Here is a 72,089-nt window from a genome sequence, read left to right as displayed (position 1 = left end):
CAGGAGGACTTGAATTGTGTTTCTGTTTGGCAGTTTTGTTTTTTCCTCATTTTTTCTTTTTTTTTTTTAAATTAACTTCTCTAGTTGGTATATAAAGGAATATATATATATTGTAACATCCTCAAACCAAGACATCTCCATTATTCATTATGATCCCAATCTTCTGTCTACCTCTATCCACCCTCTTACCTGCTGTGCCCCTTCCTCTTACTAAAAGTTATCTTTCCTGTTAAACACATACACACACATATTCAGAAGATCCTGAAGAACTACTGAGCTAATGAAACATAAAATGCCTAGATTCCAAAAGGAAACACAGATGGGTGTAATAATAATCTTTGAATCTTTTCATCTTTAATACATGAAGAAAGGGTAAATATATATATATATATATATATATATATATATATATATATATGATGTGTATGTGCCTCTGTGTGTGCACGTGTGTGCACGTGTGTGTGTGTGTGTGTGTGTGTGTGTGTGTGTGTGTGTACATGGTGTTAGCACATGTTTTTCTAACATTTTTCTCAATCCCTCTCTACCTTATTTTTGGGACAGAGTATTTTACTGGACCTAGGTTGTTATTTTGGCTATAACAGCAGGATAGTGAACTCCTGAAACCTATAGCTATAGGGAAAAGCGGCTGACTAAAGAAACCCACCCTTACCCTGGAGTCCAGAACTAGGGAAAGATGGCTCAGACCAGGGCAGAAAGAAACACAGTTTGGTTTAGTCAGATCAGAGCCATCTCTGACCCTGGCCAACTGACTTGTGAAACCCACCAATCACAGAGCAGGACAGTAGAACCCTGGGCCCCAAGTCAACCCCTGGTTGACTCCACCCACAAGACATCCTGTGTAAACTGCTTTGCCTAGTCAGTTAGAAAAAAATGTTGTTCTCTCCACTCTGGTAGAGGCAGCTGCTCTCCTGGAATCCTCCTTCCCAAATAAATCTCTTTCTCAAAAGAATTTGGGGGTGTGAAGACCTTCATTTACTGGTGCATAGAAGAACCTTGATGGGGCATCCCATAGTGGATTAAGCAAGGTTTGAGCTGAACAGAAGAACTTTGCTAAGACATCCACAGTGGATTGAGCAAGGTTTGAGTCGAACAGAAGAACTTTGCTAAGACATCTCACAGTGGATTCAGCAAGGGGGAGCTGAAGAGAAGAACCTTGCTGAGACATCCCATAGTGGATTGAGCAAGGGTGGAGCTGAACAGAAGAAACTTGCTAAGGCATGCCATAGTGGATTGAGCAAGGGGAGCTGAACAGAAGTTCTTTGCTGAGATATCCCTCAGTGGACAGAGCAAGAGAGAGCTGCAAAGTAATACTTTTCTCCTAAGGTGGAAGAGATTACTACATTTTTGCAATTTCTTAGACCAGAGAAGCAGAGAGCTCTGCTAGGAAGCCCCCTTAAATGGGGGCTGAGCAAAGCTCAGATGTAGTGGCTCTCCAGGAGAGGAGCAGGATTGCTATATCCTGCAGGGAGACCAGGCCCCATCACACCAGGTATAGCTGGACTTTCCTGAACAGTCAGAATACCCATCCCTGCTGAAGCAGTTCTAGACCTGACTTTCCTGAGAAGTCAGAAAAACTTCCCTCCAGGGCTGAACTGTTTTCTAGCAGTTGCAGTCATCAGAGCTGGGCTAAACAGCTCCAGGTGTTCGGGACACCTTCAGGGCAGAGCTATTGTTCTGAGCAGCTCAGATGTGGAGGATACCTTGCCCTCCATGGCTGAACTGTCACGTTTTGGTGCCAAAATCCAGGACCAAACCCAGAGATGTTGCAACGAATTTACTTACAACAGGTCTCTATAAATGAAAGCTGGGATTATAAGCATTCACACCTAGCTTTTTATTTGGGTGCTGACATGCATACTCAGGTCCTCATGTTTGTACAGCAAATATTCTATCCACTGAACCATCACTCCAGTCTATTACAGAGATTTTTATTTAAAAAGTCTTATTTTTTTAAGTGTATATAATACTACACTTTTCCTGGTGGTCAGGAATGTGGATCAAAACACAGAAACATATCAGTGTTGAAGCAAAGATTTCTAGACTTTAGACATTTAAATTATGCATATATTTTAAATTACATTAAAGAAGACAGGGGTGCCACCTGACATCTAGAAGCACAGTGACTTCAGAAAATCTTTTTTTTAAAAGATTTTTGCCTAGGTGTAATTCAAACACGCCTCAGGTTTAATATATTCCCCAGTTCAGTTCTATCACAAATAAAATCAGCTCAGTAAGTGAAAAAAATAACAAACAATAATATAATGGAAACCATGTTAGAGTTACATGACATACCAAATAGATATTTGTTTTGCTAACAAAAGCTTTAGGTAACATTTGTGGAAATTTGTGGAAAATAAAGCACTAGGTAATTGTCACTGATTTCAAGTTAACAATGACGACAACAACAAAAATAATGATAATAATAATTAATTTTTATTCAGGTTCTCTATTAAGAAAAACTTCAGCATCTGTCCCAATTTTAAAGAAGACATTTTCCAGATAGTATACACTTTAGGAGCCTTATCCTCACATTGTTGACTCAGCTTCTGTGATGGGTATCCAAAGGTAGTAATTTAACAGGGTTTAGAGGATATACTTTTATGAGATTGTCTTTGATAATGCTGCCAGTTGAACAAAGAATGGAGACCCACTCTGTGTGTACAGTTCCAGCCCAGAGGATAGAGTAAGTGGACTGAAAAAAAAAAAAAGGAAATGAACTGAGTATTAACACATTTCGCTCTGTAAACTGATTTTCCATTGGGCTGTGAGTTCAAAAAAAAATAATAATGATGAGGAGACTTACTATTAATTAGGAAAGCTTGGCTGACAGCTTAGGCTGTTTCTAATTAGCTCTTATGACTTAAATTAACCCATTTATATTAATTTACATCCTGACATGTGGCTTGTGGTTTCTTACCTCTCATCCTGCATGTCCTGTTTCCTCTGCATCTCCCCTCAACTCCACCTTTCTTCTCAATATTCTCTCTGCCCTGAAAATCTGACATACCTATTGGCCATTCAGCTTTTATTTTTAAAATCAATCACAGTGACATATCTTTACACAGAGTAATCAAATGTCTCCTTTTTCTCTAAATAAAAAGGAAAGGATTTAACTCTGACATAGTAAAGCTATATACAACAAGAACAATTATCAGTTAAGGATTACATTTACAATGTCCAGTCCATTTGCATTTGGCAGTTTCAAAGAAAATACTCCGTTATTTATTCTACCTCGGTGAATTCAAAGTATTGTTCCTAATTTACCTTCTATCATAGCTAAGGGAAAATATAACTATAATTGTCAACTTTTCAACTCCATCAAAGACTTAGTAAATGAAGTGCATTGCAAGCAACCCAGATGTCTCTGTCATTTCTATATGTTGCAGATTCCTCTGCAACATTGGGGCATCCAATCTTCAGCCTATAGGCCTAGACTATCTGACAGACTCTTCTTTTGAAGGACTGTCCTGCCTAGTTTTGACAAAGTTCAGCAGTCACTTCCCTGTGTGTTCTGCAAAATATCTGGCAGACTTTTTTCTAAAGCAGGAATTTTGAATGACTGTCCCAACTTATTTTGGCAAAGTTTGGCAATTATGTTCCCTTTGTGTCCTTCATGTCCAGTTTGGACAGCATATTGTCAGCAATGAAGGCAAGAGAAGTTTCTTATACCTAGCTTTGCCAAAATGAAAACAAACTCCATATGAACATTCTTCGATGCCCATCATCCTTTTATGAAGATTGGTGCTGCCAGGAGCAGACATATCTCACTGTCATGAACAGCCCTATGTTATTAAAACATTAAAATGCCATATTCTGTGGGTGTCTGAAGTGTTTGAAGACCATCTATCTATTTAAAATATGTCTTTGATTGACCTTGAAAATACACCTAACTTTGACCCACACTTTGATGGTTATAGGTGACAATGTCCTAATTTGCATTTGTTTATTATCCTAAATAGTTTGTAATATAACTTTCAAGAACTACAAATGTACATTACATTGTTAAATGAGCTGTATAGATACAATACCTTAAATAAGAGTAGAAACTTATGTATAGTATATTCTAACAAAAATAACCCTAAATTTACATCAAAATACAAAAATTTATACCATTGTAAAATATTTAAGACTAGTAGTTCTTTTTAGTTTAAAAGTGATTTAATAATTTACCTTTTTATTCTGTCAAGTCTATACCCCCTTTTCCTTTACAGAATGAGATCCCTGAATCTAATATCCTTTGTTTAGCTTTTTTTCTGTGATCATTACCAATAACAACTTGTAAACAATCCTCCTAAATGATCAGAAATATCCATAATCTACTGAATGACTAAAATACACCCACCAACCTCTTGGAAATGTGGGTGCTGTTCTCCTCTAGACTGCTTCCTGTTGTCTGGAGGTACTTACATCTTTGGGGAATCCTGAGAAAACTAGGATAAGGGTCAAGTCCTGGCTAGAATAATCTGTGAGGCTGTACCATCTCAGCCATGAGCCTTCAAGCTGCTCTGAGGAAACTGCAACAGAGGCACTCTGAGAGGCTGGATCCCTTGGGGAATCCATTTTCAAAGGTGTTTGGTCCCCTTCTTAAAACAAGTATGGAATGTTTAGTATGCACAAGTCAGTTAAAGATAATTTTTTCTTTAAGCAGGAAAAATACACATCACCTCTTTTGTAGGTTTTTTAGGGTTTATTTCTTTATGTCTGTAGTCAGGATTTTTAGGGGGTCTCCCTTGATTAAATCTGATCCTCTTTAACCTCGAATGAATCCACAGCCTTTCACGTTCTGTGGAAACAGAAGTGTAACCTCTTCTCCAACACAAAATATTTTTGTCTTTCATTTTATAGTTAAGACATTCTAAAATATATAGGTTGTTTTAATCTTGCAGGGTTTTTTTTTTTTTTTTTTTTTTTGCTTTTTTGTGACTAAGATTTGGTATTTAATATTGATGGATTTGTATTGTTTTCTTGTTGCTCTCTATGGAGAATTCAAAATGAACAATATATTGAACAAAGAATGCACAATTGCCCATTATTTCTTTACACTATAAATATTGGATGGGATTCATATTGTAACTACAAAAGAATTATTTGTAAAGAGTAGTTTAAATAAAAACATGCATATGCATAAATGAAGAACACCAGAGCTTCTGCCTAATGGAATTCCATAGAAAGACATTACACAGCACTTACATGGATATTGCAAGTGAGAAACACAGTTATTTACCTTCTCCAACTCCCAAACATTCTCTGGACAAAGCACTATGGAGAGACTAAACTTCTTATGTGGTGTGTTAAAAGATTTACTCTTAATAGCTGTTTGGTTTAAGTGGTAAGCAGTTTTTAGCCATTCAACTTTACTATTGACAAAATTTCTTTTCCTAATCCATCCTGCATTATTTTTTCTAAGTTTATGACATCACAAGATGGGCGAATGTACTTGTATTTTAGAATGTGATAATTTTTCAGTTTTTACAATAGAATGTCTCTCAACAGTTAGCATTTGTTCATCAGAAATTAAAAACTTCAAAATCAACAAGATGCCATATAGGATCCAGAGACTTTGTGTGTTTTCCATTATTATGTGACTTATCCTGTTTATGTTATTTTTATTTCATTTAAAGACTTTATCTTATTACTTATATTTTTTTCTATGACTGTCCATATCTTTTTACTTTTCTTTCTTAAATCTATGCACATTTTCAAACACACTGTATCCTGTTAATAGGTTTTTTCCATCTGTACCTGCTGTACTGCATATCTCTAATCTTTTTTGTCTATATGAGCAAAATATTAAACTGCTGCACAGCTTAACTCATAGTGTGCAGGTGACTCGAGCCTACAGGCAGCAGCTAAGTGATGCATCTCTGAAACATGGGCTGCATCAGAGACTGTGGTACTCGGAAGCCACATTTGAGTCCATTTTGTATGTTTGGAAGCTTTTAAAGTTTTCTTGGGTCTTTTGTGGAAATACATGCCTGATGTTTGGTGCCATTTAGGCTGACATTTCTTTGGGCCGCCAGCTCACAAAAATGACACAGAGACTTCTTAGTTATGAAAGCTCAGCTGATAGCTTAAGCTTATTTCTAACTAGCTCTTTTAACTTAAATTAATCCATTTCCATTAATATACATTCTGTCACCTGGCTCATGGCTTGTTACCTCTCCTCCTGTATATCTTGCTTCCTCTGCATCTCTGACCATCTCTGAACAACTCCATTCTTCTTCCCAACACCCTCTCTGACCCACAAATCCTACCTAGCTATTGGTCATTCAGCGTTTTTTAAACCAATCACAGTGACATATCATTACACAGGATAATTAAATATTTCTCAATATCTCTGTTTCTTGACTATGAACACAATGTGAATGGCTGCCTCATGTCCTTATGATCACTAGGACTGACCTACTGTGATGTACTGTGTCCTAAATTAGGAGTCTGTATAATCCTTTCCTTATTTAAATTGCTTCATTCTTGTTTTGCCACTGCCAAGAGAAAATAACTAAGACATGTCCCAACTTATCTGTATATTTTGTTGTATTACTTTCATTGGATCCAAAATAGTAAAATAATAATAATAATAATAATAATAATAATAATAATAATAATAATAATAATGTTTTTAAGTTAATAAAATTCAAACAACCCATTTAGCTTAATAAAGCAGAGCCAAAAATAATGAATGGTAAGTGAAGTTTTACATAAATCCCCAGGTCTTCACAACTTTACTTACTGGGAGGTAAATAATTTTAATACAACCTGTCAACCGTTCTTCAGACTCTCACACATGCACTGCAACAATAATCACCTGCGCCATCATTATTCTCTTAGTTGACTAGTGACCTTGTCTCTTCTTTCTGCATTGTACACAAGCATCTCGTTCTTCTTCTAGTTTATGCCTTCACTTCCTAGTAGGAGTAATTGAAATTATATGATGAAAATAAATGTGTTTATATTTAATTTTCATTTCAGAAATAGGAGAGCATTTTCACTTGCATTAACTTCATACAAGGGCATTTCCCTTTGCCCTTTAGTGACCCCACTTAGAAATACTTTTGTTGAATCAATGCATAAATGAATCCATTGTTTTTCATGATATAAGTGTTAAGGACTTGTGTTTTCAGTATGTTAACAAACGTTTCCTGACATCAAGGCTCCTGAAGGCAATCTCCATCAGTGACAGCCAACATTCTTGAAAGTGTGTAAGTTCCAAACTGAGGAGATAAGGAAAGGAGGCAGAGAGGATGCACGGTGCCAGCTAGAAATGAAGACTGATTCATGAGAATCAGTCAAAAGTGTCTTCCAGAATCAGCTACTCTCTAGTTGCTCTCCTTTGGAAATATGACCATTACAGAGTAAGGTGTCCATCCACGTGCAGCTTTTTATGTGGGACTGGAGATAGAATGCAGGCTTCACACATGCTAGATAAGCAAACAACGACTGTCCCCTGGGCACTGAACTGTGCCCACAACTCTATTCGCAGTTGTAGTCACAGGTCCCTTGTTACTTTTCATCCAGAGATAAGTTCTCCCTAAACTACCCAGGATTGACTTGAGCTCACTTTGTGTTTCAAGCAGTCCTTGTACCTGAGATCCTCCTGCTTCAGCCCCCTGGGGATCTGGGACAACAGGAGGATGTCACTGGGCCTGACTTGGTCCTTAAAGTTAGTACATGTGGCACAGTTGCCGAGGGGCAGGAAAGACACTTTTACCTGACTGTCTTCTTTCTCTTGTGGTTAAATGGTAAGATTTGATAAATAAATAGGATCAAAAAACAGACAAAGCAAAGACAATTAAAATTGTTTATAGAAAATAGCTTCCTTCACAATCCAAGTAAATCAGCAAACCTGACCTGAATCACCACTGGAGCAAGCACACAGGTTCACAAACCTACTCAGAGAAGTGTTTTCAACAGCAGTATTCTCACTAAATAAAGAAGGGGAGCCTTCATTTATAATATCATGTCTTGGGGTCACCATGATCCTCATAGTAATAACAAGGCACAATTCAGAAAAGAGAAATTTTTCCTGGATTCCTTGCTACACTGTAATATCATGTCTCTGCGAGCGAACAGTACTCATGCCTCAGAACATTAAAAAAGATACACAAGAACCATGTCTCTTCAGACATGCAGCCACACATAAAATAAAGCTACCAGAATATTCACAATCATTCTTCAAAATTTTTTTAAATTTTACACTGAATGTTGAAGCTTGGTGAATCTTGAAATCAAATTGTGCAAGTCAAGACAGAAGGAATATAAATATTTAATTTCTTTCTTATTTATTTCCTTTCTTTCCTTTATTTTTATTCTTCTTTCATATATTATATCCCAACTGCAATTTCCCATCACTCCTCTCCTACCAGTCCCTTCTCCACCACACCTGTCTTCCAGATCAACTTGTTCTCTGTTTCTCTTATGAAAAAGAAAGAGAGCAGACCTCCCTGGAATAGCCACCGTCCACCAAACATTGCCTAACAAGATAGGGTAAGACTGGGCACAAACTCATATCACAGCTGGATGTGGCACCCCAGTAGGAGGAAAATGGTCCCAAGCACAGTTAAAAGGGTCATAGACATGTAGCAGGAATCCTAACAGTTCTTATTAATAAAATCAAACCTGAGGCCAGTTATTGGGGTGAATGCTGGTAGATCAGATGCAGAACAAGCCACAGCTACCTCACCTTGCCAATTCCTCAGCTGGTCCTGTTTCCTCAGACTGGAAGTCTCTGAGTCCTCATCCAGAATGAATCTCAGCTGAATTTTGCTGCTCCAAAGTCTGAAAGCTTAACCAGCCAAATGCTTCTAGTTTCTGGTCTTCACGCCTTATATATCTTTTTTTTTCTACTTTCTACCACCACTCCCTGGGATTAAAGGCTCGCTTTCTGTGATTAAAGGCATGTGTCACCATGCCTGGCCATTTCCAATGTGGCCTTCAACTCATAGAGATCCAGAGGGATTTCTACCTTTGGAGTGCTAGGATTAAAGCTGTGAGTGCCACCATTTTCTAGCCTTTGTATCTAGTGGCTGTTCTGTCTCTGACCCCAGATAAGTTTATTAGGGTGCACAATATTTTGGGGAACACAATACCCCCACATTCCCCCTCTTTTTGTCTAAATTTTAAAAAAGGCTTATAGCTAATACAAGAAAAATTATGTCCAATAAGTACATACAATACACACAGTCAAGATCACATTAATGATGTCTAGTCCATTAACATTTGACAGATTCAGACAAAAAGTTTTCATTACTTATCTTATTTAAAACAAGTAGTTCCTTTTTGAAAGTAATTTTTCTTTTCATAATAGAAATCTATTTTGTCAGTAATCTACATTTTGTCATTTTTATATCTTCCCTTTTTTTAGTGTAGATTCAGTGATCTACCTATTTATCCTATTATTTCTTTATCTTTTTTCTCAGAGTAGATTCAGTGATCTATCTCATATCTATATTCTCTTTTTCTTTTTGCTTTCTAGGGGAGAAGATATCTTTAGGGAATCTTGAAAAGAAAAATTTTGGGTTAATTGTCAAGTCCTGTATCATTTGTCCAGTCTCTGTATAATAGGAAAGTTCAGGGCTTGTCACAAGTCCTTGTTCGAGTAGTCTGTCAGGCTGGATCATCTCAGCTAGTCATCTCGAAATTGTCCTGACGAGTTTGTAGTCCAAAGTCAAACTTCCCTTGGTGTTAATCAGCTTAATGGCTTTATCATAGTCCATGTGGAATCATCTTTGTGGAGTCCTGTCATCTTTTTGAAGATTTTAAAGTCACTGTTAGGCATGGTCATGGTTCCCTGCAGACATTTGTGTGTGTGTGCTCGCGCGCGCGCACTGTGTGTCGTGCGTGTGTGCGTGTGTGTGTGTGTGCCTCCTTTGTGGTTTCGCAGAAACACAGTCTGATAAATATCTGTCTCTTGGACACAATTTTTCCTAAAGATATTTTTTTTTTTTTTTTTTTTTTTTTATTTATCTTTCTTGTTGATCTCAATTCTTCTCTACCACAGTACTTTGTAGACACTCCCCACCACCATTGTTGGGAGACCCAGAAAAATGCCAAGCTTCAGAACCATAAGTATATGCAGAGGACCTAGTTCAGACACACACAGGGTCTGGGTTTGTCATTTCAGTTTCTCTGGGCCCCTATGAGCCCTGCTTAGTTTATTCTGTGGCCTATGTTTTCATGTTATTCTCATCCAGTATGGCTCCTCCAGTGCTTCTTCTCCATCTTCTATGGGTTTCCCCCTAGTGTTTGGCTTTGGGTATCTGTGTCTGTTCCCATTAGTTCCTGGATAATGCTCCTCTGATGACAATTAGCCTAGGCACTGATTTATGACTATGGCAGAATATAATTAGTAATCATTTCATGAACTCCCCCCCCAAGTTGTATTTGGATCAATTCTGGGTTTCTGGGCTGTCCAGTCACTGATTGGAGACCACGCAAGCAGTGTCAGACATGGGCTCCCTCTTGTGGCATGGGCCTCAAGTTGGACCAATCATTGGTTGACCACTCCCAACACATCTTGCAACAAGGACAGATTATAAGTCAAAGGTTTTGTAGCTGGGTTGGTGTCCCAGTCCAATTGCTGGAAGCTTTGCCTAGTTCTAGAAGATGGCTAGTTCAGATTCCATATGCCCTAGGAGACTTTGCTAGGGTCACTCTTATGAGTTTCAGGGAGTTTCCACTGCAGTAGGCTTCTCTGCTGCCTCCCAAATGTCCACCAGTTCCAGTTGTCTTTCCAAGTAATCTTTCCCTCTGACTCTCAGCCCCTGTCTTATCCTTCCTGTTCCCATCCTCACCCCTACCTCAGTCCATCTGCAAATTCTTCTATTTCCCCTTCGCAGGGAGATCCATGCATCCCCCTTTGAGCCCTACTTGCTACTTAGCCTCTCTAGATCTATAGATTGTAGCATGATTATCCTTTACTTAACAACTAATGTCCACTTATAAATGAGTACATACCATGGTTGTCTTTTTGGGGTCTGGGTTATCTCACTTAGCATGATCTTTTCCAGTTCCATCCTTTTGTCTGCAAATTTCATGATGTCATTGTTTTTAACAATTGAGTAGTACTCCCTTGTGTAAAAGTACCACATCTTCTTTATCCATTTTCAGATGAGGAACATCTAGGTGATTTCTGGCTATTATAGATAGAGTTACAATGAATATGTTTGTGTAACTGTCCTTGAGACAGGATGAAACATCCTTTGAGCATATGCCCAAGAGTGATATAGCTGAGTCTTGAGGTAGATTGATTCACAAATTTCTGAGGAAATGCTATATTGATTTCCATAGTGGCTGTACTAGTTGTACTCCAATTAGCAGTGAAGGAGTGTTCCTCTTGCTCCATATCCTTGCCAACATGAACTGTCACTTGCGTTTTGTTTTGTTTTGTTTTTTGCCATTCTGACAGGTGTAAAGTGGAATCTCTGAATCATTTTAATTTGCCTTTCCTTATTGGTTAACAAGTTTGAACATTTCTTTGTGTTTCTCAGCCATTTAAGTTTCCTCTTTTGAAAAATTCTGTTTAGATCTGTACCACATTTTTAATTAGTTGGTTTGTGGATGTCTAGTTTCTTGAGTTCTTTATATATTTTGGATGTTAACCCTCTGTCAGACGTGGAGTGGAGAAAATCTTTTCCCATTCTGTATGCTGCTGTTTTGTCCTATTGACAGTCCTTACCAAAACTTCTCAGTTTCATGAAGTCCCACTTATTCATTGATTGTTCTTAGTGCCTGCACTATCAGCCAGCTGTTTAGGAAGTGGTCCTCTATGCCAATGAGTTCAAGGGTATTCCCCACTTCCTCTTCTACCAGATTCATTATATCTATTTTTATGTTGAGGTCTTTCTTCTCAAAGCTGATAGCCAGTTAGATCAGCAACATTTTTTTTTCAAGATGGTTTCTGTTTTCTGTAGTGTATTTCTGGCTTTTTATTTTTTTGAGCAAAAATAAGATATCCATTGGTGTATGGATTTATGTCTGAGTCTTCTAGTCTATTCCATTGATAAATCTTTTGTTTTTATGCCAGTATCATGTGACTTTCATTACTATAGTTCTATATTAGAGCTTGAATTCAGAGATGGTGATACCTCTGATTTTTTTTTAATTATACAGGATTATTTTAGCTATCCTAGGTTTTGTTTTCCCATATGAAGTTGAGTATTGTTCTTTCAATGTCTATAAAGAATTGTATTAGAATTTTGATGGGAATTTCTTTAATCTGTACATTGCTTTTGGTAATATGCCCATCTTAACTGTGTTAATCCAATTGGTCAATGAGCATGAGAGATCTTTCCATTTTCTGATATCTTCTTCAATATCTTTCTTCAAAGACCTGAAGTTTTTGTTATATACATCTGCTTGCTTGGTTAAGGTTAACCTAAGATATTTTATGTGTGGCTATTGTATGTGTTGTTCCGCAGATTTCTTTATCCTTCTGTTTGCCATTTGTATATAGGAGGGCTACTGATTTTTTTTTTAGAGTTAATTTTGTATCCAGACACTTCATCAAAGGTGTTTATCAGTTGTAAAAATTTCCTCATAGAAGTTTTGGGGTGTCTTGTTATACCATAATATCATCTGCAAATAATATTGCTTTGATTTCTCCTTTTCCAGTTTCTAGCCTGTTGATGTCTTTCAGATGTCTTATTGCTCTAGCTAGAACTTCAAGTACTGTATTGAATAGATATGGGGAGGGTGGACAACTTTGTCTTATTTCTGATTTTAGTGGAATTTGAGTTTCTCTCCATTTAATTTGATATTGGCTATAGGTTTGTTGCATATGCCGTTATTATGTTTATATATGTCCCTTCTATCCCCAATCTTTCCAAGATTTTTTTATCATGAAAGGGTGTTGGATTTTGTCAGAGGCAATTTATGCATCTAATGAGATGATCATATGTTTTTTTTTCTTTCAGTTTGTTCATATTGTGGATTACATTGACAGATTTTCATATATTGAATGATCCCTGCATCTGTGGTATAAAATCTACTTGATCATGGTAGATGATCTTTTTGATGTGTTCTTGGATTTGGTTTGTGAGTATTTCATTAAGTATTTTTTTGCCTATAATTGGTCTGTAATTCTCTTTCTTTGTTGAATCTTTGTGTGGTTTAGGTATCAGGGTATTGGAACCTCATATAATGAACTGAACTATGTTTCTTTTGTTTGTAGTATGTGGAATATGAGGAGGATTGGCATTAGTTCTTATCTGAAAGTCTAGTAGAATTCTTCACTAAAATCATCTGGCCTTAGCCTTTTTTGGTTGGGAGATTTTTAATTATGCTTCTATTTCCTTTGTGTTTATAGGTCTATTTAAATTGTTTATCTGATCTTGACTTAATGTTGGTAAGTGGTATATATCAAGAAAATTATCCATTTCTTTTAGATTTTTCCAATTTTATGGAGTACAAGTTTTAAAAGTGTGATCTAATGATCCTTTAGATTTTCGAGGTATTTGTTGTTATAGTTCCCTTTTCTTTTCTGGCTTTGTAAATTTAGATGTTCTCTCTCTATCTTTTACATAGTTTAGATAAGTGTTTCTATATCTTGTTGATTTTCTCAAAGAATGAACTCTTGGTTTCATTGATTCTTTGTATCATTCTCTTTGTTTTTAATTTATTGATTTTACCACACAGTTTGATTATTTCCTGCACTGTATTCCTTTTGGGTGTGATTACCTCTTTTTGTTGAAGTGGTTTTAGGTATATTATTAAATTGCTAAGATGAGATCTCTCTAATTTCCTTATGTAGGCACTTAGTGCTATGAAATTTCCTCTTAGTACTGCTTTCATTGTGTGCCATAAGTTTGGGTATGTTGTGTATAAATTTTCATGGAATTCTAGGAAGTCTTTAATTTCTTTCATTATTTTTGCCTTTACCCAGCAGTCATTCAGTAGAGAGTCATTCAGTTTCCATGAGATTGTTGGCATTCTGTTGTTCCTATTGTTTTTGAATTTCAGGTTTAATCTGTGGTGGTCTGATAGGATGCCCGGGGATGGTGTTTAAATTTTCTTGTATTTGTTGAGATTTGCTTTGAGACTGAGTGTGTGGTCAATTTTGAAGATGTTTTGAGAGGTGTTTTCTTTTGTGTTTGTGTGAAATATTCTGTGCATATCTGTTAGGCACATTTGATTCATAAGATCTATTAGCTCCAGTATATTTCTGTTCAATTTTTGTTGGAATGACCTGTCCATTGTTGAGAATAGGATATTGAAGTCTCCCACTATCAATGCTTGAGGACTAATGTGTAATTTAAGCTTTAGTAGTATTTACTTTATGAGCTTGGGTACCCTTGCATTTGCAGAACAGATGTTAAGAACTGAAAGACCATCTTGGTGGATCTTTCTTTTGATGAGTACAAAGTATACTTCCCTGTCTCCTTTATCTAATTTTACATGAATTTCTATTTTGGAAGATATTAAAATGACTACAGCAGCTTCCCTTCCTTTTGTTTTACTGATGTGAGATTATTTATTTCCTTGGTTTTGTTTGTTTGGTTGGTTGGTTTTTGTTTTGTTTTGTTTTGTTTTTCTTGGTTCCTGTCCTGGATCTTACTCTATAGACCAGGCTGGCCTTGAACTCACAGAGATACACCTGGATCTACCCACAAGTGCTGGGATGAAAGGCATGCACCACTGCCGCCTGGCTTATTTCCTGGGTTTTAATAGGTATAGTTAACTTCTTTGGGTTAGAGTTTTCCTTCTATTACCTTTCTTAGTGCTGGGTTTGTGGATAAATATTATTTAAATTTGACTTTGTCATGGAATATCTTGATTTCTCCCTCAATGGCAATTGAGAGTTTTGCTAGGTATAATATCTGGGATGGCATTTGTCATCTCTTAATAGTCTGCAGAATATCTCTCCAGGCTCTTCTGGCTTTTCAAGTCTCTGATGAGAAGTCTGGTATAATTCTAAAAGATCTTTCTTTATATGTTACTTGGCCTTTCAGCTTTGCAGCTTTTAATATTTTTTCTTTGTTTTGTATGTTTAGTGTTTTGATTATTATGTGGTGAGGTGATTTTCTTCTCTGGTCCAATCTATTTGGTATTCTGTATACTTATTTTACCTTCTTGAGTTTAGGAAATTTTTCTTCTATGATTTTTCTTTAAATAATTTCTGGGCCTTTGAGTTAGATTCTTCTTCTACTACTACTCCTGTTATTCATAGGTTTGATCTATTCATGTGTTCCAGATTGCCTGGATATTTTGTGTCAGGAGTTTTTTAGATTTAACTTTTTTTTTTTTTTTTTTTTTTTGGTTTTTCGAGACAGGGTTTCTCTGTGTAGCTTTGTGCCTTTCCTGGAACTCACTTGGTAGCCTAGGCTGGCCTCGAACTCACAGAGATCCGCCTGCCTCTGCCTCCCGAGTGCTGGGATTAAAGGCGTGCACCACCACCGTCCAGCTTAGATTTAACATTTAATTTGACCAATGTATCAATTTTTTTTTAATCATATATTTTGTACCTGAGATTCTCTCTTATATCTCATATTCTGTTGGTGATGCTTTCTTCTGTAGTTCCTGATTACTTACCTAGAATTTTCTTCTCTAAGATTCCCTCAATTTGGGCTTTGTTTATTGTTTCTGTTTTGTTTTCAAGTTTTTAACAGTTTTATTCATTTCTCTAACCTGTTTTTTTTTTTTTTTTGTTTGTTTGTTTGGTTGGTTGGTTGGTTTTGATTTGTTTTTGGCTTTCTTTGGGGGATTTATTTATTTCCTCTAATTGTTTGTGTTTGCCTGGATTTCTTTAAGTGTTTTATTCATTTACTTTTTAAAGAACTCCTTAATCTTCATAAAGTTGGTTTTAATGCTGTTTTCTTGTGCCTTGACTGTGTTGAAATATTCAGGGCTGATTGTAATAAGGAAGCTGTGCTCTGGTGGTCACATATTGCCCTGTCTGTTGTTGATTGTGTTCTTATGCTGGTCTGTAGGCATCTGGGTTTGCAGTAATTAGAAGTTTAGCTGCCAATTTTCGAGTTTGTCCTTGTGGGATGGATGTTTTTTCATTTGGTTTCTGTTTCTTCTCTGATCTTTTGGCCTGAGAGGCCTGAGATTTTGGTGACCAGGGAGTCCTCTGCTCCAGTATGACACCTTCACTGGGGTTCTATTAGTCTGAGTAACTCTGGGGTTTGGGGGTTCTATGAACTGCTGTGGCCTTTGGTAGAGCAGGGAACTTCTGTGAGAGTTGTGGCTAATGTCTTTCAATGTAGAGAAGTACAAACAGAAACAGAAAAGTGTTTCCTGTTTTGTAGCAGGGAATGAGAAAAGATATACCTATGTACACACTCACATGCTCATACACACACATTGATATATTTCAGTGATATAAGTTACAGACACAAATCATCCATTATTGTTGGTATTCATTTGAAAATGCAAATTTGGCTATTTGCTTAAATAGAATGTATATTGAAATCCCCTGAAATACAGGGTGTTAAGTGCTTTGAGACACAAAGGATCCACAGATGTACATGGAGCTGGAGGAGACTGTGAGGAGGTCTAGAGAAGTGCAAAATGCAGGGACAAGGCCTGGTGAGGACTCAGAGGACAAGAGCCTGAGTACTTCCCTGAACTGGTACAAAGACACTGAAGAAACAGAACACTGACCTTGTAGTTCTCTTTTGTCTACTTGTGGGATCTCTGCAGAGGGAATATCAGCAAAGGCCCTAAGTTATAGCCTAGAGGTTTCCTTTTATTGTTTATAAAAAGACAGCCATAATTTCTTTCAAATATCTGGATTTCTGATATTATATTCCTTTCTGGTAACAAAATTAATTTGTATATTTTATGGAGTATGTAATATATAAATTATCAGCCTTTCTAGTTTTGATAATATAAAAGTTGTCATCATTGGGTAACAGTAAAGAAACAATGATATAACATTGTCCTGAATCTTTCCATAAAGATTAACAGGTGCCTACTTACAATATGCAAATTTACAGTTTATGTAATTTTTATCTTAGAAAATATTCTGCATAACTCTTAAGATGCATTATTATATTTTATACCATATATGTATCTATTATAAAGATTATCATCCAGGAATATGTTATTTTAAGGAAGATAGTATCTTGCTGTAACAAAATGGAAGGGAAGAGGGTCAAAGTTTCAAAGCCACATCAAGTAAACCATACTGGTAGGAAGAGGAAGTGGGTATGAAATATCATCTTTCAGAACAGTATTCAACTTTCATTTGGTCACATAAACATAACCCACAGAAAAGGAAGTTTTAGAGGAAAATTTCCCCTGTAAAATGGAGGCCATTAATTTTACTTCACAAGTTATCTTAAACCATTAATTAGAGTTGAACTGTTTAATGAACTTGCAATCAACTTCTCAAATTTTCACTATTCTTCATGGATTTATAAAAGCCACATGCAATGATAAATAATAGGTTTAAGGATGTATAACATGTCTCTCTCTTCTATTATAAATTAACATATGAATAATAATTTCCTTTTCTTTCCTGAACATACTCACTAGTATAAAATCAAAGGTAATCATGATATTAACTAGAGTTGATATTCATTAAGAATTTGTGGTTGCTGGGAATTGAACTCAGGACCTCTGGAAGAACAGCCAGTGCTCACAACCACTGAGCCATCTCGACAGCCCCTGGTGCCCTCTAGTTCAGCCTGTAGAGCATGAGACTCTTAATGTCAGGGTCATGGGCTCATGCCCATGTTGGGCACCACTTATTTCATCAATCTACATGAATCTATTAAATGGGTAACAGAATTTACTAAGATATAAATTGAGGAAATACAGTTACAATTACAAAATGGAGTAGACAGTAGAATTAGTCCTCTCATCTGACCAGGAGTGAATCAACCTCGCAGCCAGGAGCCAAAAGAGGCATGTGACCCTTCTCCAGCTCCTTATGAGAGGTCACATGTCATGGCAACAAGCACTGCCTCCTTTGGGCAGTATAGCCCAGAGTCATGTGTGGAGCAAATAACACTACAAGAACTGGTTATAATCACTTGTATATATCTATTTTAGTTCTATCTATTAAAATGTTTTGATCTATAAAACTGTATATTAAGAACTATAATTGCCTTGCCTCTCTTTGACTGTGGATTATAGTATGGTTACTCTTTATTTTATAGGTAATATCCACTTATAAGTGAGTACATACCATGTTTTTCTTTCTGGGTCTGGATTGTCTCACTTGGGATGACTTTTTTCTTGTTACATCCATTTTCCTTCAAATTTCATAATACCATTATTTTAACAGCTGAGTAATACTCTATTGTATAAGTGTACCATATTTTCTTCGTCCATTCTTCAGTTAAGGGACATCTAGCTTGTTTTTAGGTTTTGGCTCTGATGAATAAAGCTGCTATGAATATAGTTGAGGAGGTGTGCTTGAGTGGAAAAGCTGGGTTTTGAGATAGATTGATTCCCAATTTTCTGAAAAAAACATATTGATTTCTAAATTGGCTGTACCAGTTCCCCCTCCTTCCTGCCATGATGGAGTATTCCCTTTGTTGTACATCCTCTCCAGCATAAGTTGTCACTTGTGTTTTTTTATCTGTGCCATTCTGACAGGTATAAGGTGGAATCTCACAGTCATTTTGATTTGCTTTTCCCTGATGGCTAAGGATGTTTAACATTTCTTTAAATGTTTCTCAGCCATCTGAGATTACTATGTTGATAATTCTCTTAGATATGTACCTCAATTTTTAATTAAATTATTTGTTTTTTTATATCTAATTTCTTGAGTTCTTTATATATTTTGGAAATCAGCCCTCTGTCGGATGTGAGGATGATGAAGAACTTCTTTTCCCATTCTGTAGGCTGCCATTTTGACTTATTGATGGTGTCCTTTGCTTTACTGAAGCTTTTCAGTTGCATGAGCTCTGTATTTTAAAAATATATCTTAATGTGAAACTGTATATTAAGAACCATAATTGCTTCTTTTATACAACTTATAGAACAGAGTGCTTACTAGTTTCAAGGAAAAGTTTTTAAACCTGAGTTTTTATTTCTCATATCTTAGCCTGAAATCTTCAGTCAGTATTTATAACTGCTGAAGGCCACAGTAAGTGAAAAGTTTCAATTACATTTGTTTATTTATTATGTGTGTTCCTGTATATATAGCTGTAAGTAGGGCCCATGACCTACAGGTGCAGGTTAAAGGACAACTTGTGGGAGTCAGTTCTGTTCTTCCATGATGTGGTTCTTGACTATTGAGCTCAGCCACTCAGCCTTGGTGGGAGGCACCTTTAAAGAACCATCTCACAAGCTCCATGTAGGTCACATTTAAATAAAAAGCACTTCCTATAGAAAATTCCAAATTCCACACAGTCCTTAGTCCATGATGGTGGATCACTTACAGTTAATTGTTTTAGCCCTTAATTTATTAATTGGTACTTCAATTTCTAGCCTGATGGTTTCTAAGTTGATATCCTATTTGCATCCATGCATGATGTGATGTTTGCTCTATATTAGGGGGTTGTTTTTTTCTTCCTAAAGTGTGTATTACAGACTCAAATTGACTTTCTACATTGTATATCTAGTAGTAGGAATGGGAACAAAAATCTTGTAATACAGGGTTTTAAGTAAATATGTCTCAGAGTTAAGCTGAGTTTAATATTCACTCTTCTTCTTGCAAGGGATTTCAAGTACTCACTCTTTTATTTCTGTTTCACCCAAGAATTCCTCCTTCCAGGTACATTTGTGCCTCTAGACTCTTTGAGCTGGAAGTCAAATACATTAGAATGCATTCTGGTAGAGCTATACTTAGTGGCTTAAGGTAAGTACTCTGTAATCTCATGAAACCCAGTCCTTCTACTGAGACCTTTACCTATGACCATATAGGTGGTATTTTTAGACTTGCTTTCTTTAGAGGGACTCAGGTTGAAGAAATGTCCTCTCAGATAAAGTAAGGGACAGATGAAGTCTCGTCTATTAGATGTGTTTGGCATTCTGGGTAATTCCAAATGGTCTTTTTACACTCTTCCTGTCAGGAACATGAGGACTTCTTTCTTGGCTAGTGATGTTCTTACTCTCTGAGGAGAAATCCACAGTGTGGGATCATAATCTACAGTCTAGTAAAAATGTTTGTCATTATCTAGCAGTTTTTTATCTTAAAAAAAGTCTTTGTCATTAAAAACTCTTGTTTTTTATGCTGCATCAAGGTACCTGTCCTTGTCCTCTGCTATGGAATTTGCATTTAGTTTGGTGAATGTATCCTTAGTTTTCTAATGGCTCCTAAAGACTTTCTGATTTGTTTTTTCAGGTTTTTCTCATTCTAAGAATGACAGCAAATGCTTTAGTAATTAGAGATTTGTCAGGGTCCAGTCTGACCTGTTGAAGGGTTCTTGAATGGAGGAGTGAGGAATTGATAAATAATAGGAAGAAATATAAACATAGACAAAGAAAAAGATAGAGACACAGGCTAGCTTTGGGAGGGCCCTCGATCAATACCCAGTTACCTCTAGTTTATTCCTAATGGGCTTTTTATACACTAGCAAGGGAAGAGGCAAAAGACTTCCCCCTTTCAAGATCAAAATAAAAATACAAACAAGTGTAGATCCTTTATTAATTCTCTAAACACCTAGTAACTATGGCAAAGCATCTTGTAATTAGGCCTTGAAGTATAAAACACCTGATAACCACACCTTTGGCCAAAATTTCCTATAACACAGCCTTGGAGAACAACAGAAACTGACTCTTGAGTCAAAATAGAAAAAAACCACAAGTTGGAATCATTGTGGGCTCCTGCAGTGATTAAATGGTAGACAATTAAACACCATTTATTAATAAAAAAGAAAATTATTTACAGCATAAAACATTCAAAGTGGTAACTTATGTTATTCCCTCTTAAGAACAATAAACTAATGTGTAGAAAAACTAAACACAACCTCATGGCCTCCTAAAGGTATCAGGTGTAGAATTGAGATTTGAATTAGATTAGAGGGCTCCAGAAAGAGCTGTATTCATTACTGTGCTTCACTGCCCTTAAAGGAAGGAATGGATTGATTCAATAGCTTATTCACAGTCATATAAGAAATAAAACGCACAGCCAGTTCTTGGCCAGTATCCTATGTCCCTCCCAATGCAGAGTTCTTTGCATTTTGTCCAATAATTTTCTCCACATACTTCACAGAGGTGGTGGGGGCTTTGTGGCTTCACCGCTTTACTTGAGAGCTTGAGCATTCTCATCAATGTAAAAATTTCAACTTTCAAAGAAGTCACAGTACCAGCATCTTCCTACTCACTTCTCTGTGTGACACTAAGGTGACATTTTCAGTTTGGTAAATGTGAGGAAAGTGTTTTTCTATGACAGACTATTAATAGGTGACATGCATTCTGTGCTTACTATATGTTAAATGACATCTCTTTCAGACATAAACTCCTTTAATCATGACAGAAAATCTATGAAGGGAGGAATATTTTTTCTAGGAGATATGGAATATATCTAACATAAATCTTAAATAAATATCCCAAGGTTGTATATATTGTGATATTTTATTTAAATTATTTCTTTAATTTAGAATTATTTTTATAAACTATCAGAATTAGTATGTGGTGGGAGTGAGAATATAGATTTAATTACAGCCCTGTCACTCATTATTGTGATTTAGTTAATGAGACAATGAAAATAAAAGGGAAAGGATGAAGAAAAAGATGAAAAAAAGAAGGAAGAAAGAGATAGGGAGGCAAAGAGAAGAAAAAATCCATGGGGATAGGAAATAGAGGTCTTACATAATTACTTGGAATATTTTCAGATAATATGATGATTTTATTTTATCTCCCAATTAATTAGGAAAATAAATCATGATGTATTTAAAAAAATATTATTATTGCATAAATGTACAAAGTGCTGTGTTTCATAATGATGTTTTTGTTCATATATATTCATATATACTCTGATGAGATTCATTCCACACATTCTTTCCTTTCACTCCCTGCTTCTGCTTGTTCCCTTCCTTTTCTCAAATAACTCCATTGTATTTTCTTGTGGGTGTGCATGTATGTGGGTGAATGCTTGTACCTATGGGTATGCATGTGTAAACCACAGGTTGACTTCAGATGTCTTCCTCTACTTCCCTCCACATTGTTTTGAGATAGGGTCTCTCACTGAACCCAGGAATCCCCCTTTCAACTAGACTGTCTGTTTACCAAGCCCCAGGAATCTGACTGTCTTCTGCACTGGGGTTACAGACACACCTAAAGTTTTTATTTGGGTGTTATGAATCTAAACTCAGATATTCAAATGTGTACAATGATCAAACTCTCCAGGCCCTACATGACAGTATTAATCCCCTCTTTGCTAAATAGCTAGCAGAAATGTGCCTCTCATTTTATGTTTTATATATATATATATATATATTTTTTTTTTTTTTTTTTTTTTTTTTTTTTTATTTTTTTATTGTTTTCAGTTTATTAATTTGTTTAATATTTTAGAGATAAGATATAACTGCTTAATTATTCTCCATGTGGACATCCAGTTTTTATAGCACCATTGGTAAAGAGGCTGTTTTTCTACAATGTATGATTTTGACACTTTTGTCAAAAAAATAATGACTATCACTGTATGAGCTTATTTCTGCTCATTTATTTTATTCCATCACATCCTCTTTTGTATCAAAGATAGCTAATTTTGTCACTGTGGCTCTGTTACATAGCTTGAAGTGAGGTGTAGTAATGCATCTAAAGTTGATCAACCATCATTCTGTGTTTGAAATTGTGTTAAGACATTCTGGAAAGTTTTATTCAGTGGGTCATTAAACTCCCATATTCTTGTCTTGGCCATTTTCACTTACATGTCCATTTAAAGAATTGTTCACTTAGGAGATTGTATTTTATGTTCAGCATTCCATTCTGATTCTGTCTTCATCTGTGCTTACATTCCTATTCAAAAATCACATATTGTCTCCCTTTCAATTAACGACATTACCCTATCAATTACTTAAAACCAGTTCATTAATATGCTGCACCTATGTGAAATGATATACAGTAAAATCTAAGTAATTCAAAATAAGTAAGCTATCATAGCAAATTATTAATAATAATTATATCTCTACATTTGGAGCGTAAATGATCTTACATGAGGATGTACATTTAGCTCAATATTAAAACTTTTTAGGTGATTTGACAATTTCATATAATGAATTTTGATCATATTCATCTTCCCTTCTCCAACTCTTCCCAGATCCAACCTCCACACATAATTTTATAACATTTTTTTTCTCATGGAAAACAACTTCTGCTTTCCAAATATCTTTCAATGTACAGTCTTCCAGTAGCACATGGTTGACTTATCTGTGGTTACACTCTTTGGGGGGTAGGGCAGGGGAAACCTGATTATTTCTTCCCCAGCAGGTAATAATTGCCAAATGCTTCTCAGTTAGGTATTAAACTTCATGCACATCATTTCTCTTCATGGTAAGATTCGGTCTGGCTTGGACTTGACAGGTCTTGCATACAAGGTTAAATATTTAATAAGTGTGTGATATGACACATACACAATCCAAAGTATTTACTGAAGGTTCGTAGTATTTTTCACAGTTTGTAGTTTCATGTATTTTACGTTAATGTCTTTTTTTTTTTATACTACTTTTTATTTTTTTTTTTTTTTTTTTCACTTTGTTATTTTTACAATACCTAAAAACTGGAAAATGAATCAGAACAATTAAAGTAGGTTAGCCATTTTCCTCACATATTGGAATTTGTTATTTCCAGTGCATACAGTGAGATGTAAGTGCCACCATATTAATGCAGGCACTTCTTTGCAAGGAATGAAGGTCAGAATTTGTTCTTCTCTAAGTAAGTACATTAGGTGAATTTGTGGCAAATACTTCACATCTGAATTCCCCAAATATTTTATATATATATATATATATCTGTCACCCAATACCAGACAAACAGTGATGAAGGCAAGAGGGAAGCTGTGAAAGTGACTATTCTGCAAAGAACGAGCAGGAGGGACTGATGGCCTAAGACTAAGGATGGCCAGGCCTTGATTTCTGTAGACTGATTTTTGTAGCATTGGAGAAGCAGGACAGGATAGTCTCCAGATGATTTGCTTGGTCATTATCTCAGGACTCCAAAGCAACACTTCAGTTCACCTCATTTGAGGATCTAATTTAAACTCCATTGCTAGATGACTACTCATGCTTGTAGAAGAATAGTCTCCTAGTGTGGCCATCGGTTTGGAAGGTTCTGATGTTTCCATAACTCAAGATGAATTTTGGAAAGAATAGAATTCCTTGGTTTTCAGACTTGGTGTGCTAAAGTTAGTATTTGGCAGTCTCTTGGCTATTAAATACCATTAAAATCACAAAAAAATAGCTTAGTTGCACTTATCTTGATGTGTTCTTCATAGAATAGTCAACTCTAGAGAACCCATTAAATGATGAACATGTTTTCATGCAAAGTCAAGCAGGAATCTGACTCAAAGTAGCAAAGTAGCAAAGGAAACATGTAAGAATGACAGAGGTCCCAAAGATTTATCTTTCCTTCAGGAGCCCATTAGATATTTATAGATATTTATAGGTCAGAGTGAAGGGTCAATGTGTTTGTGCAGGAGCAGTTTGTAAGTCGTAGCTACAGTGAAATCATCTTTTCCATAAATTTCAGGTTGATTGATAGTTATACTTTGACATTATCCATAAATATTCTTTCTCCTCCAAAAATGTCCAGAAGATTTAATTCTTTCTTTTCTTTGTAGACTTAAGAAGTAGCAGAATTCTATGTTTCAACTTTTTAGTACTCCTCTCATCACAGTTAAATGCCCATATATAATTAGATATAACATAAATATGAAAGTCATATCAATTAATAATAAGGACAATAACTTCTATGCCTCCTGAGTAGTGTCTTGGATATCAAGTACAAAGTAGAATATTTAAATGACTCCATCAATACATTGAATTGCTTTACTTCATAATTAGTACTACAGTTATGGCAAGGCATGCCAACCCAGGCAAAGAGCAAGGCTAATTAGTGTTGAGGGATTGAGGCTCACCTATGACTTGTAAATTTTTACTGAGCTGGGTGAAAGGTCCCTCATGAGGTCAAATAAATCTGGCATCAAACCAATAGAGGAAGGATAAAGAAATGAAAGGGTCAAAGAGGTCATCAGTGATAATAAGTAGGGAAAAGTTAAATGCTCAGGTCTAAAATCATGAAGAGTGATGAGTTTCAGAACTCTTGAAAAGGCAATTAAATTTGAAGTACCTCTAATTAACTGCAGGGGTGAAAAGAAGCCTAAGAAAGGCAGTGGAGGAGGAATAATCAGGGCCCAGGAAGAGAAACAATGTTTTCTTCATTAAAATGCTTTTACTTAAACTTCCTTCTGCAGACTGGCAGGGATGGCAGAAGCAAGCTAATTAAGCATTCACACGTTACCTATTAGTCATTTTTCAATCATATTATATAATGCCCTTGGAAAAGAAACTTCTGATAATGAATGTATTCTACCAATTAAAGTAACCAAGAAATTACTTTGATTTGCAATAAAGAAATCTTACTTGACAATGAAAGTAAAATTATTTGATTTTTAGGTTCTCAAACAATTTCCACTACTTTGTACTTCCTTTGGTGCTGTTTTTTATACCGAAATTAATCGGGAGAGCTTGTTAAAAGTAATTTTAGATTATGATTAATCTAAATGAAAAAAAAGTCTATTAAGAAATGGAAGACATGTTTCATTCTGTTACATTACTATTTGAAAAGGATTTGCTCTCTTCAGTAAGAGTAGAGTATATATAATTGGGATTATATGCAATAGTGAAAAGTTGTAATCTTTGTTCAAAGACTTTCCAGTTTTCCTAAGGTTACAGAATTCATCTGGAATCTGTGATTGAAAAGTACTTTCTCCCAATGTTCAGTTTTCCTAACGTATGTTCATCAGTCCTGTTGAGAACATTTAAAGGATTCCAATCAAAATATTAATAAATTAGAAAATTAAATACATTCCACAAATTAGTAATACTTGGAAGATTTGAAATTTAAGATTGTTATTCCCTCTGCATAATAAAATATATTTAAATGTATTATGTGATTCATTAGCATTTAGTTATTTCAAATAAACTTTTAGTATATTGACCTTGAAATGTTGGCGGGATTATAAAAAAAGAAAGAAAAAGGATGTCCCAATTTAAGGACAAATGTTGTGTTCTCATATACCAGAGAATCACTGAGAATGGTAACCCTAAGAAAACATCGATAATTGAGTCCAGAGTTGATTTTATAGATTCAGTGGTATCATGGAAGCTAAGGTCAATGAAATATTATGATTCAATGTTTATGAAGCTTAGCTAGACCTCAAGGCAGAATTATTGATCAATTTTAGATACTTGAAATTGCAAATCAACATAAATTATACATTAATTACTCTTACTATGTCATACAATTCAATAAGCATAGTATATTTTTTGTAAAACCACTAATATTTAAGTTATATTGTAATGTTTGGTTGATAAATGAGTCACTGAAATATTACATGTCATGTAGCCCATGGGAAAATACTCTTTATTGAAGGGGACTGAGATTTAGCTGACTTACTCTGTACTATTAATTTCATCATATCAAAGCTAATTCTGGGTTTATTCCATGATGTGTCCCTGGTCATGAAGAAACCATTTGCTTCCAAGCCAGTGATTCTGTCTCTTCCAATAAAACCTCTCAGTGTAGGTTTTTGAATCTTTTTTTATCTTGAACCTGTACATGCCATTTTAACCTTCATCTTGGCCCCTGTCATACACACACACACTCATATGTTCAGGACTATGCATGCCAGTTATTGTCCGGAGTCCTTAACAGTTTAAAGCTTTCCTTTCCTCTGGACTTCCTGGCACATCAAAGTGACCCTGAAAGTCCCCTCTCCTCTTTCAAATATTAGCTGAACTATCTCCTTGTCTGTGTGCCTTTATCTAGACCTGCACATTTATACTATACTTAAGTTCTCAAGTGTAAGAATCAATTAAAAACATACAGAGAAAAAAGTTATACTTAAAGTTTTCTTAATTGCCTTCAATCAAGAGTAGCCTAATTTGTCTAATAGAAGTTGGTATAGTACTTCATCTGCATACTCAAATTTGGAAGTAATTCAACTACACTATTTTAAAAGGCAAAAATATTAGTAGGTAATTGAACATTCAAATGCATATTAATAGTATAAAAATACTTAATGGCAAATGGGTGTGTGAGAAAGGCCTAAAACACAAGTATTGATTTTTATCTCATCTTGGGCTGAGGTGTTTAAACTCCAGAATCAATCAAGGGTATGCTTGTTCTCTTGTGAATTAAAACAGTTGAATGGAAAACCTTTGAATCTGACTCATTAAAAGTTCACACAACATTTTTGGTTGCAAATCTTTTTCTCTGTTTTCTAGTGTTACACTGCATTGCCCCAGCCATGGATGGTAGCTCCATCACCACAATGTATTGCCTTCTGCTGCTGTGATTAAATTAAATAACTTTCCATTTTGACTAAAATTAATTAATGCCAAACTGAAAACACACACACACACACACACACACACACACACACACACACACACACGGAAACACACACATGGAAACACATATACATGCATACATACATAGTGTATATACCACATATGTGTATCGTTTATATTTCTTATAGATCATTTGTCAAGTCACATTCAGAATAGAGTGACTAATTAAAATGTTTTTATATCAAATTGTGGCATAGCATCAAGTAAATAAATATTTTGGGACAATAATCAAACAATTTTGTAAGTGGAAACTATTTGGTAATACAGGATATTAGCTAGAATTTGCTCTTGTTATATGTAAGCTGCCCTAACAAAAAAAAAAATGTATCTGAGTTCTCTAGCACATTCAATATTATTTTTGTTCTGTCAAATTTCAACTAAGTAAAAATGGGAAAATCCTTACGTATTTGTAAGTATCTAGGCTAACAACAAAACCATGAACTGGTGAACTAGTTATTGTCAATGAAGCAGTGTGGAACATGTTAAAAACTTATTAGACTTTATGTAAAGTATGGTCAAATGAAAAGAATACTTTGTAAGCACTGGAATTATATGTCCTTTAAGAATAATTGATGTTCAAGAGTGGATGCAAAGAATCAAGTTAAGAGACTATCACAGTCATTTGGACAAGACTTGGCTGTGGCTTTAGTTAAGATTGTGGTGATGTGGTTTTAAGGGAAAATATTTCAGAAAGCTACAACCAATCAAAATGCAGAGTTGAGGAGCCCAGTACCAACAGACACACATATAAAATACTCCTACGAGCAAGGTTCGGGGAAAACTGTGGAAGAGGGGCAGAAACATTGTAAGAGACAGAGGATCAAGATTTTCTGTGAGAATGTGTCTCCTAGTAACATTGGCAGTTACACCAATAACTTCTCACCAACATGATTGCCCAAACATAAGCTTAATAAGAATGACACCAATACACATGTCAAACTCCATGGGAAAAAGCTAACAGGTACTCAAGCATACATGAAGAACTACAAACAATTGTCAAAAGCTGGGAGCAATAAAGGTGGTCATCCTCAGCAAAGAATACATCAACTGGATGCCTAATGCCAAGCAATCATCCCTGAAAGCATGAATACAGGTAACACCATATGGACTTAACATGTTATATTTAACAATATGTTAAACATTACCAGTATTGTGCGTTGTTAATATATATGTGTGTATATCCAAAAAACAAGTAGTGAAAAAGAGGCCACTAACTTGAAAGGCAGCAGAGAGATGTATATTGGAGGGCTTGAAGGAAGAAATGATATAATATATTACAATCTTAACAATATAAGAAGTAATTAAAACATTTGAGTAGGTAAAAATCAGTAAAACTCTCTAGTTGGCTGAATAACAGGTTTTGCTGAAGGAATATTTAAAGTTTAATTCTTTTCAAAAGTTTGAGTTTTTGATTCTAGACAGAAGTTTGCTAAAACTAGAAAAAAAAACAAGGAGAGGAATAATATTTGAGCAATGCATTAATTGAACATCATACTTAATGAATTTACCTCCTTAAATATATCCAAACCCAAATACTTAGTGATTAGAAAAACAATGCAGTGGAATGGTGATAATATATAAATATCCCCATATCTCTATCTGCAAATTGGCAAAGTTGTTTCATTCTGCATTTTGCAATTTTACTCTAACTTGCAATCTCCCTGACTCATCGCTGCTTTGTGCCTGAATGCAAAGTGTAGCGAACACTGCTTTACCATTTATACATCCTGCACTTCATAAAGTGCAAGTTTAGATATTTTAATATGTAAATATATATTTTCCCATGAGAAAAGATGACTGTGACTGAGGAACAGTTTTGCAGAACCCAAAGCATACATCATAATTAGGATGTATGGAATCGACTAAAGATTCATTATAGAGTGACTGTTATAAGAAGAATCAGAAAGAAATAAGTGGTAACAGAACCTGAGATAAACAGACCTAAGAATCAGAGAAGTAGTAAGTAACTGTGGCCTCCAAAGCAAAGAGGGAGTATGGTGCTTCTAATGAAATGCATCTGGGGGTTGAAGAACATTAATCCAATTTCAACTTGGACTCCATCATGTGACTGAGAAAGTGTGCCTTGCTCATATAAACTGGTGAGTGTTGGAAATACCCAGGAAATGAGCAAAGAGGAAAAATAGGAATAGATAATAGAGACCATGCCTTCAAGATACTGGTTGTGGAACCTAGAGAGTACAGTGGTTGTTGGGGGTTTTATTAGACATGGGAATTGGCTTACATAGCTAGAAATACCATACTAAAATGGAGAAAATTTTAATAATGTAGAAAGAATGAATGATTATGAGAGATACAACATGGTTACTATAGAAAGTGTGCCAAATATCAGTGAATATGTTGGTCTTGGCTGTAGGAGAAACCTCTGCAGTAGTAGGATGAGAGATAAACTAAGAATAAATGCAGGAATGTTTGCAACTTCTTTTAGTCAGAATACGATGAAATTCCTCTGCCTCCTCTTTCTTCCTTCTTCTCTTTCCCTGTCCTCTTCTCTTCTTTCTTGCATAATAAGAAACTTTTTTTGGTAATCATAGGTGAGACTTGGAGAGTAATCAGAAATTGGATCAGAATGGTGGTTTGAAACAGATATAAAAGTATAAAACTAAAATGAGTAAAGATGTTTGGCAGGGAAATAGTTGTTTTATAATTGCTGACAATGGATTTGGATCACAATCAGTCATGCCAATTTAATGATTGTACTAATTACAAGGAGGAAAATTAATCAAAATTATTTTCTCACATGTGTATTTTTATGGAAATACAAAGTAAAATGGTTGAGGTGATGAGGGTTACTTTAATAGCTACAAAATATTAAAAGGCAACATAGAACAAGGAATGTAAATTTTAAGGCTGATTAGCAAATAAATATAAAAGTTTGACTGTTAGGAATACTCTATGTTTAAAAGCTTTGAATTCAATGAAAAAAATGGTAAACATGTGGGTTGACTCGGAGTATAATGTTTACTAGCTTAGAATGTTAGAGAATGCCAATCAGAGCTTTAGAGATCTTGAGGGAAAGCTAGAATCTCCTAGAAGAAGAAGCAGGTAATCACTGAAAAAAATGGTAGTGGGGTTCAAATATGACATAGGCAGCAACATCAGAGACCAACAAGAAAAGTTTACATAAAAGTAGGAAGGCTTGGACAAATGGAGTCAAGGTAAACTAATATGAGGTTGTCAGAGTTTCTATAAAATGCAAATACATTGACAATATATAGGTCATTTTTCCCTGGTCTCTCTTGGATGTTTCCTTTTAGGACAGAATACCAAAAATACTCTACTTGCATTTTCTGCCTTGTGCAGTCTCTGTGTTTGCTTCCAGTGGCTAATTTATTGTTGAGCTTAAGTGACAACTATTTTGCACAGAAACAAGCAAGGTGAATCTACATCAGTAGAAGATCTTTATTTGAAAGCCCACAACCTAATACTCTATGTAGCATAGCAGATTTATTGGGCTGTTTTTGAAGCCTTGTGCCCAGAATACCATATTGTAATTTATAGGAAACTCCCACGATTCCCCTTTAAAGTCATTTATTCACTAATATGAAGGAAAGAGTGGGCTTCATAGTGTCCTCCCAACATGAGACAGATATTGAAGAAGGAGGAGGGTGAGGAGGAAGAGGAGAAGGAGAAGTAGGAAAAGGAGAAGGAGGAAGAGGAGAAAGAGAAGGAGAGGAAGAGGAAGAGGATGAAGAAGAGAAACTACTTCAAGAACTCAAACCAGTGTGAAGAAAAACTGCACCTTTATAATTTTCAATGTGTGTTTTTAAGATATTGGAACATTGGTTTAATGAAAATATAACTTAGCACTCTATGACAAGCCAAAGCCTATGGACAGTTAGCCTCAATTACCTAATATTTCAGTCATTTTTGTGTTTAATCTCTGTACTGACCATAAGCAGGTTCTCTGATCATCTGGCTCTTTTGAAGTCTGATAATCATGAAACTCTCAGGGTGCATGTGCTGTAATTTCTCAGAATCAAAGTTCCAGGCCATGACCTTGAGTTCTAACTATTTATATGTTTGTTAGCATTGCAGTTCCACATGTGAATTTATTTGGAAAAGTGTATCAAATATTTGAATTTAGGATTTTTACAGATTTTTTTTAGATGTGTGTGTTAACCAACAACAAATGCTTACTTAGGAAAGAATTCTTTTGACACCTTCTTTGGCATTCTAATAAAAGCAAATGTTGGGGTATGTCAATGAAACAAATCTTCCTCCAGTCAGCAGAAGGGAATGCTTCCTGTGCACAGCTGGAAACAGGACAAATGGCAACTGGTGTTGTCCAGCACAAATGGATTATAGGGATAGACTGAACTTGCTCTAGAGGTGAGCTCCCATAGACAGCAGCTTTTCAAAGAAACATTTTGGTTCCATCCCATTCTGATGTTTACTCTGTTGTGCTGTTTTGTTTTCCAGACTCTTCATTGACCACAAGATAATTTGTGAACCTGATGGCAGACTTTAATTTATCTTTATTATATGTCTAATATTTTCCAGTATTCAGGGTGTTATTAAATAACATTAAATCAATGTAAAAACTTTTAGGGTCTTTTATTTTGTCTGCTTTGTGTATGTGAATTCACTATTTCTCAATGCTTGTTACCTTATGAATTGTCAAATTTTTACAGTTCAGTAAACTAATATGTTACCACTTTGAAAACACAAGAAAATAATTTTTATTTTATTTAGTAGGTGAATAGAACATTTTTATAAATATTATAAACACAATGATTATAATTTTATGTTTTTATTATATGCCAAGCATTTATTAACAAAATCTTCTGAACATGGTAGATCTTAAACTGTCCTTCAAGAAGAATTTCATATTACTTATTGATTCATTTATTGATTGGTTTTGCTGATATTTAATTCAAAGTGCTGGACAGATGGCTCAGCAGTTAAGTCCAATTCCCAGCACACATATTTGGCAGCTTACAGCCACATCTAACTCCAGATCTTTAATGGAAACTGTGCTTGAGTCAGGACCCTCCAGCCAAAGGGAGGATCTTCACCTGATATAATCAGGAAGGAAGCAACATGATAAATATTGATAAATATCATTAGTCATGGGCATAGTCTCACAAGATGTTGCTTAGTGTGTGTAAGCATTCTGAAGTAGTACCTGACTGACAACTCTACTCCATGGAGCAATGGCTGGGTTACTGCATTATCATCATTGTTTATAACTGCTTTGGTTCAGGATTTGGTCTGGGCCTTTTTGTGAGAATGAAATCTGGCTGATACTTTAGCTACGAGAAAGCAAAGACAGAACAGAGGAAGCATAGAGTAACTTTAATGAGCACCAGGCCAAGTTCACCTTGCATTACATTCTTGAATGAAACATTCTAAAAAAGTCAACAAATTTGCATGCAGAACTGAGGACTCAGAACTTAAAGCAACAAATAGGACAGGCACAGTATGAAGACAGAAATGCTGAGCCTGTCATGCAGCACTAGCCATCTATTAGATACCTATACGCCCTAGTTCTTCAAAGAGGCAACATTTTAGCAAGAGAGGCCTATATATCTTTTATAAATTATTCTAGTTAATTGTATTCATACCCTACATATCACAAGTGTTATAAGAAGAATAGCTTATGGGACACTCATCATGTATTGCTCAACTGTGTAGTCTGTACAACTTATAATTCTGAAATAAAAGCAAGTGAAGATACAAGTCTACTTAAATTTGCCACTGGTGGCAATTGCCAGATGTCCTGTTTGTCATTGTCTTGCTACAAGTTTGCACATGGAATAGTCATAAGGGGCTCCTTGTCTGCCTTTAGACTGGACTTGTGGCCCACCCAACCTGGGATCTTATCACAAATTTTCTGAAATATGTTTTTGATGGACAACAGATTAAGAACACAGATTTTATCAAAAATTATATGTTCATAGGTATGCGGGTTAATGTCAGGGTCTTCAATTCGATTCCATTGGTCCACATGTCGGTTTTTATGCCAATACCAAGCTGTTTTTATTACTTTAGCTCTATAGTAGAGCCTGAAGTCAGGGATTGTGATGCCTCCAGAGGTTGTTTTATTGTACAGGATTCTTTTGGCTATCCTGGGTTTTTTTTTTTCCATATGAAGTTGAGTATTATTCTTTCCAGGTCTGTGAAGAATTGTGGTGGTATTTTGATGGGGATTGCATTGAATCTGTAGATTGCTTTTAGTAAAATTGCCATTTTTACTATGTTGGTCCTGCCTATCCATGAGCATGGGAGATCTTTCCATTTTCTGACACCTTCTTCAATTTCTTTTTTCAGGTACTTAAAGTTCTTGTCATATAGGTCCTTCACTTGCTTGGTTAGTGTTACCCCAAGCTATTTTATGTCATTTGTGGCTATTATAAAGGGTGATGTGTCTCTGATTTCTTTCTCAGCTTCTTTGTCCATTGTATATAGGAGGGCTACTGATTTTTTTGAGTTAATCTTGTATCCTGCTATGTTGCCAACTGGATCAGGCCCTCTGAATAGGTGGGACAGTTGATTGGCTTGATCTGTTTGGGAGGCATCTAGGTAGTGATACCAGGTCCTGTGCTCATTGCATGAGTTGGCTGTTTGAAACCTGGAGCTTATGCAGGGACGCTTGGCTCAGTCTGGGAGGAGGGGACTGGACCTGCCTGGACTGAGTCTACCAGGTTGATCGCAGTCCTCGGGGGAGGCTTTGCCCTGGAGGAGATGGGAATGGGGGGTGGTCTGGGGGGAAGGGGAGAGGGGCAGGAGTGGGGAGAACAAGGGAATCCATGGCTGATATGTAGACCTGAATGGTATTGTAAAATAAAATAAAAGGGGAAAAAAAAAAGAACACAGAGAATGTATTTTCCTTTTCCCCTTGTGGCATTTCCTACATTTTTCATTTGTTGTTTATGTGCTTAAGGAGATGAGACATGAGGGAAGCTCAGCTTGGCTATGGTGATACACACATGTAATTCCAACACTGGGGAAGAAGAAATGAGAAGATCTCATGCCCTAGGCCATCTTGAGCTACAAAGCAAGAACTTGCCTCAAGAAAAAAAAAAAAAAAAATATATATATATATATATATATATATATATATATATTCCAGAGTTCTTTAGTGCTTTCACTATATAAGGACATAGACAAGATAACAGTCCAAAAAACAGAACAGAACCTTCCTCAGAACACTTCACATCCATCTGTACATTTTGATTTTGGAATCCTTTCCTCTAGAACTATAGTAACTAATTTCTAATGTTTATAAGCTATTGAGTGGGTCATGCTAATTTTATTAGGGTACATAGATACTAACACAAAAATGTAAGATAATCATACCTTAATAGTTCTTGGGTCATTGTTGGCATACTAAGACATCTTTATTAAAATAAACAAAGGTTCGTTTGTAAGAGTATATTACTTGTTATAATTAATAAGTTGAAGCTAAGATGAGAATAACATCTATTGACCCTGATACCTCAGTACTCATTAAGCTTGTATCCACCAAATATTGTCAACATTTGTCCTCCCAACATTCAATTTAAATAATCTCTACACACTGTGTTAACAAACCCCATGCCATTCATATTTTACTGCATTGGTACATTCCTAGGCTTTTCTTGGTGATAGAGTTTATTAATCTATACTCATTAAAGATACTAGTGAGGTTAACAAAGACATTATAAGTATTATCTTAATAACTCTCTTGAGCCACACAATTGTGTACTTTTTAAATATTTAATTTAAATTATTTTTTTAATATTTAGGATGCTGAGGAAATGGCTCAGTTGGTAAAGGACTTGCCATTCAAACACATGAACTGGAGTTCTGTCCTTTAAAATGTGTGAAAAAACTGGTAGCTATTTAGATCCATTTCTCCCTTTTATGTCACCTACAATCTGTCATTTTCCTCTTTTCTCGAGCCATTTGGAGATCCTAACAGAAGTATATCATTATAGCTCTGCCCAGAGAACTTTGTCACTTCTCCCAGACTCCTCACCCTAGGAATTCCTTTGAAATGTACACCACATGTGCTTTCCAGTGGATTCTTTTCCTATCACATTTGAGTCCTGATGAGTAGAAACAAACTGGTGTTATGTAAACTACAACGTTGACTTTAAATTTAAAAAAAAAAAAAAGCCCTGGATTTTTTACTGCCTTGTTTACTTATAGTAAAAATTCTAGAAAGCAGAAATATAGTTTAAAGATTAGTTTGCACCCAGTTGACAGTATGCTCCCTGATCTTGGTGAAGCAGAGCAATGAGAAATAGCATCTGTCCAGAATGATCGCATGAAAAACAATTTCCTCTGCTAGGGCACTGGGGCAGTATCTTAGTGGCAGATAATTAGCAGGTGTCATAGCAAGGTTAGTAATAGTTACTCATTTTTTCTAGATATACGTGTTTCTGATTGCATGGCAAACAAACTTGGTTGCCTATATCAACTACAAATTCCATAAACTAGCCTTGATCTTGCAAAGTGTGATGGTGTGCACTTGTATTTCCTGCATTGGAAATGTGAAGGTAGGAGAATCAGTAGATCAAGGCCTTCTTTAGCTACATAGTGAGAGGGAGGCCAGATTGGTCAATGTGTGTCTTTATGTGCCTATCTCAAAAAATGAGAGAGGGAGGTGGAGAGAGGGACACACACACACACAAAGAGAAAGACTGAGACAGAGACAAAGAAAAACACATAGAGACATACAGAGAGAGACTGAAAGACAGAGAGAGACACAGAGATAGAGACAGAAGTAATTCGTTATATGTGTACCCTTGTACTTGGCCTACCCAAAGATGATTGACATCACAGAGCCAGGCGAAGGAGTGCACACACCTTTATTGCCAGCACTAGGGAGGTGGAGTCAAGAATATAAGGTGGATAGAAACAGGATCTCTTTGTGCCCCATTCAGTCTGAGGACTCCTAGAGACAGGTTGCCCCCTCATTTGGTCTGAGGATTGGTAGAGTTAAGTTTCTAGTGGCTGCTGCTCAGCTTCTCTGATCTTTCAGCTTTTACCTTCTGGGTTTTTATTGTTAAGACTACCTAGGATCATTCTTCACTCTCTCTCTTTCTCCCTTCTTTTTCTTCCCTCCAAATAGTTTCATATACTTCTTCCCATTGTAATTAAAATTCATCACTTATTTTCATCAATTATTATTGCATGCACATATATGTACTTCTATATACACATATATTTCCAAATATAACCTGTTGAGTCCATATAAGCAAGTATATGATTTTAGTCACTTCATTTCCCAGAAGCACTTGCAATTTATTTACCTAGGATTCTTTTCTTTTCTTTTTTTTTTTTTTCGAGACAGAGTTTCTCTGTGTAGTTTGCGCTCTCTGGAATCACTTGTAGCCAGCTGCTCGACTCACAGAGATCGCAGCTCTGCTCCGAGTGCTGATTAAGCGTGCCCACCCCATAGGATTCTTTTCTTAATTGAAGGTGTGTAGCGATGTATGTCATATTTTGATATTTATGCTCATTGACATTTTCTTTGTCTTATTTCTGGTTATATTAATTTTTAAAAAGTTCTACAATTTTTCTTTGCTCTAAAATTTGTGCTAATTACAATTTTGTTTGGTTTTCAGTAAACACACACACATTTGTGGGTTACTTTACACAAATAGTTATGCAAATATATATATAAATGTACATATTTACATAGATGTATATATATTTCACAAAATTATTTACATGTCCCTTCTCATGCTTTGTATAGCAACAGCCTGTAGCTAAATCCAAAATGGGCTTTGCCTTTAGCAACCTGCAAAATGTTTTACTACCACTTAACTTCTAACTGTACAATAGAATTGTCTTAGATGAAGATTCCTTTCTTCACCTTCATATTCTCAATTTAAAGAACACAATGAAACAGTGCTGGAGAGGTCCTATTGCCTCTGTGAATAAAGGCATCTGTCTTGAAAGTCTGCAGACATGAGTGTGAACTCTGGAACTTACAAAAAAAAAAAAAAAAGAGCCCAACTTGGCAGCATGCATGAGCATTTGTAATCCCAGTTCTCCTATGGCAAGATGAAAGGTGGAGACTGGAGACTCAGCCAGGATTTCTTAAGACCAGCCAGACTAAAATATACTGAGCAATGGTATACAGGCATGTGTAGAGTCATGGTTTGTGTGTGAATGTGAAGGTCAGGGAACAACTGTCACAGGTTGGCTCTCTCCTTTCAAATTGTTTGAAACGGGATCTCCCTTGCTCCTTCTGTATTACACAGCCTATTCTAGGCTAGCTAAACAGTTAATGTCATGCCTTCTTTTTAAGATAGTATTAATTCATCACTGTGCTCATAGTTCACATGCTGTTAGAACCATAAGGTATTTCACTAATTAAAATACATTAATGGACTCTAATTTTCATTTCACATTTTAAAAGGATTCAGTTAGTTAATAGTGATTGGGTAATAGTAATAGTAGTTGTGCTGAGGAAACAAAAATTAGAATACAGGGGTACAAATATCCCTAGGAATTACATTTTTGCAGAACACTCTCAGAATAATCAAATTCTGCAACAATCATTATGTCATTCAAAGGGGTTATTTTTTTATCTGTGTGAATACATGTACATTAATTGGTGAGGGTAGACTTCATTTTCTTATGTGAAAAGTGTTAAACAAGTACCAACTATTCATAGGAATATTTATGAGCACTGAGATTATAATTATTAATAATGGGAAGGCAGAATATTTTCTATTTTCATATACTCTGTGTATTTGAGAAGTGACCTCAACAGTCATCAAAGATTTAAAGAAAATACTGAAAGAAGAGCTGTGTGTCTCCCAGAGAATATAATAATGTATAAATTAGTCTGAAAGTTCAAGGGTGTGTTTTCTGAGGAAATGCAGGGTGTCTGCAAGGTTACCTGATCTGGGAAAAAGAAGGAAATTGTTTCAGGAAATTATCACACAGAGTCACTGGGAGGTTGTGACCTACTGTCCTAGAGGAAGTAAATATCAGCAGAGGGGCAATTTGGAATGAGAAAAAAATTGTACAAGGTGATTCTAGATATGGAAGCAGGATTCAGAGCAGGCAGGGCCTTACTGACAGAGCAAGAATCTAGCTGTTATCTTGAGAACAAAGGGGACTTACTGAAGAGCTGAACACCCAATACAGCAATTAGGATAATTATCAAATGATACTCTGGTATGCTGTCTTGCACAGAGGGTTAAAGGGATGAAAATTTTTGCTAGAGAGACAGAGGGCAACAATATAGAGCAAAATGCAAGTGGAGTGCCTTTTCAGATGTATTTCTTTCCTCTACATTGCAATCAATGTTCTTATCTGTAGACCACAAAATATCTTGAATGAATTACAGAGTCTATATATGAAATGAGCTTAGGACTTTCATTTGTTTTATTATAACTGTATATAACTTACACAGTTCTAATTTAAGAAATAACCCTTGCAATCTTTTGGACTAATTAATGAAGCCTTTATATTGACTTTGCACTTTTGTTGCTCAGCTTTTATCACTTGCACATTACTGTAATACTATGTCATTTTAATATCCAGAATAAATTTTGAAACCCAAATAAAATTATAGCTTCTGCAATTAAACACATAGGTATTAGAGGAAACTATGATCACACAAATTCACTACTATAAATATTGTGGATACTAAGTAATAAAATTAGGAATCACAGAGGAAATCATAAAAATATGTTTTATTTTATGTATTTTATTTAGTAAATCTCTGAGTGAGGAACAACTTTAAATATATTCAACACAGAATTTTCATAGTTATTTATCTGATTATAAATGATTTTACCCTAAAACAGACTCTATGATGCTGTGAACTTTGAATTTCCAAGTCTTATTTTATTCCATATTTACTTTGATGAAAGAGGATTTATGAGGCATTGGATTCAGGATATGATGTGATTTAAAGAGTTTCAAAACTGTGAGTCAGACTTTCAAGTACAGCTTACTGTACATAGCTAAAATCACAGAACTAAGAGGCTGGGGCAGGAGGGTTATCTGTCACAAGTTTAAGGTTAGCATTCGATGTATAGCAAAGGGTGTGCAACAAAATCTACTGGCCGATGGGTTTTTTCTGTTGCCATACTTTGTGGGTTTGCAAATATGAACTCACAGCAGTTTTGGTTCTTGCACAAGATCAAGCCAGGAAATAATCCAGTGTGGATGTGCCGGGTATTTCCCAAACCATAATTCTAGTTAAAAAGCTATGAGCAACTTAAGGCTCCTTCCATTCTTTCATCTTTTCCCATTCCCTTTCCCAACCTCTGCCCTCCACACACACACACACTGCCCCCCAATCCACTCCTTCTCTGTTTCTGGTCAAAAAGGGGCAGTCCTCCCATGGGTATCAGGAAAGTATGGCGTATCAATTTGAGGTAGGACTAAGCTCCTCCCCTTGTATTAAGGCTGGCCAAGGCAACCCAGTATGATCTGAAGGTTAAGGGAATAAATTTTTTTTGTTGTTGTTTTTTTTTGTTTTTTTCGAGACATGGTTTCTCTGTGTAGCTTTGCGCCTCTCCTGGAACTCACTCGGTAGCCCAGGCTGGCCTCCAACTCACAGAGATCCGTCTGGCTCTGCCTCCCGAGTGCTGGGATTAAAGACGTGCGCCACCACTGCCCGGCGAGGGAATAGATTTTTAAGTACGTTGTTCTCTAACTACGAAAATAAAAGTTTTCCTAGTCATCATGCCGAGAGCTTTGTGCCTCAGACTAGTCATCTATTTGTTTGTTTGTTTTGTTTTCCTGAGATGGCCATCACTGTATCAGTCAGCCTCATTCATCTTTCTACTTTCCTCACATCCTTCATCATATCAGAGTACAAGCCTTACCTTCAGTACCAGAAACACCATTCCAATCAGGCACAGGGTTTAATTTTGGCTATCACAAGTTTTGTTTTGTTTTTTGTTTTTGTTTTGTTGTTGTTTTTTAAATAACTGTACATAAGAAATTCCAGAAATTTGCTTCTTCAGCATAATGCTATCACTTTATGGGAAGAACATTTAAAAAAGACCCTACAGTAGTGATATCAGTTAAAACACAACTGTAAATCCACCATTAGCTCAACAGCTAGGAAGACCTACATCTTAGTGTTCTGCTGCCATTTCTCTGCTCTTTTAGTCATCCAATATATTACTATTAACAATATCTGAGATACATAAATTTATAACACGAGAAATTGTGCTCTGGTTTTAATTTTGAGGAATTATGCCTTGGATCTGTGGTGTGGCAGAAGTAGCATCATAGAAGTGCAAGAGGAGGCTGCTGCTCTTTCTGAGACTTGAGAAGCAAGAAGACAAACACGAATATCCTGAATCCCAATAGCATCTTTAGGAACACATTCTAAAATGATCTGTCTTGTGACATGACTTTTCCTAGCGAGACTATGGACGTAATCCTTTAATGTATGGAGTTCGGGAAGGGGTCCATACTCCTCTATATTCCAATGCCAAGTAATGAAGGGGTTGTTGATTTCACAAAATCTTTTTGAATTGATCATAAGTCATGATGTGATATTTATTCCTAAGAAGAATTTTTTTTTAATTGCCTTGTTAGTAAGAGTCATCTAGAAAAAGCCAACCTAGGAGGTTTCTTTCTTGTGTGAGAATTGGCTAGGAATTAAGTGGGTTGTCTGTATTTCAGTTACAAGTGAAAAATGTATTTTCTTGTTTTTTGTACTTTCACACAAAAGTTGAATAGGATATACATTGTAAAGGATATGTAGTAGAATTCTAAGCAAGTTTTACAAATATTTGCAATATAATATAATATTGTTTTAATTCCCTCTTTGCCATACAGAAATTGGAATAAATTCTAAATTAAAATAAACTGAGGAAATTAAGATAAGGAAGGTAAAACATGAGGAAACTCACTGCCAGCAAGGATATTATGTCATGAATATTCCATACATATGTACTAAAGACCAAATAGAAAAGGAAGATTTTGCAAGGTATTTAAGTATATACATGTGAACCTATTTATACTTATTATAATGAATAATTTAGGGCAATGATACAAAGATTTATAAAGCCATTATGGATCACTTAGAATATGGTAAAAGTCTCTTAAGACAAACTATTTTAGCAATATTAAATACACTGCTTTAAGGGTCAAGAGGTGATTCACTGTGTACAAACAACATCTAAATAGATTCATGCTTCCTTTGTCATTTTATAAATTTCTACTATCTACCTTTTACCCTGAAATTACTTTTAGTTTGTGAGCTAGCATACACCATGCCATCTTTTCCTTTCAATTGATCTCACATTACAAACAAGTTTCATGTGTCTGAAAAAGAATGATAATAGAAGGCAGTGTCAAATATCAAATGAAAAACCATGCATACTACTAGTTTGGGAGCTTCTTTGGAAATAAGAAACTTGGATGATATTTGGGAAAAAGCCCCAGGCTGATGAATCATAGAGTCATGAGAAACTCTTTAACCTATTCCATGCTTTCCACCCTTTCTGAGTATTCATCAGGCTGTGGATTTCCTCTTAAAAACTGTTAGCTAGCACCTGGTTTCTCTCTATCTGAATCCCCAAGGATGACCCCAGCCTAGACTACTAGAAATAGTGGAGAGGGTGCCTGAACTGAACTGGCTTGCCCCAGTGATCAGATCAGTGAATACCCTAAATGTCATCACAGAGCTTTAATCCAGTGATTGATGGAAGCACATGCAGAGATCCACAGTCAGGCACCAGACAGAGCTTCAGTAGTCCAGTCAAAAAGAGGGAAGAGGAATTCTATGAACAAGTGCATCAGGATCATGATGGGGAAACCTTCAGAGACAACCAAATCAAACTAGAGGGAACTCATGAAAGTTGGATCAACAGCTGTGGAGCCCGCACTGGACTGGGCTAGGCCCTCTGCATGGTGAGGCAGTTATGTAGTCTGATCTGTTGGGGGGGGGCCTGGTGATACAATCAGAATCCATCCCTGGTGCATGAGAGGGCTTTTTGGAGCCACTACCTATGATGGGACACCTTGTGCAGCCTTGAGGCAGGGGGAGGAGCTTGGACTTGCCTCTACAGGATGTGTCTCCCCATGAGAGGCCTTGCTTTTTTGTGTGGAGGAGTGAGAAGTGGGCTGGGAGGGGAAGGTTGGGGATTGGGAGGAGGGAAGAGGGGGATCTTTGATTGGTGTGTAAAATGAATGGAAAAATTTTCTAATTTAAAAAAAAAAAAAAAAAAAAGCTTGAGTCACCTAGGATCTGGGGTCTATCTTTTTCATATTCAGATATCAAGACAACCCAAAATTACAGTGAAATAAAATAAAGTACATTCATCTTTCCAATTATAGTTTACAAAGGAATTAAATAGGTGTTTACCGTGCATAAACCATAGTAGGATTTTGGATGAAAAATCACATCACTCCACACTGAGGTGATTTAATTTGTGTAACCATAAGTCAGGACAGAAATTTTCCTTTACAAAGATGAAATCTAGAAATTGAAAACCCTCATTTACACTTATATTCTATTGATTAGAATTGCATCATAAGACCATAATATGCAGTGTCCACTTGGAAAGACTTGTGTCCTACTAGAATCCAAGTGGCCTTGTTATTAGAGGAAAGAAAATTTGAATGGATTTAGAGAAAATCATAGATTTTTTTTTTAAAAAAAAATATACTTTTAGCAACTGAAATTTTCCACAAGTTGTTTTTCCTCTGTAAGTAGCAAATTACCAACCCTTGGAATTGGTAGTGGTGGACATGGAACAATCAAATTCATGCCCTGTTCTATACCTGTCTGTCAGTAACTCAGAACACTTGAGGCAAATCTGAGGATGCTTCCACAAGCATCTATGATAACAATAGAAGTGGAATTACCCAATGGTGTGACTATGGGAAAATCTAAGAACTCTGCTCCCTCTACTACTCTGCTAGCTGCACTTAGCTAGCCCATTGTGCTGCTTGCCGTGTGCTAAGCCCTATGATTTTTATGTATGTTAATCATTTTTTTAAATTGTTGAAGCCACATGGCTTCATTGCTTCACATTTCAAGATTTTTTTTTTTTAAATTTAAGAATGTCTCTCTCTATATACACAAATATATATATGTATATATAATCTTTAGAACTTCAAAATAATTTGAAGAAAGTTATTTTGTTCATAACCTTTCAATAACTTCTGAAAACTTAATTTATCTCCTGCACAAATGGCTTATTTTGACAGTTTTTTGACATAATAATAAATAGAAATATTCCAGAAGGTAAGAAGATTGGTGAGTCATGATCATTACTAAAATAGGTAAAATAAAAGAATAATTGAGTATAATTTTAGCTATAATTAAATGAAGAAAATTTGGGCTTACATTTTGGGGATAATGCTAGTTTATTCAAACTCTCAGGGTCTAAGGCTATGGATTTAGCTATATCATTTTATGATAAAGTCATCATAAGGATGTGGTAGATAAAATTGTCACATGAATCCTGTGTTATCTCTAATAGTCCTGTTTCTAGACTTTGAAATGTATGCTCAGTAGTTAAGGCATTGGCTGATCTTCCAGACAGATACCATATAACGGCTTGTATGATCTGTATCTCCTGTTTCATGGGATCTGATGCCCTCTTCTAGCCTCTGTCGTCCCCAGGCATGCACATGCCATATGGACACGTGTGCACAAATTTAAACATCATAAAGTTACACAAAAGTTTGTGTTAATTTTAAATAAGCAAATTAAATTATCATTGCATATTAATTCAGCATATTTGATCTTTGTCTTTTGGTGGACTATTTTGCAGGCTTAAATTTTAAAAGAAGAAAATGTTTTCGTTTTCTTTACACTGAGTATGATTTGTTTACCTTTTTCTGTACATATTTATATTTGAGTGTGTGCATGCAAAGGAAAGGCACATGTTTGTTGGTGTCTGAGAAGGCCAGAAGAAAACAGTAGATCCCCTAGACCTAAAGTTAAATGTTGGTGGTTGGTCTTTGGTCTTTTGGGGGGCCAGCCACCTGCCTCCCAAATCAGTCATGGAGCTTATTCTCAACTATGAATGCCCAGCCTTAGCTTGGCTTAGTTTCTAGGCAGGTTTTTTTTAACTTATTCTCATTACCTTTTGACTCTGGGCTTTTCCCGTTCTCTAACTTCTGTAAATCTTACTCTTACTCCATGACTTGCTGTGTAGGTGGGTGGCTGGCCCCTGGAGTCCTCCCCTTCTATGGCTCCTTTTCTATCTCCAATATCTTCTCCTAGTTTTCTACTTCTAAATATATTCTCTGCCTGCCAGCCCTGACTATCCTTTCTCGTGCCTTGTTATTGGCCAGTTCTTTATTAAGCCATCTAGTGTTTTACATAGGCACAGTAACCCTGCTTCACAGAGTTAAACAAATGCAAAAAAGTAGCACACATTAAAATAATATTCTACTGCAGTTAAAGGCAGCTGTGAATGACCCAACATAGTGCTATGAGCCAGACTCCAGTCCTCTGCAAGAACAACAAGCATTCTTATGCATAAACTATCTCTTTGGCTTCACCTCTGAATATTTAACAATCAAGGAATTCTTAATAACTTGATTAGATACTTGTATCTGAAGCACTTAACTTTTAGAAAATTAATAAGTAAGCCAGTAATAATTTGTGACTTTCTTAAACATGAAAAGAGCAAATAGTTCGTAACACAAGTTAATAAGCAAATGTGAACACTTATGAACCAAGAACATAGAGTTCACTTCTCCTGTAAAGAAACAAGTACAAACCACAAAATAATCTCAGGAATTTTCATAAAATTCTGTTAAAGCTATAGAGATATTGAAACAGTCATGGCATTCAGCATTGGAGTTGAAAATCTATTCCAGTCATGCCATTACATTACTTTAAGCATAATGAAAATTTCAGCAGTAACTAATAGGTCTTGTTATTTTTCCTTCTTCACTGAAGGTGTTTGTTAATTGCAATACTGGCTGAGTAGCTAGGTACAGAGAAGGATTGATGGTGCACAAGCTCAAGCCCAGTGTGAAGAAAATCCAGGAAGAGTTCTCTCCACAGCATTTACCCAGTTGGCAAATTTTTCCTTTCATAGTGACTTGCTCTTAGGAATATCTTCTTCCAATTCTGGCTTATGCCTAAATTTCAATTCTCACACCTTATGAGTTACAGACATTTATTCTGTCAGGTTTACTATAGTAAAATGTATTTGATTAGGAGACTGAATGTTTTCTAACCTCCCAACTCTGTTATTTAAGTCATACATTAAGGTTTTATTATCTTAACTCCTAACCAAGCCAAACTTACCTCCAGCTTCAATTCTCCTTTTCCCTCAAGTCATGTCTGTCCTATTCCTTTATTTAAGGAGTAAGTCTGTAAAATAAAATACATGAAGTCCACAAACTAATATCAGAATTGCCTGTTATTTCTGCTAAAAGAATCCATCTCAGCTTAGATATTTAAATAACATTATTTGGACCTTGTGCATATTGGCTACAAAATGATATTACGTTTGAGTTTTTGAACCTTTGGTACCCAACGTACTGAGCACAATTTGTAAATTCTACTGACAGATAGGAAAGATCCACACACTGAGTAGGTAAGTTTTGCAGCAATAAGACATGCAAATATTTGTTTTTATTTAAAATTAAAATATAATTACATCATTTACTCATTCCCTATGCTCTTTCTCCAAACTTTCTTTTTTTATGTCCTTGATCTCTTTGAAATTAATTGTCTCTATTTCATTGTTGATATGTACTATTTTATATATATATATATATATATATATGTGTGTGTGTGTGTGTGTGTGTGTGTAACACACATTATAAGTATTATAGGTGTATGTTTATTATATATGCATACATCATGTATATATTATTCTAAAAATATAAAACACAACCTACTCAGTCTATATTATATTACTTACTTGCATGTTTTTAGAGATGACTGTTTGATATTGGATAACCAACTGTTGTGGTCTCTCCACTTTCGGCTTCCCTTGGTTTTCTGTTGCTCTTGGTCTAGGATTGAAGCCCCATGAGATTCCTTTCCCTCTTCCATGTTAGCAATTCTATTGCTGTCATCCTTCTTCAGACTTTTTTTGTGTAGTCATGGTAATAAAACTTTATGAGTACAAAGTCTCAGACATTTCCAACAGACTCTACATTACATCAAACTTTCTGTTCCTCTGTCTCTGTCCATCCCTGTCCTCTGGTGGAATTACAGAGCACAGATGTAGGCAATGTGCTATAGATGTATTATTGAGGCCAGGCACTCAGCACTCGATTGTTCTCCACATTTTAATCAGAGCTTGATCAAACCTGAAAGCCTCCTCCCTTGGTCCTAGCTTTCATGTCACTAGAAGTTGCCATGCAAGCTTCCAAGATAGGCAAACAACCAATAGTTCCCCACCAGCTATGATACCTATGAACGACAACAACGACCAGCAAAGCAGTGTGTCCCTAAGGGTATAATAGTGACACACAGACCTTCTTGGTCACCAACAACTCTCTAGTTAAGGTCTGCTCAATAGTAGGAAATTTGATCTGCTACTGGAAATCTAGCCAACTACTCAGGAGTAGTGGAGTCGTAGCTCTTGGACGAGAAGCTTCAACTGCCATTTGAATAAGCCAACATAATTTCTAATTACATTCTAAATATTTATCCTTATAGCCACAGTTAAGTATAGATCTCACCCCCATCAAGGACACTTTATTTGTAACAAAAGAGGCCATTACAGAAAACTACAACTAATTTTGTGTGTTTTAAACTGGGATAATAAAGATGTTTAAGTGATTAAGAACTTGCTGAGGAGCTGAGTTCATTCCCTAACACCCAAATTCATAAAAACCTGTAACTGCAGTTCTAACAATCTGTGGCCATCTTGTGAGATCGAAAGGCAGCAAGCATGGATCACATGTACATGTGTAGTCTCTCACACATACACATTAAATAAAAATACTGTTTTTTAAAGAAGCCTACATTTTCTATCTCATAGCAAGAATAATAAAATCTGTGAATTCCACTGACTGGCTAGCAATATTTGGACAGTGTACAAAAATTTATACTTCAAGTTACTTCATAATAACTATTTGATTTTTATTTTTATTTGTAATATTTATCTTTGTGTGTGAGTATGCATGTGCTCTCTCTCTCTCTCTCTCGTGTGTGTGTGTGTGTGTGTGTGTGCAGTAGTTTTACACACCTATTAAGTGTGTATACTGAGGCCAGTGGTGGAATTCAGACAACTTTCTATATTACTGTCTGTGGGGCATTTACCCACCACCCCCACAGCTTCCCAGAGTTTTCTTGAGTGCGATCAGCAGGAAATATTAGATAGAAGGATTTATAGCGGAGAATCTTGCGGAGATAAACAGATAGAAAATAAAGGATAGCCTTGAGAGGGCCTGGAACTTATTCCAACGGGCCCCGACTGTCTCTGGCCCAGGGTTTTTATAGAGACGCCAAGGGGTAGAGCAAAAGACCTCCTCCCCCAGCACAGCCAAGTGCAGAGCATCTCAGACACCTGCACTCAGACCCATGGTCCTGATCATCCTCTATGCGGACCTGCTGGGTAAAGCCACAAGGAACCCGAGAACGGGCTCCCACAACTGTCTACTGTAGATGTAAGCAATCGTCTTATTAAAATAAGAAACACAGAGCCAATGTAAAAGAGAAAGCTGAGAGGTCAGAGCTCAGATATAAAATCTTACCTCCTGCAGTGCTCCTAGCTTCCCTAAGAGAGATTCTTCTTGTTTGTCTGTCTTTAAATAGTCTTTCTGTTCTGCCTTCTCATTGGTGGTAAACCCAACCACATGACTGTCTTGTCACTGCCTGTAAGTACCGCCCTCCAGGTCTTAAAGGCGTATGTCTCCAATACTGGCTGTATCCCTGAACACACAGAAATCTACCTAGCTCTTCTAACCACCACGCTGTTGCTATGGCTCTAATAGCTCTGACCCCAGGGCAACTTTATTTATTAACATAAAATTAAAATCACATTTCAGTACAAATAAAATATCACCATAGTCTACCTTAATTTTTAACACAAGGTGTCTCAATGTATTTGTAAAAATCTGTTTTTACTGTAATACATTGTCTAGTTATTGAGTCCAGCAGATCCCTTTTTCTGCACTACCACCAGGGCCAATTATAGGTGTACAAACACGCCCAGATTTTATATGATTGTTGGGGATTTACTCAGGTCCTCATGCTTCTGCAGCAACCACATTACCTAGTGAGCCATCGTCCCAATACATGACTCTATCATGTCACTGGTTTGCAGTGGCTTCTATAGTCCTTATTAGCCTTTATGACAATGATGATCCCCTGTGTTCCTTGTGACCTTTCAATCTTATACCCCTCCTCATGTCCTGGCACAGAACAAGTATCCAGTCCAACTGGGCTGAATAAATACTGACTCAGAAAATATTTACATACAAGGTACTTTGAGTCACACACTGTTCTGGTTGCTATCTATCTATAGAGTACATAAACCAACATGGCTTTTCTGTGTGTGTGTGTGTGTGTGTGTGTGTGTGTGTGTGTGTGTACACCTATACTAAAATACACTTCAGTAGTCAAATTTTTCAGTAGTGATGAACCCACAGTCCCTTACTGATTAGTGAGGACTAGAAAGACATACCACAAGACATGTATATATTGGGTAACAGCAGTACAATAAACATTGTAAGCTGCAACGATACGAATACTAACATGTTGAAATCATAGAAGATATTTGGCAGGAATCCAGTGTTAAACATGAATCATAGGGGCTGGGAAGATGACTCAGTTGGTAAATGTCTGCCACGCAAGCATGAAAACCCACATTTGATTCCTGGAATGGAGACAGAAATGCTCTGTCTTTCCACATGTTTATAAGGAGTAAACTCATCTCTAGTCATAAATGCATAATGATATCTGCTTCATGTGTGTTTCTGGATGTCTTGACTTGTCCCCATCTATTTTATATCTCCACACACCTGCATTTTCTTTAACATGTCTTTTTAAATTACAAGTAATAATATTATTCCTGTTAGCTTCAAATATGCTATATTATCACATACTGTTTTGATTACAAAAATGCCTAAAATGCTATCTGAGCAGTTTTATATGGCCACTCTACTTCCATACACAAATCTTACACATTTTTAAAATAAAAAATGCAGCATTCTCTATTGTGAAGCCTCTAATACTATCCAGATCACACCCCTCCCAAATATTCCTAATTCAGCAATGGAAGACTGGGTTTCATGCATGGTTAATTGATGGTCATTCATACTTACCATGTGATGGAAAGTCTGCAACTTTGAATTAGTAAGTCCTGAACTTTTATTCTCAAGAGAAACACATTGCTAGATACCCCTCATCATCTAATCTCAACATTCTCATCAACCAAAACCCCATTTGGATTGTATTGTAACATAACTGCAAAATGATCCAATCTCTTCAATACCAGAGAAACTTCTTATACATAACCCCTTTTCTACATAATCCTTAAAGGTATTTTCAATATATTTCTTTACTTTAAGTAGTAAGATCATTAATTTCATAGGCTTAGAGTATCACAAAGGTACTATGCACTGTTCTTTTTGTTTTATTAGTCATAATAGCTTGAATACACAAATGTGCATATTTTCCACCATTTCCAAAACTTTAGTGTTCAGTGCAGGTATGTCAGAGCCATGGAAGAAAATTATCCACATAACTGATGCTGTGGTCACTGATTAGTGCACATAACTGAAGCTGTGGTCACTGATTAGTGAGTGAGCTGCTTGGATCACTTGCTGCTTGATTGTTGCCTACTGATATTACTGCAAAAACAGACTTAGGTGTGAGAATGTATTAACACTGAAAATCTTAATAAAGGATGTGTCCCTGGCAGGGTCTGGAGAACATAAAACATATACAAATATTTTATACATACAAGTGTGATGCACGGGGGACGGGCTTGGACCTGCCTCAACTGAGTGTTCCAGGCTTTGCTGACTCCCCATGGGAGGCCTTACCTTTTTGGAGGAGGTGATAGAGGGTGAAGGGGGAAGGCTACGGGGGAGCAGGAGGAGGAATGAGAGGGGTATCTGTGGTTTGTATGTAAAATAAATACAAAATTCTTTAATTAAAAAAAAGAAAAAATGAAGAATAGGTCATTGATTTATGCACCACTACATAAATTGAAAACCACAGAGAACTTAATAATTATTAGTCAAAATGTGCTCCTTAATCAATATAGTATTCTAGAGGCTAGATGACTTAAAAGTAACTATTAATAGTGAGGTTTAGGATATCACTTGCGCAGTAATATAAGGCAAACACATAGTTGTGAATAGTATCTTGTGTGTGTCAACCAACCATAAGTGGACAGAAAATGACAGAATCCCCAAAGGCCAGGGACAGGGATCATTTGATACCTTGTTGATTCAGTCTTATTTGTTTCATAATTTTGGGTTAAATAACTGTGTGTAGATATACTTTAAAATTCTACAAAAGTTGTTGAAGTTGAAGAAACTCCTTTTCTACCCATTCTGGGGAGAACGTATTTGAGTGAGATCATATACAAGCAGAATAAACTCAAGTGTATTAAAAACAGCTCAATAAAAATATGTCTATATTTACATGTGTAAGTACACACTGTCATGCTTTTATTTGGAGTTAGTGTAACACTTTGGAAATAGAGTTGATATTAATAAAAAGGAATAAATATAATTTAAGTTATGGTAATTTCATTTCCAGATTCCTCAGAGTAGTATACATCTTTTGTAGAAAAGAAAAATTTGGAGTTATCTTGAGTATTTTTTTCAATGACAAGAATCTCGCTTATAATGTGAGGGTAGATACAGGGCTTATTTCCAGAGAAACAGTTGAGGCCTCGCAGGTAGGTTCTGAAAAGCTGAGAAGAGTGATAACAACTAACAAAGAAAAGGGTGAGAAGTGAGTGCGCACAGCTGAAGAAATTCAACAGGGCTCACTTGTCTTCCAAATATCTCCTCATTAATGTTTGCTGTCGTAGCTTAAATCACTATTATTAAGGCCATAAGTTTTGGCTGAAACATTGTTTTCAAGTAGACTTGTGTAAAAATATATTGTTGTAGTATAGATGACTCCATAATAGCTACAACAAGATGACAATAATGTACCATCTGCTGGGTATTTTGCAAGCGCTTCACGGTGCACTGTTTATCGATCCTCTTACCCATCCTTTACTATCATCACTCTCATATAAGAGTGTTGTTTCTTATTTCATTTTTTCTAAAGAAAAATTAAAGCTAAGTAGACAACTCAGTCGATATGTGTGCTTCCTAAATAAGCATGAGAAGCTCAATTTGGATATCTAGCACCTATACATCAAAAATAAACAAACAAATGAAAAATGCACATGACTGTAACTCCAGCACTTGGGATGATGGTTGTAGAGATAGCAGGGCTTCGGGTCAGGGAGCCTAGCCAAAATATGCAAACTTCAGATTCGATGAGAGACCCAGCTTCAAGATAATAAAGCAGAGACTTATAGAGCATGGCGCCCTCAAACTTCCTCTGGTTTCATGTATGTGTTTATGAATATACTTGCACACATATGGATGCAACTCTCTCTCTCTCTCTCTCTCTCTCTCTCTCTCTCTCTCTCTCTCTCTCTCTCTCACACACACACACACACACACACACACACACACACACACACACACATGCGTATGCTGTGCAATCAGGAAGAACTTTCCACACATTTCAACTACAGTGTGTGTCCACACAGCTCAGTTCTGATAACTTACAGGTGAATTCACCCCCTTTCTTCCTTGTTAATTTATCAGTTTGGATCTTCAGATTTTATCTGGTGTTCTTGACTATCATACTTATCTAGAATACACACTTATTTTATTCAAGAGTTAAATCTAACTTTGAGACACACCATCCTTTGGTATTTAAAGATTTCATATTATTGTCTACCTAAAGTTGAAGATTTCATTTTCTTTAGCTTGAGCCTGACACTGTCTTAGTCTTTCATGTCTCAGGTCTCAGGAAACTCAAGCATATAATTGTCAGTTTCCTATGTCAAGAACTGTGCACCCGTTTCCCAATGCCACCTACATCAGGAGCTCTCCGGTCTGCTTCCATCCCTACATTCAGCATCTGAAAACTTCTCATTACAGTCTTCATTGCTGCCGTAGTCTAAGCCGATATCACTTCTGACTTGATTAATGCAGCTACTTCTTGCTTCTGCTGTTGTCACACTGCTTTACCTCCTGTGAATGATTTTTGCTCAGCACACAGTCAGATTGATCCTTTTATACATCATTTTATGAGTCACTTCTGTCTTCAACTTCTGTAATGCCCTTTTCTTCCTGTTATCTCAGAGGGCTGTACTTTGGTGAAACCACCTATCTCTTCTGCTAACACTTTCTCTTCACACATTAATGGTGTTTCCACAAAAGGACAGGATTTCAGACTTGCTTGGTGAGGCCAGCATACGTTGAGCACCTGGCTCCCGTCAGGCCTCAGGACCTTGGGCAGTTCTCACCCTACAAAATGGCCATTTTCTCTCATCTTTCCCCGTTTTCTTGTTGTATCTTTGTGTCTTCCTTTCCTAAATTGCCAATTTAATGGCACTCCCCTGTATACACCTATAAATATACCCACTTTTCTTTCCTACCAGGTTTTCCTTTTAAAATCTTATTATTTCATTTGTAAATTTTGTGAAACATGAATTTTGTTTTCTTGGGTCTGTTTTTGTTTATTATTGTATCCACATGACATTTGCCAGGATGTGATAAACACATTTTGGCTGACAATTATGGCTACATCTACACAAATGCAGGTATTATGTTTTACAAGTTTAAACAGTGCTTTCTAAATGTTTGCAAGAAGTTCTGTTTGTTTTTTAAGGGTAATCTCAGAGAAAGTGAGAAAGGCAGACAATAGCAAATTGAGATGGTGGCATATTTTTAACATGGACATGCTAAGACTATATAATCCATTAAGGAGACAATTTTAACTTGTTGTGGTAAACGTTTATTTAAGAATTTGATAATTCATAAAAGATGTCAGTGTGGAAATCAATACATGACTTAGTTTTTGAGACTATAGGCATTATTTCTTCAGAATGTCAAGGCTGAGTAATATCCAGGATAGATATTTTCAGTGTGGACTGCAATAGCTTTGTTAGTCAAGAATGATAGCTCAAATCACAAATACAGCAGAATTACTCCACTGGCAAATGGAAAAGTTGGAATCATGATAAGTTCAATATGTTTGAATCACCTTATCATTCCATTGCCAAGGACGGCATATAAGATGACTGACGTGCTGCCAGCAGAGATTGGAGAAAAGGGGACCCAAGATTGTGGACCATCAACCCTCCATGTGTTTCCCTCCGGATCTTCTGCTTAGCATGCCTCTAGAGGGCCAAGGCAGAAATGCCTACATGTCCCAAGGTCATGCTTTATGGCGTGCACATGTCATGACATCCTGCATTTAAATACTTCTTGTAATACTAGTCTTTTTCTTCTATCTGATCTTCATGTTCTGTGTTTCTAGATCAATGGTGATTTCTGTGATTCAGGAAAGGAGTGAAGTAGATTTCACAGGAAATTATACAGAGATGATCACCCAGGCTGGGGTTAAGGCAGTTATGTAGTTCATGAAAAAGAGCCTGCAGCCTGGGGGACCTTTTTAGGCTTGGATAAACTGTACTGAATGTGGGGTCAACTATAGCACATAGTATGATGTGTATCAACACACTGGACTCAAATTGGCCATGATGAATAATTCAGTTTCTGAGGATATTCCAAGGACATCATGTAAAACTTGATACCCTAAGGGGTATTGGCTGAAGACTATGGATGGAGTAACATATAGATGGGATGACAAACTAAAAGTGTGGGAACCTAGAATAGGAGGAAAATAGTGGCCTCCACCAAGAAAGGGAGACGGCAACTTTAATACAGATGTTTTTTTATTCCTCCTGAAGGGGTGTGGAAATAATGTGACAATTGATGGAGTGATTGCTACAAGCTTTATTGGGTTCCTAGATTAAAAAGAGCTGCCAAGAAAGGTGAGCTTCCTTTCATAGAAGATCTAAAATTTAGGTTAAGTCTTCCTTAGACTTGTTGGGATATAGAAGGACAGAAGTTGCTGACTTGTAGGAACAGATTTCTTGTCTGAGGTCATTGTGGCCCACAAGTCATGGGGCTTGGTGTTTGAAGAGGGCTGAGGAGAAACTTAGGTGGCTATAGGGGTCTTGAAGTTGGAGCAGGCTGTGTGAGGAGGAAATGACTGTCTGGTACATTGATGACTGTTCTTATTTTTACCTTTTTTATTTTTTTATTTTTTTTTATTTATTTATTTATTTTGCGAAATTGCATGTTGCTAGCCCCTGGGTCAAGTGCTCAGAAGATTGTATAATCATTAATAATAAAAATAGATTATGCTTGCTTTGGTGTTAAGTCTGGGATAGTTCGTGGGTTTAGTAAAAGATGATGAAGAAAGTATTGGTGATTTTCTAAGAATAACCTTTGGAATCATGAGAACATTTTGTATTGGGTGATTCCCGCCCCCCCTTTTTTTCTGTTCCTCCTTTACTTATGATAATAAAAGACTGAGTTCACCAGGGCAAAAGCAGAAGCTAAAGAAAGAGAAGCTAAGAGAAGTTAGAGAAGCTAAGAAAAGCTAGGGAAGCAAAAGAAACTTAGCAACTGCAGAAGCCCGAAGTGACCTGTCAGCTTGCATGAACATTGTCTCTGAGCCATTATTGGGCCTTCCAGGTATTCCATCCTTCAGACCCCCAAAACTGCTGAGGCTGGTTCCCAGTATTCCACCTTTTACTTTACCTGGTATTCATCCCAGATCAACTAAATATTTCTTTCTTTTCACAATTTCCTAGAGAATTTTCTAAATTTGGGTCTTCTTGATTTCATTTAAAGAACTATGTGACATTACAACCTAATACTTTACAAACTTGCAAAGTAAGAAAGAACCCTGTCTGGTTATTCTATAAGCCACTGGATATCTCTACCATCCCCACCTAACTCAATGTTTTTGTTGTCCTTCTGCGTTTAATAGCCACAATTGTAAAAATTGTTATTGACAAGTAATTGTTTAGATAATTTATTCAAATTAACACAAAATTCTCCAGGAGAAAAAACAGTCACAGATTGCTAGTTAGAGATATGACTAGTAAATAATAGAGTGAGAATATTTTTTAATATTTCCACTATTTCTAATTAATAATTAAATCGGAAGGGTATATAAGGAAATGCTTCATTTACTTATTTGAGGAAGAAAAGGAGTATTCCTTGTCAGCAGGTTCCAGGTGACCAGAAAAAAAATCTAAATGTCAGCACAGGTTTAAGCTTTCTATTGCTACTATACCACAAACTACAAAGTTATTCAGTTAAACTAACATCGATGTGTTACCTTAAAGTTCTAGAGTTCAGAAGGCTGCAATGAGTTTCACAGGGCAATACCAAGATGTTGGCAGGGTTTGGCTCCTTTCTAAACATGTAGAGAACTCTCAGTTTCCATGTCCTGGAGGTGTCATTATCTCTTGCCTCATAGCTGACTCTTCAATCACTAGAACTGAGAACTTAATTATTTTTCCATCTCATTCCTCCTCCCTCTTGAATATTTATGAATTTGGATAAATGCACCAGGCTGACTGTTGATAATAGTAGTCAATTTCACTTTCATATTAACAATTGATTATCAAAATTAGTTCTATCTGAAATCTTATTTGTCCTTGGAGAAATAATATAACATCTTTCTAGATTTCAAATATTAATACCAATGTTTTTTGTTACTCATCATACTTTATTTTATTCAGTGTCAGTCAATAGACAAATTTCATTTGAATATTAAAATAAAACAAATTTCCTTCAAAGAATGATCATTAAGCCATCATCTTACATGCAGTGGTTTCCCAGGATCAATAATCAGTAATGCATATCATCAAAATAAAAGCATTTTTAATCAACAGCATTCAAAGACAATCCAGATGTAAATCTACTGTGCTAAGAGTATGTAGTCATCTAGAGAATAACAATCAATGTAATTTATGAATGATATGGGTAAAACAGATCTTCATAGAGAATACAAATTTGTGGTTGTTATCAATATGAATTAATGAATTAATACCATGCAGTAATCATGTATACATTTGCAAGATTTTTGTCTTGTGTCCACTAACCCGTCTGATTAGGTGGTGACTATAGCTGTACACATTCTCTGACATCCCTGGGCCTTTTGCAGTTTAAAGGATCATTTCCCAGTAGTCAATCTTCTACCCTCCACACACATAGATGTAAAAGAGTGAGAGAAAAACAGCCAATATTATTTATTGACTGATCTTTTAAAATTAGTGATTTTCTGCCTTTCTGAAATGCTTAATTCAACTCTAGGATCACAACCATCCTATTCTTATTTTTTGTAATTAGTTTTCTCATAGTTCCTCATTTGTTTATTTCTTACTTAATTGTCTTTAAGACAGTAACAGAAGAAACTGAAATTAAAGCCAAGTAGAGAGCATGACACTAGCAAACAGGACCTAAGACAGCAGCACAAATAATGAATACCTCTGCTACCTTCTGTGTAGCTGCCAGGGAAGGCGCTGATGCTGCATGGTGTGAATACATAATGGTATTTATTAATCACTGCAAGCCGAGGCAAGCATTTATGTGGGGGCAATGTAAAAACAGGAGGAAATACATAACCAAGTAGGCAATTTCTGATATGACTTCCAAATGTGAGTATAATAACATTATTACTAATATTCGCCTATATATGAGGATTGATACATATTGTTTAGCTATGCCTGTGATATAGGTTTTGCTGTTTTAATGTGCTATTTTATGCTTCAAAATAAGTTGAAAATATGATTTAAGAAACTATTTTCATTTCTGTTTTCTCAGCAGGATTTTAAATAATTTATGACTTTGGTTATATTTGTTTTGAGAGTGAAATCTACTGCCCAGTATAGCCTTTATGTCATTCTTTGTTTCCACGGTTTTTATCTTAATGTCACACATAAACAAAAGTCTATAAATCCTGCAGTAACTCTGCCAACTCAGCAATATTTTGTTAGCACTTATGTTTCTTTCTTTTTATTTCCATGTGGGAGTTTTACAACTCTAAAACCTGAGAAAGGTTTTGAAGACATTGGGAGGCTTTGGGGTTTAGATAGGGAGGTGAGTGGACACAAGCACCAATAAGGCAGTTCTGTACATAAATAGTAACAGAGATACTCCTGTAAAGAAAAGAGAGAGATGATAGCAGATAGTATGATGGGAGGCAGCCAAGATAAGGAGTGATCTGGCAATCACAGCAAAGGAAGTCATGAGAATACCTTTGCTAAAGTCCTATAAAATTCTTAGATTGAATTCTATTTAATGGGTAAAGAATTGGGCACAGGGTAGGCTTGTTTTTAAACAGTGTAATTGAACATCAATCATAAAAATATCTCCATTCTACAGGTTCCAAATCCTTGTGTGTGTGAGAAAACGGTAACACAAAATAACAGGTTAAAGTCTATGCTTGTTCTGGTCTTCATGCATTTTCCAACCCACACAAGGAGGGTTGTTGAGAGAAGACTTTCCTGTAAATATTTTAGAATAGAAAATACCCTTTGATCACATTTTCAAATTTCTCCAGATCATTCCAGAAGGAAAATCAACAGCTAAGATTCATGAATTGCAAGCATCATAAAAGGTAAAGGCTGAGGTAGAGGAACTGATGTTGCTGCATGCATCAATACATAAATAGTAGATGGTCACTTAAGAATAACCATTTTGATATAAAACACAGATTTCACCTCAAAGGGAATAACATAATTTGTTCTTTAAATATGAGCTAACGTGCGTTAAAAGGATCCCAAACAACATGTTCCAATGTGAAAAAAAGATTAATTTGGTTTTATAGTTACATAAATAAGAAAATCAAAGCTGCCAATCCAGATGTAGAACTCTCAGCTCCATCTACCTCTCCAGCACCATGTCTGCCTGTGTGCTGCCATGCTTCCCACCATGATGACAACAAACTAAACCTCTGAACTGTAAGATAGCTCAAATAAATATTTTCCTTTTTAAGAGTTGCTGTGCTTATGGTATCTCTTCACTGCAGTATCAACCTTAACTAAGACACCATCTCAACTCCATCACTTCAATATCTTCATTCATTCTGGAAATTAGACATCAGCTGTGTCATGAGCACCTGTACAGATACTGGTGGGATGGTGTTCATGTTCTCTTTAGTGTGTCTAGAGTCATCCATTCATACATAGCTTCTTCAGGTGGAGAAAACTAGGTTGTACATAGTTTATATAGTTTAGTAGTCATCATCACCAAGGACCAAAACAACACTTGCCACTGATTCAGACATCCATTTATGCCACAAAAACCGTCCACCTTAAACCAATACTGACTTTACTCAACTAACAAGAGTTGTGAAAATTCTACAAATTGGTGCCTTCATTGGTATCAGAAACACAGCTTCCCAGTTAAATGTTTTCTTCACTATAACCCACAAACCACTACCACCATCACCATGAACAAAAGTTCTTGCCATAATTGTTTATAAAATCTGTAAAATGTTTCTACAGCAACACAAGCAAAGGAAGAGGAATGAATGAAAACTCAGGGGCATATGCGCACTAAAAAAACACAATGAAACATCAGTGCCAACTTCACCCAAATCTTAGCACACACTTCCCTAAGAAGAACTTAAAAGCATTTAAGGAAGCAGAGTTAACCATGAAAATATAGAAAGGTGCTACAATGCATTCTAGACAATAGTAGTAAAAGTGTCAGATTACATTATGAGCTGGAAATGTATTAAATGAGGGAAAATTCAATGTTAACCATTAACAGCAGAGCTGAATTAGAGGAAGAATATAGAAAATAATTAAGACAAATTATTCATAATATTTAATTAGAGGAGAAAAATTATTAAGTATTAAAGGAAGCTGTGGTGATATTGTGTCCCCAATATATTTTGTACCCTAATAAACTTATCTAGGATCAGAGATAGAACAGCCACTAGACAGACATAGAGGCCAGAAAATGGTGGCACACACACTTTTAATCCTAGCATTCCAGAGGCAGAGATCCATTCTGATCTCTGTGAGTTCAAAGCCTCACTGGAAACAGCCAGGCATGGTGACACATGCCTTTAATCCCAGGAAGTGATGGCAGGAAGCAGAAAGGCATGAGGACCAGAAACTAGAGTCTTGTTAAGCTTTTAGGCTTTTAGCAGCAGTTCAGCTCAGATCCATTCAGATGATGACACAGAGGCTTTCAATTTGAGGAAATACGATCAGATGAGGAATTGGCAAGGTGAGGCTGGATGTGGCTTGTTCTGTTTCTCTGATCTTTCAGCATTCACTCCAATACCTGGTTCTGGGTTTTGTTTTGTTTTGGTTTTGGTTTTTCGAGACAGGTTTTCTCTGTGTAGCTTTGCACCTTTCCTGGAACTCACTTTGGAGATCAGGCTGGCCTCGAACTCACAGAGATCCGCCTGCCTCTGCCTCCCGAGTGCTGGGATTAAAGGCGTGCGCCACCACCACCTGGCTCTGGGTTTGTTTTTATTAATAAGACCATCTAGCAATTCATGTTACAGGAAGCTTTAGTACTTATGAAATAAAAAGAAGAAAAGGTAGTATTTGATGTGTGGTAGATTAAGACATTAGAGACAGAGAGTTTAAAAACTGATGGAAGAAGCAGCGGAAGCCCCTTGTTTTAACAAACGTAAATATACTGACACAGGAAAATCAAAGATCTCCAGTCAGATTCAACACAAACAAAGTCCCTCAGTGTGTCTAATCAACTTTGGACATGAGACAAAAAGATCATGGAAGCAGTGAAATAAAAGAAGTAGTGTAAAATAAAGTTGCAAGAAGAGAACTTTCAGATTGCTTAGGAACATCACTAATTATGAATTCAAAAAAAAAAACTGTAGCCATATTAGAAATTTGTGTGAGTAAGTCCCATGATAATCATGACACAAAATCATATTAAAATTATAAGAAGGTTGTTTAGGAGTCAGGTACAACAGAAGTAAAAATCCTGCATTCAGAAGGAAAGTCAGTACTCAGGAAGAGGGGGTAGAGAGAATCATGCAAAGTAGTTTAGTTCAGTTAGGGTGGAAGTGCTTGCTCACTCTTTTGTGCTCTCTCTCTCTCTCTCTCTCTCTCTCTCTCTCTCTCTCTCTGTCTGTCTGTCTCTCTGTCTCTCTCTGTCTCTGTCTCTCTCTTTCTCTCTCTCTCTCTCTCTCTCTCTCTCTCTCTCTCACACACACACACACACACACACACACACACACTCATCCTAAAATGAAATGCTAGAAAAATTACTATATTAAATTAAAATGTAACCAAAACAAAGTATATTAACTAACAGTAGAGATGTGGATTAATTCAGTATTTCTGAAATAAAACAAAGGTGGTTGTTATGTAATGATAAAAATGAATTGTGAATAATCGAAAATGTATACTCACACATTGCCACACTACAATTATACCAAGCATGTGTTGATAGTACCGAAGTAGACTATAATAACAACAGGAAAATTCAGCAACTACTTTCAATGATGGACATATCTAGACAGGAAGTCAACACAGAAACATGATAGATAAACATATGTAGACACTGTATTTGATGATATCAGAATATGCATTCTTTTGAAGCACATGTATAATGATATATGTATATACCATATTTTAGGCCCAAAGTAAAGTCTTGAGAAAATGAAATTATTCCATGTATCTTTCTAGGTCACAGTGGCATGAAACCAGGAAAAGAGGAGACGAGGAGAAGGAGGAGGAGAAAGAAAAATATGAGGAAGGTGGGGAAGATGAAGATTGGGAAATAGACAAGTTAAATACTCTCTTCCTTAACAAATAATGTGTCAAAAACAAACCAACAACAACAACAAAAAAAAAACCCAAGAATGTGGTAGAAATGGGTCTATGAGCATTTATCTCAAAGTAGAGGATGTTTTATATATCAAAACTCTAGAACAAAAAAAGAAAAACGTCATGCCAAAGTCCGTAGAAGAACAAAAATGTGCAGAGGAGACATACAGCAGTGTGCAAAACAACAAAACAGCTCCACAGGATTAGGTTACAGGACTACAAAAGGGCATAGTCGCCGGGCGATGGTGGCCAACACCTTTAATCCTAGCCCTCAGGAGGCAGAGCCAGGCAGATCTCTGGGAGTTTGAGGCCAGCCTGGTCTATAGAGTGAGATCCAGGACAGCACCAAAACAACACAGAGAAACCCTGCCTCGAAAAAACAAACAAACAAACAAAAAAGACATAGTTCACATATTTTTGACTAGATTAACTCAAGAGGGAAGGCTAAAAGACAGAGATGAAAGAAGATAGTGTAACTGCCACCATAGAAAAACAAAAACTTATTGTAAATTATTATCAAAAATGCAACCACGTGGTAGATAATCTGTAAGTAGTAGGTAGATTATGAGACACATACAACCTATTAAAACAAAAACACTAAAAAATACAGTCTATGGCTGGAGAAGCAACTCAGTAGAGTGCTTTATTGGTCTACATGAAGCTCTGGGTTCAATCTCCTTATGGGGATATTCTTTTTTTGTCAATTTGATACATCTGGAATTAACAAAATCCCCAAAATTGAAGGCACACAAGTCAGGGATTTCTGCTTAATTTGAAGTGGAAAGATCTACTTATAATCTGGATATTTGAAGTAGGAGGTAGGATATTAAATGATTACTTTAATCCATATCTATAATCAAACTAATCTGGGCCATGCCATCTGCTGGAAGCCAAGAAGGAAGCTCTTTGCTCTTTGCCTGTTTGCTGTCTACTTGCTACCAAGCCCATTCCTTTACTGACTTTCCAGCTTACTTCTTTAGGAACCAGCACATGCTAAAGACCAATTGAGACATTCAGCTTCCTGGACTGAGCAACTACTACATTCTTTGACTTTCCATTCATAGCCAAACATTGTTGATTAGCTGGACCATTCTAATAAATCCCCTATCTATACATATGTAAAATGATTCATTTCATACATTCTGTTACTCTATAGAACCCTGACTATTATACCCCCTAAACTGTACAAACAAGGTATGGTGGTACACATCTGCAATCCCATCATTCAGGAGATAGAGACAGGCAAACCAGAAGTTGAAGGTCATGTTCGGTTATTTAAACACTTCTGGGTTAGCCTGGCATACAGTGTGTGACTTAAACACTTTTAGGCCAGCCTGGCATACAGTGTAAGACCTCACCTAAAACATTAAAATTCAATCAATCAATCAGTCAACCAATCTATCATGATTAATGAAGAGAGACAGGGAGAAGAGAGAGAGAGATGGGGGAGGGAGAGAGAAAAAGGAAGGGAAGAAGAAAAGGAGTTAAGAAAAAAATTTTTAAATACATGGGTTAGTTTTGAAGTGAATCAGATAATGTTTCAATCATGGAATCTGAAGATCTAAGAGAGGCATTGACATAATATTCTGTAATATTTTTCGATATCACTACTTATTCTCATAGTCAAAAGCAATGCATATAAAGGTAAAACTCCTTTACAGTATAAAATCAAAACAGGAAATGATGAGCTAGGTGCCTCCATGACAACCTTAATGTGTGTCTTTTGTTCCTATTACTTCGTCACACAACATGATCTCTGAGGAGAACCCCTCCCCCAGACCACAAAGACCTAAGCCCAACACTGCCGCTCTCACTATTACAGGACTGTCTGCACCGATGGCTCAGGAAGACAGACATCTTGGTTTCATCACCTGAAAAATGAAATTGTCGAAGATGTGAACCGAAGTTTCCCTACAGTCTTATGATTTATTGCTTCTTTTGAAATGTATCTGTTTTGTCTTAACAACTGAAAGCTTCTGTTTTCCTTGCTAGTGAGTGTTTGTGCTCAGGTACATTCTCTTTCTCAGATATTGGGATATTGTGGGGAACTTTGTGTTTGTTTCCTGTAGGACTCACATTAATACATATATTAAAATCACATTATAGATACAATCAACTTTGTCCACAATTACATAATACAAGTCTGACAAAAAAACTGAGAGATTATAGTGACAAAGAATTAGATCCAAATCATGTCTCAAGAGGGCAAAAAATACAGTTCATTGAGGAGAAGGTTTGCATAGCACACAACTGACCCTGAGTTTCGTCCCTAGGAGCACATACACCTGGTATAGTAATGTACACCTTCAATCCCAGCATTCAAGAGTAGGAGACAAAAAGATCAAAAGTTCAACGTAATCCTTGCTACATAGTGAGTTCAAGGACAGCCTAAGCTATGAGTAACTCCCTTCTTACAATATTTAAAAAGCAAAAACAGATTACATCCTGAAAACCAAGTGACATAATATTAAAAATTATGTGTACCAATATTTGTGCTTTGAGAACCACTAAAAGAAAATAATAAACTATAATGATATTTGCTCCACCAAAGACCTTGGGCATTAGGGCCCAAAGGAGGTGGTGCTTCCTGCCATTGTATCTGACCTCTTATAAGGGAAGAGAGAAGGGTCACATGCCCCTTCTCCCTGCTTCTGCATACAAGGTGGATTTGTTCCCGGTCAGATCAGAGGACTACTTCAGCTGTCTACTCTGTTCTGTATTTGTGAGTTGAATTCCTCAATTTATATCTTAATAAATTCTGTTACCCATTTAATAGACTCACATGGATTGATCATAATAATAAATCATTTCAAAGTTTAGCATATTGAAAATGTGTTTTTCTTTGTCATCTCCATGCTAGTTTTAAAAGGACATTCTGACATCTAAAACAGTATATTGTTTATCTTACTAATTTTATTTAAACCTTAAGAGGATTACCAATATTTGACAATCAATATGCCTCTATTTGACACTTTGCTCAGCCTGGGAGGAGGGGACTGGGCCAGCCTGGACTGTATCTACCAAGTTGAACTCAATCCTCAGGGGAGTCTTTGCCATGGAGGAGATGGGAATGGGGGGAAGTTGTGGGTGGGTGCAAGGGGGGAGAACAGGGGAATCCGTGGCTGATATGTAAAATTAAACTATAAAATAAAATAAAAAAGTGATATACTTAAAAATCAGTCCCTGTACTTACACAGAAACAAGATATTCAAAACAAAGTAAACTCAAAAAGATCAACAAGATTCGATGGGCTAGAGGAGTTGTCCACAGTTCTGATTACAAGCCTCTTTCCACTGTACACTCAGACTATTATGTGGCACACTCACGTCTTTTTTTTTTTTTTTTTTTTTTTTTTTTTTTTTTTTTTCACTCAGTCTAGGTTGTCCATGGAGATCTCATCCATTTCTCTGTCATTGGGTGATCCATCCTGTGTCTTTCCCAGGGTCCTGCTCTCTAGGTAGCCTCCCCGGAGTCGTGAGTAGCAGTCCAGTAATCCCTGCTTTACATCTGATATCCTCCTATGAATGAGTACATAACCATGTTTGTCTCTCTGAGTCTGGGTTGCCTCACTCAGGATGATTTTTTTCTAGATCCATCCATTTGCCTGCAAACCTCATGATGTCATTTTGTTTCTCTGCTGAGTAGTATTCCATTGTGTATATGTACCTTATTTTATTTATCCATTCTTCAGTTGAAGGGCATCTATGTTGTTTCCAGGTTTTGGCTATATCTTATAGCCTCATGAAGAGACCTCTTGCTTCCTTATGTGTCACAATTTCCAAGGCATAAGGAAGACCTTCAAATAGATAAGTATATCTCCCTAAAAGCAGGGGTAATAGTATGTTCAGTAATTTCCTGAAGAAACTTAGAAGCAGGATTCCTGGGAGAAGGCATAAATGATTGCATAAGGAATTTTCCATCAATCTAATATTCCCAATATTACAAATATTAAAAGCACTCCAATTATGCAACAGGTGGAGATGAAAACCATAGATGGTGTGGCAAGCCATCATGTGTCTCAGCTCTGCTGGATCTTTGTCAAACAGCTGTGCTGGCTTTATGACTTCTGCCATTCCATTCAGATATGGCTGGGCCTCATAGCTTCTGGAACTCCAGTTCCAGGGGATGTTACCCTCTTCTGGCTTCTATGGGCACTGTATACACATGTTGTGCATGTACAAATGCTGACAAAATATACATATACATAAAATATATTTTCTTTATAAAGAGAAATTTCTGAGAAACATGCTTGGAAATGAATCAAAGTAATCAAGAACTCCAGGAGTTTGCTCAGAGCTGGCTTTTGGGTGTTTAGTTGTAGTTGTTTTTGTGTTTTTTTTGTTATTATTGTTGTTTTTATTTGAATTCAGTTTGGGTTTGCAGTGTCTAGTATACTCAACAAAGTTGTTTGCCCATTTCCAATAACAGTTGACATTATCATGTCCTCCCAGGAGATATTAATTCCTAATCATCGAAACCAAAATTATTTTACTACTACATATAAAAAAATTGAGATTCTAACTGAATAATTATATTTAAAAATAATAAATGATTTTATTTATGTTTTGGTAAAAGATATTTGGCTGAGATTCTTGTCAAATTTGCAATCCTCCTATCTCAGCATTTTGTGTGCTGGGACTGCAGGGGTGTGTCATAATACCTTGCTATCCAGTCAAGTAGTGTTTGCTAAGATGATTTATTAGCATATAAAAGAAAAGCATTAGAACTTAATCTGTATGTATCCCTCATTAAAAATACTCATGTGCTTGTGTTTGTGTTTAAGGTATGTTATGTGGGGATGTAGGTGTTTTCCAAGCTACATATGCAGTGATCAGAGGTTGTAAAGTGGGTACCCTCTTTCATTTTGAGATAGTTTGAATTATTATCCCTTTTATCACTTCAATGTACTACTTTCCTCATTGTAATTATACTTATACTAATATTAGCATTGCTATAATTTTTAATTTTTTGATCAATGCGTGGATAATATTTTTGTACCTCCCTTGTGTTTTATTTAGGTAGAGCCTCCTGTAAATTAGGTACCTCCTAAATTTTCTCCATAGTCAAAGATAACCTTGAATTCCTGATCCCCCTTCCCCACCTCCTAACACTTCCCAAGGAATAAGATGGCTGATGTGAGCCACCGTACTCATCTATTGTTCATTTTCTATTCTATTTTCATGTATCCATGTAGGTTTGAATATATATAGAGATATAGATAGATAGATGTAGATATAGATGATATAGAGATATAGATATAGATATAGATGATATAGATATAGGGATAGGGATATTGATATGGATATGGATATAGATATGTGTATGTCTAATATAAATGCTATATATATATATATATATGTGTGTGTGTGTGTGTGTTAATATCCTATATATAACTATTTTAGTGCTAGTACTACGTGTACAAAATTACTTCAGTTTCATGATGCTAACATTTCACACGTTTTACTGAAATGTACAAGGATATTTTCCCATCTTTTCTTGTATCTTTCTGCATTTATAGTCTAATGATCTCAAAACCTTTCCTTTACTTAGCTGAATGAAGCCAATTGGTGCTCCCGCTGTACCCGAGTTCCTACAGCATCTCCTGGACCAGTGTGCACTTACACTGCCCACTGTTTCGCCCTTTCTCTGGAAATGCCTTCTTCACTACTTCCTTCCCTTCTGTAGATTTTCTCTCCACTGTTCCTTTGGCAGAATCTGTCTAACCCACAGCCTGCTCACTTCTTTTTATCTGAGAGATCTGTCTTTCCTCTCATTTCTACTGCATGTTCTCACTGCAGGTAGAATGCTGAACTGTAAATTCCTTTTATGATTTATGTCCTGCATACAAATTATGCTTTCTTCTTTCTGGCATCATTGACTTGTGAGGATGAAATATCTACTTTTAGAACTTTTTCTGGTTTTCCTTAACAGGTAAACAGGTTTCTTTCCTATGTTCTACCCCCCCCCCAAGCCCACAGCATGGTTCTGTTGAATTAGTCTCAGTATTTCCATTCAAAATGAAGACATTTTTGTGAATTTATGAGTTCATCACATTTTCCAAATATGGAAACCATGTCTTAGCTTATTTTTTATAGTTGTGATTAAAAAAAAACAAAAAAACAAAAAAACAAAAAAAAAACACCTCATGTCCAGGCAACTTATAAAAGAAAACATTTAATTTGGGGCTCACAGTTTCAGAGGGTTAGAGTTCATGATCATCATGATGCAGAGCCTGGCAGTAGGCAGGTAGGCAGGCAGATAATGGTGCTAAAGAAAAGCTAATAGTGGATATCTTTATGTACAAATAGGAAGGAGAGAAAGCTTACTGGAAATCAATTTTGTAATCTCAAAGCCCACCCAGTGGCATACCTTTTCCACCAAACCCATAGGTCCTAATCCTTCCTAAATAGCTCCACAAACTTGGGTCTAATTATTCAGCTACATGAGCCTATGTGGGCATTCTCCCCCCACCACATCAACTAATTATATATATATTTTAATTCTACACTCTTCTTTGTATCCGACTGGGACTCTGATAACCTAATTATAATCTGATTACACAGACCTAATTTCTATTCCCAGTTTCTCTAGTTTTATCTTTAATTTCATTTAATCTTTATTTTTTTAGTCATAGTTCTCACATAACCATACATTTTACAATAGCAAAATATTTGATACGGATAAAATATTTGTATTTTATAAAGACAATGTATAATATAGAACAACAGAACAGTTACATTTATAAAAGTAAAAGCCTCAGAAGGTACCACAGATTACAAAAAAAAGTCACCATTGGCAATTTAGTCCACCAAAGAAGAGGTAAATAATAAGTATGATTTCATAAATATTATGTGAAATAATTAAAAAAATCACTACACAAGAAATAGTAAAGAATTAAAAAATTGTGATTATTTCCTGATAGACTTTAGATATTTATTTAAACTTAAGCTTTAGAGAAAAGCACAATAAAACTTAAAGTTAAATAGAAAGTGCCGGGCTTTGGTGGCACACGCCTTTAATCCCAGCACTCAGGAGGCAGAGGCAGGCAGATCTCTGTGAGTTCAAGGCCAGCCTGGGCTACCAAGTGAGCTCCAGGAAAGGCACAAAGCTACACAGAGAAACCCTATCCCGAAAAACCAAAAAAAAAAAAAAAAAAAAAAAAAAAAAAAAAAAAAAAAAAAAAATGGAAAGCTTTTCATAGATATAATAAGGAAGTAAGAAGTGAAGGGACAGAGTCTGCTTAGCAATAAAATTCACTTTAATTTTATTGTAGTTTACAGATGGTACTTGCATTTGGAAATTTAGCAATACATGTACAAGCAGGCTTAGAGCTATGGAGACAGATACGGGCATGCATACCTCCTAGTGAGCATTTCTTGAGTTAGGAGTGTGAGTTCGCATGCTGGTAGTTAAGGATATTGAATTATCAGGATTATACATATTATATACATTTATAGAGAGCAGAATATGGAGTGGCCCAACTGTTAGCTGAACTGCACCACTTTAGAATTGGTTCAAAACACCCATTCCACTGGCCCCTTCCCACCCTAGCGCCCAGTTGCTTTTTCTAGGCCCTAATAAAGACACACTTCCACTGACCAGGAGCAGGCCACGCCAGTCAGAAGAACAGGTGCAGGCCATGCCAGTCAGAAGAACAGGTGCAGGCCGTACCAGTCAGAAGAACTGATACAAACCCTGATATTGAAACGAATAGGTGAAAGACAATCTAGCCAAGAACAAAACAAAAACCAAAAAACCCAAAACCAAAAAACCAAACCAAACCCATTAACCAAACAAACAAACAAACAAACAAAAATAGGCTAACTCCAGCAGAGACTCTTTGATGGACCAGAGACGACCATACTAACTGCCAGAAACCACAGATAGGTGGCCCACCAGGAGACCTCATCCACTCACACAGTGCCCCAAATCCCCTCTCTCCTCCTCCTAATCATTTCCCACCCACTAATTCAGGCAGAGACAACCTGCTGCCTCAAATGCAAAGCTAGCATCCAGAAGTTAAACCGAAAACTTGGACAGAGACTGCCTACTGGATCAGAGGTCACAGCATCTGCCAGAGATCCAGGCCACAATGACCAAGACCAGAAAACACAACAAACAATTGGAGGAGATGGGTAAACCCCTTAAAGAAAACCAAGAAAAAATAAACAGGTGACAGAAATAAAGAAAACTGTTCAGGATCTGGAAATGGAAATGGAAACAGTGAAGAAAACCCAAATCAAGGGGTCCTGGAAATGGGTATTCCAGACAAGTAAACAGGAACTACAGAAGCTAGAGTTACTAAGTGAATACAAGAGTTGGAAGAGAGAGTCGCAGGTGTAGAAATTGCTAGACTGACCAAAGAAAATGTTGAATCTAAGAAATTAGGACACAAAACATTTAGGAAGTCTGGAACACTGTGATAAAACCAAATCTAAGAATAATAGGAATAGAAGAAGGAGAAGAATCCAAGCTCAAAGGCCAAGAAAATATTTTATTAAAAAAATCAGAGAAAAAAATTCCTAAACTAAAGAAGAACATGCCGATAAAGGTCCAAGAAACTTAAAGAACACCAAATAGGTCGGACCCTGAAGACTCATACCACATAATAATCAAAACACTAAACACACAGAACAGGAAGATAATGTTAAAAGCTGAAAGTGAAAAAGAGCAAGTAACATATAAAGGCAGACCTACTAAAATTGTACCTATCTTCTCAATGGACACTCTGAAGTCCAGAAGGGCCTGCACAGAGAGACATCTTGAAGATTTTAAGAGACCAGAAATCCCAGCCAAACTTTCAATCACCATAGATGGAGAAAACAAGATATTTCATGACAAAATCAAATTTAAACAATATCTATCCACACATGTGACCATATAGAAAGTACTAAAAGAGCCGGGTGGTGGTGGTGGTGGTGCACGCCTTTAATCCTAGCACTTGGGAGGCAGAGGCAGGAGGATCTTTGTGAGTTCGAGGCCAGCCTGGTCTACAGAGCGAGATCCAAGAAAGGAGCAAAGCTACACAGAGAAACCCTGTCTCAAAAAACCAAAAAAAAAAAAAAAAAAGAAAGGACTAAAAGACAAAACTAAATTCCAAGGAGGTTAACTACATCCACAAGCACACAGGTAATAAATGTACTAGCAAAACACAAAGAAGAAAATCACACACACATACACACACACACACACACACTACCACTAAGACCACCACCACTAAAATAATAGGAATAAACAATCATTGATCATTAATATCTCTCAATATCAATGTACTCAGTTCCCCAATAAAGACATGGGCTAGTAGAATGTATAAAAATACAGGATCGATTCTTCTGATGCGTACAAGAAACATACCTAAATATCAAAGGTAAGACATTACCTAAAAGTAAAGGGTATATTTGCTTCTTTTCCATAGTCTTTTGTTTTTTATAACCTTGTGGACTGATTGAAATAATAGCTGTTTTCAAGGGCATTGATTCATTAAGTAAACTTGAAGAATCCATTTCCCATACATGGTTATCCCACATTCTACTTAAATTATCTCTACATGTTATTAGTTAGAGACTGGATTAATCTCAAATAATATTACATTTTAGCATTTTTACTATTTTTAGTAACATCTTATTTATTTTTTATTCATTTTACATACCAATTACAGATTCCCCCTCTCCTCCCTCCTCCTTCCCCTCCTGCTTTCACCACCCAACCCACTCCCCATTCCCTCCTCCAACAAGGCAAGGTCTCCCATGGGGAGTCTGCAGAGCCTGGTACATTCAGTAGAGGCATGTCCAAGTCCCTTCCCCTGCATCAAGGTATCCCACCACAGGCAGTGGGCTCCAAAAAGCCAGCTCATTCACCAGGGATGGATCCCAATCTCAGGGCCAGGGAACCCCTCAAGCAGATCAAGCTACACAACTGTCTCAATTATGGAAAGGGCCTAGTCCAATCCCTTGGAGGCTCGACATCTATTGATCTAAAGTTCATGTGTTCCCATTAGTTTGGTTTGGTTGTCTCTATAGGTTTCCCCATCATGATCCCTCTTCTCTCTCTTTAACTGGACTCTTGGAGCTTGGTCTGGTGTTTGAATATCGATCTCTGCATCTGCTTCCATCAGTTACTGGAGGAAAGCTCTATGGTTATAGCTAGGGTACTCACTGATATGATTACTGGTATAATCCAGTTCAGGAACCCTCTCCACTATTGCTAATAGTCTAATCTTGATCGTCCTTGTGGGTTCCTGGAAATTTTCCTAGCACCGGGTTTCTCCCTTACCCCATAATGTCTTATATCTCTTTCATTGCCCTCCTACTCTGTTCCTCCCCCAGTGGACCATTCAGTTCTCTCATGTTCTCATCCTTCATCCCCCACCCTTCATTGCTCCTCCTCATCCCCAGTTTACTCATTGAGATCTCCTCTATTTTCCCTTCCCAGGGTAATCCATGGGGTATTTCTTGTTAGCTGGCTTCACTAGAGCTGTGGGTTGTAGTCTGGTTATCCTTTGTAGTCTGGTTATATAAAATCTAGTATCCACTTATGAGTTAATACATACCATATTTGTCCTTCTGAGTCTGGGTTACCTCACCCAGGATGATATTTTCTAGTTTCATCCATTTGCCTGCAAATTTCATGCTGTTATTGTTTTTTACTGCTGAGTAGCACTCCATTGTATATATGTACCACATTTTCTTTATCCATTCTTCAGTTGAGGGGCATCTAGGTTGTTTCCAGTTTCTGGCCATTATGAATAATGCTGCTATAAACATAGTTGAGTATGTGTCCTTGTGGTGTGATTGAGCATTCC

Source organism: Peromyscus leucopus, chromosome 6 (assembly GCF_004664715.2).
Source record: "Peromyscus leucopus breed LL Stock chromosome 6, UCI_PerLeu_2.1, whole genome shotgun sequence".
NCBI classification, from domain to species: domain Eukaryota; kingdom Metazoa; phylum Chordata; class Mammalia; order Rodentia; family Cricetidae; genus Peromyscus; species Peromyscus leucopus.
Note: the sequence above shows the minus strand (reverse complement) of the source record.